This window comes from Cibotium barometz, chromosome 8 (genome assembly GCF_041138505.1).
Source record: "Cibotium barometz isolate CiBa-2024 chromosome 8, ASM4113850v1, whole genome shotgun sequence".
Classification (NCBI taxonomy): Eukaryota; Viridiplantae; Streptophyta; class Polypodiopsida; order Cyatheales; family Cibotiaceae; genus Cibotium; species Cibotium barometz.
The window spans coordinates 25201144-25273232 of record NC_141053.1 but is presented as its reverse complement, the minus strand read 5'-3'; the positions used below and the strand labels follow the sequence as shown (position 1 = coordinate 25273232).

Here is a 72089-nt window from a genome sequence, read left to right as displayed (position 1 = left end):
CTTAGGATCCTTGCTACCCTAATGCAACCTCGTGGGCATGCCAATCAATGTCTCAATTTGTACAACTTGTTGAGATTTTTCCCAAGAGGATTTCTTTAGTCATAGTCTCTTTAGGGAGAATTGAGAACATAGACTCATATAGGTAGTTTTCAATACTAAAGGCTAGTTTACGTGTACCCCATCAAAGAAGTTATCATCTTGTCAAATAGACTCATACAAGTAGTCTTAATGCTAAAGGTCAGTTTACATGTACCCATGCACTAAAACCATGCACTTGTGCAATGGTGGGAGTTATTGTGGGTCTACCAAATGAGCTCCAAGTCTCATAGGACATTAAATTGTGACATTTTCCACTATCACTTAACTCTATATTTTTCTCAAAGTCCTTTCCTAACTCAAATTCAAGCCAAAGATTGGTTGGTTCAACTTCCCAATCACTCTCATCTACATGAGTTATTTCAGACATGTTACAGTGGATTTCACTCTCACACTTCTTAACTTTGGCTTCATGCTCTCTTCAGGCTTACACTAGGATTTGGTTTTGTATAATCTTTGGTGTCGCTCTTCCATTAGAGTCCCATAGTACTTACATAATCCTATTACCAAATGCAAGTAGTTGTAAACCATCCGAGGTCTAAATACATACTACTCTAATGTTGGAAAATCCACAATATGATAGGGTCCAAGTCCTCAAAGATTTGGCTTCTTCTTTCTTGTTTTTACATGGTACACCACGACCAAATCACCTATCCATAAATTCTTGGTCCAAATATTTTCATGAAACCATTGCTTACGTCCACTCTTTTCAATCCACATTCCAACTATAGCATATAGGCCAACATTAGCTAGTTTCTCCAATTCCTCTAATCGTCCTCAAAGTTCATGACCATTAAGGCCATGTTCTTTTGTGGCCCATAAGGTTGGAATGAGTAAATCCAATGGTGTGATGGCATCCAGCCCATAAGTGACTCAAAAAGGCATTGTCTTGATAGCCACCTTGTAATCTATGTGGTAACACTACAAGAGAATGAGAACATAGCCGCACAAACTAGAGAGAGATAGAAGTGAGGGATGGGCCATGGATGAAACTGCGATCTGGCGGGGTTTACGTGGCTATTGACACGGCTATATGTGTGGATATATGCATGGATATATGAGTGTCTATATGCACATCTATAAGCACATCTATACTGATATAGATGTGCTTATCTAGACGCGTATATAGACACTCTATATTAAAAAAAATTTCAAATAATCTCGCGTTGACGCCGCAACTATTTTCGCTTCCCCTCTTCTCTCTCTGTTTTTGTTAACCCTAAGTTTTTGCAACCCTCTCTTTCTCATGATGGCTGCACCTCACCCTTTGTCCTCTCTTCACAAAGTCTCCTCCCAAGGATGATTGCTCACAAGGTAATCTCTATCCCACCAGTGTCTCTCCCACCTCTTCATATATTCATGGTTTTTTAATGGTATGTTTAGAATTAGGGTTTTTGATTGGTATTCTCTTCACTCTCTCTTTCTCTCTCTCTCTCATGCATAAGCTTCTTATGTTTAAAATTTTGAATGGTATTCTCTTCTCTATCTCTCTATCTCTCTCTCTCTCTCTCTCTCTCTCTCTTTCTTATACATAAGCCTAAGAGGCTTGTGCATAAGAGGTCTCTTATGCATAAGCTTTTTATGCATAAGAGGCTTATACTTAAACCTCCTTATGAATAATTCTTAAACCTCCTTGTGTATCCATGCTATTCACACTTTTAGAGTTTTGTATTACTAATTCTTTTCTCAACTTTTTGTTTTGTTTTGTAGGTCTTATAATCCTCTCTTTCAACATCACCAAAAAGAGGTAAATGCTTTTCTCTCTTTCCTCTCTTTTTGATTTTGTATGCATGAATTAGGTTCTTAGAGCTTTTGTATGTATGCATTACTAATCCTTTCCTCACCCTTTTTTTGGTTTTGTAGGTCTTCTAATCTCTTTCAACATCACCAAAAAGAGGTAAGTGCTTTTCTATCTTTCCTATCTTTTTATCCTCTCTTTCCTCTATTTTTATCTACCAAAAAGAGGGGTTTTGTTTTGTAGGTCCTCTATGCATAGAGAGTAATCTATGAATAGAGCTCTAATCATAGAGCTTAATCTATGCATTAAGCTCTATTCATTGAGCTTAATGCATAGAGTAAGCTCTATGCATGCATTCATAATGCATAGAGATCTATGCATAGATTAAGCTCTATGCATAGACCTCTATGCATGCATTAAGCTCTATGCATAGAGCTTAATCTATGCATGCATGCTTAATGCATAGTGCCAGGGTACGGTTTAGTTTAGGCTATTGTGGCTTGCATAGTGCTTTATGCATCAGCCTCATGCATGCTTTATGCATAAGCCTTATACATAATGCTTTATGTATAAGCTTTATGCATAAGGCCTCATACATAGCTTTATGCTTAAAGCTTTATACGTAAGGCCTCATGCATGCTTTATGCATAAGCTTTACCATAGCTTGCATATAAGGCTTGCATAGTGGCATAGTTTGCATAAGGCTTACATAGCGGCATAACTTGCATAAGCTTTTGTATGTATGCATTACTAATCCTTTCCTTACCATTTTGTTGGTTTTGTAGGCTCTCTAATCCTCTGTTTTTCAACATCACGAAAAAGAGGTAAGTGCTTTTCTATCTTTCTTCTATTATCATTGCACCCTTGGGTGCTGGAGATTTGTTTTATTGGTTTGCGCATAAGCTTTATGCATAATTCTTTATGCATAATGCTCATACATGATTTATGCATAATGCTTTATGCATAAGCCCCATGCATAGCTTTATGCATAAGGCCCCATGCATAGCTTTATGAATAGGCTTTATGCATAAGGCCTCATGCCATGCTTTATGCATAAGACCTCATGCATAGTTTTATGCTTAAGGCCTCATACTTAAGGCCTTATGCATAGTGCTTTATGCATAGTGCTTTATGCATAAGCCTTATGCATAATGCTTTATGCATAAGGCCTCATGCATAAAGCATTATGCTTAAAGCTTTATTATACACAAGGCCTCATGCATAAAGCATTATGCTTAAAGCTTTATGCATAAGGCCTCATGCATGCTTTATGCATAAGCTTTAGCATAGCTTGCATAAGGCTTGCATAGCGGCGTAGTTTGCATAAGCTTTAGCATAGCTTGCATAAGGCTTGCATAGCGGCATAGCTTGCATAAGCTTTTGTATGTATGCATTACTAATCCTTTTCTCACCCTTTTGTTGGTTTTGTAGGTCCTCTAATCCTCTCTTTCATTATCACAAAAAAGAGGTAAGTGCTTTTCTATCTTTCCTCTATTAGTATTATACCCTTGCGTGCTGGGGATTTGTTTTGTAGGTTTGCCTATAAGCTTTATGCATAATCTTTATGCATAAGCTTTATGCATAATGCTCATGCATGCTTTATGCAATAAGCCTCATGCCATCATATCCAAACATGCTCCGATGGGGACCAAACTTTGCAAGCATGTGGGAGGGACCCACGCCCACATGCTTGCAAAGTTTGGTCACCATCAGAGCATGTTTGGGTTCGTAATTAGTGCCCAGTGCGGATTTTTCAAGTCTCTTGGTTCTTAAGAGGCCATAGAAAATCGGGGTCTTCCCCATACCATCGTACCCAAACATACGCAGATGGTGACCAAACTTTGCAAGCATGTGGGGGAGACCCATCCCCCACATGCTTGCAAATTTTGGTAACCATCAACGCATGTTTGGGTTAGTAATTAGCACCCAATGCGGATTTTTCAAGTCTGTCGGCGCTTAAGAGGCCATGGAAAATTCGGGTCTCCCCACATGATTAGTTAGCATACGCTTTATGCTAGCTAGCACACACTTTGTAGAAGCTTGTTAGTCAGCATATACTGTATATGCATATACTGTTTGCTAGTCAGCATATACTGTTTGCTAGTCAGCATATACTGTATATGCTAGTCAGCATATACTGTTTGCTAGTTAGCATATAGTATATGCTAACTAGCATATATTGTATGCTAGTTAGCATACGCTTTATGCTAGTTAGCACACACTATGTAGAAGCTTGTTAGTAAACAATTATCATATACTGCGGTAGTTAGCATACACTATATGCTAGTTAGCATATACTGTATGCTAGTAATATAGTATACAGTTAGCATATACTGTGCTAGTTAGCATACACTATATGCTAGTTAGCATACACTATATGCTAGTTGTTGGCATATACTGTATGCTAGTTAGCATATGATATATGCTAGTAAGCACACAATATAAATTAGGTAGTTAGTATACAGTTAACATATACTGTGCGAGTTAGCATACAATATATGCTAGTTAGCCTATACTATATACTAGTTAGCATACTTTATATGCTAGTTAGGATACACTGTATGCTAGTTAGCATACGCTTTATGCTAGCTAGCACACACTTTGTAGAAGCTTGTTAGTACACAATTAGCATATACTGTGGTAGTAGTAAGCATACACAAGATACAAAATACAATAAAAGACCATGACGCTCATGTCAAAAACCGAATGGCATGCTGTTATAGATTGCTTCATAATCTTCGGGGGTGATTGTGTACATTTGCCTTCTCTTTTGCATGTGTTTCATGGGTATCTTGATACAACGTACAAGATTTGAAAGTATGTGAACAACAGGTTGATTGTTGTCTAGTTTGAAGGTGTATGCATCCACTTGCTTGTAATACAATCCTTGCACGACATAAGAGCCTTTGTCAATTACATTGTTCCACTCATCAATGTAACCCTGTTTTGCCTTTTCTTTTACTGCAATGCACTTTACCAAGTAAAAGTCTACATTCTCATCATTGGTTGTAGCATCCGGATTCACTGCAAAAGTGTCACTAACACACAAAGCACTACTTAATGCATCATGGTGGCCTTCATACACGAATTTTTCATATCCAATGATCTGTCCTTCAAGGGCATCATCAGTCGGAGTGTCTTCTTTATCCTTAACTTCATCAGACAATGGCATCAGAATGTGATAATCCCAAGGCTGCACATGAGATTTGTTAGTGCAGCGATTCCAACTATGGTTCATGCATGCATCACAAAAGCATGCCAATGGTCTTGTGGCAATGGCAGTTGCATCCTGCCGGTTGTGACCGCGAAAAGCATGCAAGGTGCGAGACTTCTCAACCGTGGCACAATTCCATTTAACCTCCCTATTTACATCACCTACTTTGATCTCCCAAAACACACGGGCACATTCCCTTTCTTTTAGAGGATATGATGCAGCTGCTCCCTTTGATAGGTTGGCTTGGCAATAGGCAACCACATCTGCAGCACACTTTAAAGTGGCCCCATTAGGCTTCAGCTGTTCATGTGTCAACGATCTTTTAACAAATGCGCCTGCACCGTCATGCTCTCCCTTGCCATGTCCTGATCCAAAGAAGAACTAGCTCATCTCCATTCCTGTTAGTCCAACATACCTTGCAACAAAATAGAAAGGCCTAGCAGCCTTAAACTGTGAGGCAGTACCATCTGACCAGACCCAGTGATGTTTTGGAGTGACACCTTCTCTCTGTAACCAGCCACAATGGAGCATAAAACAATGTTGGACAAACAATGTGTCTTGCACTTTGTCATCTGATATGAAGAAGTGGATTTTCTTGACTACTTCCCCTTCCCTCCGGGTAGTATGTTATGTGCACAAAAATAGTTACTTGACTTGAGTGCCAATGCATGGATTGAATCTCATTTTGCTCCTTGAATGCATAGTTTTCTGCAAAGTCTACAACCGACACAACCACATCGTCAGGAAATCTAAGAATACAATCCTTGAACTATTGTGCGCACTGCATTTCTTTAGTCACAAGATCTTTTCTCTTTTTTTTGTCTCCGTGCTTATCTGTTGCCTCCACATATGCAAACAATTTTACAAAGATATTCTTACCTGGGCTTTGTGTCTCTAAGCAGCATGTTTCTAGCTTTTTCACACCACATTTCTTACATTCGCCCATCAAACACTCACTATTGTGGTAACCAGCATCTATCTGCTTCGGGCAGAGAACTGACTCCCATAGATGTGTGACACCTTTGAAAGTTTGACCTAAAGCCATGCAACCTCTGCTAGTTTCATCACCTCTGATGCAAACGCTGCATGTACATCTGCATTGGGCTCCATGCAACTCGAATGACTGAGACTGCATATGGTTAAGTGTGTCCTTTAAAAAGGACATCTGCACATGATATTCGCAGCAGCATGTGTATCTATCTTTCAGCCACCGTACAAAAAATGGCTTCATCATCTCAAACATTCTCATACCTATTTTGCAATCTGGATGCTTTTCTTTGAATCTATAGAAGAGCTCAACTTGCAATTATGAGAGTTAGAAGGCGGTTATTATGCTAGTTATGCTAATTAGTATACAGGCCATACACGGAAGCATACTGTATGTAACTAGCACTTACAGTATGCTTCCATGCATGTGCAGTATGCTACTTATGCTAATTAGTATACAGGCCATACACGGAAGCATACTGTATGTAACTAGCACTTACAGTATGCTTCCATGCATGTGCAGTATGTTTACTAGCACTCACAGTATGCTAACTAACCACCAGGGATTTAATATTCACGTGATCACAAGATTTTTTGTGATAATAACACATGTGAACAAGTTATTCACATGTTCTCATGTTACCGTTCACAAAATAACAGGTCACTTGCCATTTGGGAACCCCTTAAAAGCTTGGCTACACATGGGAATAAGCTATTCACATGTTCTCATGTTACCATCTTCACATAATAGCAGGTCAGTGGCCACCTAAGAAGATTTTTTATGCCCGACAAAGATAATTTTTTTAGGCCCTTGTGAAAGCTTTGTGAATATAACATGTGATCACAAGATTTTTTGTGTTATTAACATATGTTATTAACATGTTCACATGTTCTCGTTTACGTCAATGAAATCCTTGTAACTAACACTTGCACAATGCTAACTAGCACTGACAGTATGCTAACTAACACATTCAATAGGCTAATTAGTACATTCAGTATGCTAAGTAGCACATTCAGTTAGCTAATTGGTACATTCAGTGTGCTAACTAGCACAAACAGTGCTAACTAGCACAAACAGTGCTAAACTAGCACAAACAGTATGCTAACAAGCACATTCATTATGCTAACTAGCACATTCAGTATGCTAAGTAGCACTTACAGTATTCTAAGTAGCACTTACAGTATGCTAACCAGCACTTAAAGTATGCTAATTAGCACACTCACAGTATGCTAATATAAGCACATACAGAGTGCTAACTATCACTAATCATATGCTAACTAGCACTTACAGTATGCTAAGATGCACCTACATTATGCTAACTAGCACTTAGAATATGCTAACTAGCACTTAGAGTATGCTAACTAGTACTTACAGTATGCTAATCAGCACCTACCATATGCGAACTAGCACTCACAGCATGCTTACTAGCATTTACATGCTAGTTAGCATTTACATGCTAACTAGGATGTAGAGTGTGCTAATCAGCACATAGAGTATGCTAACTAGCATACACAGTCTGCTAACTAGCATTTACAGTGTGCCTCCAGGTATGGCTTGTATACTAGCTAGCATGTAGAGTGTGCTAATTAGCACATAGAGTATGCTAACTAGCATACACAGTCTGCTAACTAGCATTTACAGTGTGCCTCCAGGTATGGCTTGTATACTAATTAGCATTACTAATATGATAAATAATGCACTTTGTAAGGTGATCAACATATTGAAGATTTGAACTAGCATATAGAGTATAGCATGTTCTAGCATGTAGAGTGTGCTAATTAGCACATAGAGTATGCTAACTAGCATACACAGTCTGCTAACTAGCATTTACAGTATGCCTCCAGGTATGGCTTGTATACTAATTAGCATTACTAATATGATAAATAACACACTCTGTAAGGTGATCAACATATTGAAGATTTGAACTAGCATATACAGTATAGCATGTTCTAGCTAGAATAAACCATAAACAACCACAGTGTAAATAACAACCAGTATGCTAACTGTAAAGTTTCACATGCTTTTTAGCGAATAATGGTGCTTTGGTTAGATCAATTACCTGAGGTTCATCAAGAAGGTGTACAGGGTGCTTTATGTAATTTTTTCTCCCCATAGGGAGAGGGTGAGACTGTTTGAGCAACATCACAGAGAGAGAGAGAGAGAGAGAGAGAGAGAGAGAGAGAGAGAGAGAGAGAGCTTGGCTTACACAGATCATGGAGAACCTTGAGAGAGCGAGAGAGAGAGAGAGACACAGAGACAGAAAGATAGAGAGAGAGAGAGAGCTTGTACATACAAACCTTAATAGAGAGCTTTGATGGCTCTCCATGAAAGCCTTCTATTAAGGTTTCATGTAAAAGCTAGGGTTAGGGTTAAGCTTCAATAAGAAGGGGAAAAAAACAATTCAATAAGTTTTGTATGTGATGCAAAAGCTTTCATTAATATTTCTATTAAGATTAGGGTTTTGTATATGCTTTCTATTAGGATTAAGATTATGATAACTAATACTTTTTTTTCTTTATTTGGTTTGATTTTGTAGGTTATCCACTCATACAAGCCTCATAAGGCAAGGGATCTCTCTCTTTTATGTTTCCTCTCTTATGCTTTTACATGTTATAGGGTTTGTAAGTTTTAGGTTTTTAAGATTAGGGTTTGTTATTTTCTCTCCCCTCTATGGATAGCCATGCTTCTCTCAAGAGGTGACTATATGCATGAGCCTCATGCATGAGGCTAGTGCATAAAGCTTATGCATTACCCCTATGCATAAACCTCATGCATGAGACTTATGCATGAGGCTTGTACATAAGGTTTATGGATGAGGCTTATGAATAAGCCACATGCATGAGACTTGTGAATAAATCCTCATGCATAAGTCTCGTGTATAAAGCTTATGCATGTAAAAAGATTATGATTGTTGTGACAATTGATTAGTAAACAAAAAAAAGTATAAATGCATAAAAATCATTATTATGATCACCCACGCTTGTTTCTCTCAAAAGATATCCATGAGTTACCACATGGGATTTTCACTTATCAAATGCTGTAAAGCGCAAAAGTGTCATTGTACCAATTAGAGGGCACAATAATACATCATCTCGGTCAGGAGTACAAGAGGTAAATAAATTAATAATGGTTAATCGCTTCTCCTAAGAACTTCTTGAGTAAGGCATATAAACATACATACTTACACACACACACACACGCACGAGTGTATGCATGTTGTCAGAGGAAGTAGGGACCGGGGGGAGGGGGCATGCATAGGTGAGGCACAAGCATGACTCATGAGAGAAACCAAAGAAGGGAGAAGAATAAACTTTTGAGGAGGTTTCCAATCGTATCGAATTATTCACTATGTATAGATAATTTCTCAAAGAATAAATAGGCACATAAAAAGTTTATGATTGACAATTGATTAGTAAACAAAAAAAGGTGTAGAAAACACATTGAGGCCCAAAAATCATTATTATAATCACCCACGCTTGTTTCTCTCAAAGGTATCCAAGAGTTACCACATGGGAATTTGATTTATCAAATGCAACAAGCACAAAAGCGTCATCGTCGCAGCTTCGCAGCTAGAGGGTACAAATATAGTACAAATATAGTGCATCATCTCGAGATGAGTATAAAAGATAAAGCAATTAACAATGGACAATGGCTTGTCCTAAGAACTACTTGAGTAAGATGCTTTCATTATATTGTTGGGCTGCATAGTTCAAGGTTGCTTTGTAGAGAGGTAGACCTTTTGTATAGTAGTTCATGATATATTCCCCAAATGCAACTTCTCTGAAGAAGGGTGGATTTTCCTTAGTGCACAATGCAGGAATGGGGGCAACTTTGGCTTCCTCGCGAGGACCAAAGAAAGCAGCTAGGGAGATTCTTGGCCTATCCCTGTTAACTACGGCTCTATGCTCCACGCTTTTGTACTTGGCATTGGTCAAGATCTACACCGGAGTAACACATTAAGCAGTAGATAAACAGAAAAACCATTTGCTAAAATGATACGAATAAAGATTAAGTCACCCTATTGCTCACCTCAACTTGGTCTGCTAAGTTGATGACAAAGGCATTATGGATGGGTTTAACGTCTACCCATTTGTCTTCCTTCTTTATCTGGAGACCACCCACCTCGTCCTGGAGGAGGAGGGTGATACTATTGATATCGGAGTGAGCGCTTTGCCCGAACACCAGGTCGGGGTCCGGGCAAGGTGGGTAGAAGTTGCACACCAACACGTACCGCTGTAGCCCGGGCATTCCCCCACTTCGCACGTGCTCTTTGCTAAGTCCCAAGCTCTCAAATATGGCCTCGTATAGAAGGTTGGCTAGGCTCTCAGTCTCCGCCTGATATTGCAGGACCTCCTCCCTGCACACCCCCTCGGATTGGGTTAGGCTACCATAGATACAACGTGACTAAGTGCCCAAATATGGAAGAAAGCGAGTTCGCTACTTGAAGTAGTATTGAAGGATGGATTAATGTAACAGCTCACCTAACTAAAGGCTTGCTTAAGATTAAGCTAATTGAGATGCAAGGCTTAGGACATCATTGAGGCGTCCAATTTATAGCTGGGGTTGAATACGTAAAATGGCTATGCGCATCCACACCTGATCACTTCGGGGGTTAAGGGGAAGCCGTTGCAAATACCCGGACGGCGTCGGATAACCAGAGCATCCTTCCAGTCGCAGGTAGCGCCCGTGCCCGTGGCAAAGGCCACGGGCGCGTGGGCATCCTCAAACGGGAGTTGGTTCTTTTCTTCGATAGGCAGCTCGTAGAACTTCTTCATAGCCTTCATGATCTTCTCTGTGTCCACGCCATGGTTAATCACCTGCGCCCATAATAAGCAGCATGACACACTTATAATGGTGGACAGAAAAACCATTAAGGATAATCTCAGGAACTGCCACGCGAACCTGGAAGAAGCCCCACTGTTCCGATGCACGACCAACCTGGTCAACGATATCCGCCCACCGCGTCTTGTAGTGTGAAAGGTCCACTACGGGGACTTCGAGATCTGCATACTCGTCCGCGGAGGGACGCTCGTGGGCAGGCCTTACGTAAGAGGCTGGCACCTCTCTAACGCCGTGATCCAGCATGGCTTTGACACCCTTCAACTGGCCATTGCGCGCAATATTGCTGCTCGTGGTCGAGGAGGCGGAGGAGGTGGTGGGAGCCATGATTCCTAGCTGGCTTTGGCAATCTTCTCTTGTTTCACCCGGTTCAATCACCCTTCTCTTGAGCCGATTCAATCACCTTTTATAGATATCGTGGCCACAGCTTTTAATTTATTAGAATCACCCACGCTTGTATCTGTCAAAAGGTATCCGCTTATCAAATGTGCAAAGCAAAAAAGTTTCACGACCCTTCATCTCTTACGTCGATTCAATCACCCTTTCTAGATGTCGTGGCAGCGTTCTCATGGATTCGTATCTCTATTATTGAATCGGAAATGCGCTTCACCACACAACTTCACATCGCACGGTCTACACTGTGCGATGCCAGATTGGCGTTCTTGGCCCTATCAGTGCTACAGAAACATTTTCAGCTTCGCCTAATTGTTTCAGCTCTACTCTGAAATCGAGGTCTGTGAAATGTTTCTTTCGAACATTAGTACTCGAGCACTCATGAATTGACCTCAATTATTTCACAAGGAACTTTTGGTGGTTTATTTCACAAGGAACTTTTGGTGGTTCCCTATATAGTGAACTTCACCATATATAGGAAATTTTGAGAGATTTCCTTGTTATTTTGATGAAAATTTCCTATATATATCTAGACAATCGTATTCCTCATTCACTCAATCCTCTATATGTAGGAAATATGGGCTTATATCTAGGTAATTCAATTTCTTCTATAGGAAATATGGGCCAATATCTAGGTAATTAAATTTTCTATATAGAGAGTATGAGCCAATATCTAGGTAATTCAATGTACTATATACACAATATGGGCCAATATCATGGTAATTCAATTTCTTATATAGAGAATGAATAAGAAATATAGGCTATTATCTAGATAATACAATTTCCTATATAGAGAATGGATTGACTATGTGGAGAATTGAACCACAAATGAGTAAATGGTTATTTAAAAAAATTGGTTATTTTAAAAAAAATGGTTACTTTGAAACTTTTATACTTAATATTCAAGCATCAATATTATTACAAATTGAAATATTTAAATTCTCCTCTCTCTCTTTCTCTCTCTCTCTCTCTCTCTCTCTCTCTCTCTCTCTCACACACACACACACACACACAAAAAAACTCAATGTAACATATGTGAAAATGTAGGTATGTCCTCTCATCTTATATCAATCCTCGAAGCCATGGAAGAGGACATAGCAGAAGAAGGACTGAAGGGCATTCTTGATGAATATGGGGTCATGGCTAGCAAGGCTTATGGAGATCGAGTGCCTCTTTGTGTGCATGAAGAGATCACTTGCACAGCTTGCTATGGCATCCTTGACGGCATCAGCCGCGGATTGGAGCAGGGTAGGGGTGGCTGTGGTGTGGTGGTAGGGCCTGCTCTCTGCAAAGGATTTCTGGGCGTGGAAGCGATCTGCCCTCTCAAATTCGGACGACAAGGCTGAGTACTTCTGCTTGATGCAACGGAAGAGGCCCTTTGGCAAGCTACAATGATGAAGACCACCATCGAGCTCTCGCAAAATGGGTCCCACTACTTCATATGTGGGGTCCCCGGCCACTGCCAAGGTAGCCAAAAACTCCAAGCATAAGAAGACACAAAGCAAGGGTGTCACCAAAGAGCGTTGTCGTGGCCTCTCCTGCGCATCTCTGTGTTGGCCGGTATGCCCCCCTTTTATGCAGGTTAATACAACAGAGTTGTGCCAGGTACATCCCTTCTTTGCACAAGTTTTATAAGTAATGCATTTTCTTGAAAGAATACTCTTCATACCATCAAAATTTGCACCATGAATCTCATCATTCACCAAATTAGACTCACCAAATTGAGAAGACCCATTTGAGTAGATATAAAGTGTAGTTATTGGATCTACACAATTTTTACAAGTAATGCATTTTCTTGAAAGAATGCTCTTCATACCATCAAAATTTGCACCATGAATCTCATCAAGTGTAGTTATTGGATCTACACGATAATTTGGTTGATCAAATGAGCTTCCAATCATAGGGTCCAAATAGAATCTATCAGAGCTTGCTCATAAATAAGAACCCTGATGTGCTTAAGGCTCCTTATTGTTTGGTCATAACAAGGCTAGCATTGAGGCCGAACAGTTAATCATAGTGTGAACCAGGTTATTGGGTTATAGATAGTTGGGTTGAGGCTGAGTTTCTCTGTGAGACTGAGACTTTGGGAGAGGGGCCTCCCAACCAGCGATTGGATAGCCCATGCGCTAGTCGCATCAGGAATCTAGGTGACTTGGAGTGCATGGTATGGGACATGCATACTTTTGGGATGTGTTTGGTCAGAGTTTTGTTGTCTCTAGCATTATAAGGTGTACCACCGAGAGCCCATCAATCATGAGATTTCGATTGCCTTTGCTCGTGGTTTTGTTCATGAGAATAGCACAACACTCCCCTTAGTATTGTTCTTCTCTGTTCTTAGTAGGCAAGAGCAGCATATAAGCATGGTTATCAATTAAAGTTTACCTATTTGGGATCTGTCCCTTACCCTTCTGTGGCATCTTTCCTTGCACCAAAAGGCTGCAAACCATGGTTATCAATTAAAGTTTACCTATTTGGGATCTGTCCCTTACCCTTCTGTGGCATCTTTCCTTGCACCAAAAGGCTGCAAACCATGCCCCAAGGTAAACTTTGTTTTTAATATGTATCTTAGATATGATCAGGATTTGATAATAATGGTTGTTTTTTGTTGGTATTAGCATAGTGATGCATGGCTAGGGAAGAGAACACGCAGAAATGGGCTTAAGATCCAAGTGCGATTCATTCAATTTCTTATTTTGGAAAACTGCCCCAAAATCTGAGGGTAATACAGGTTCGCATGGGAAACGTGCAACTCTCACCACTCTCGCGTGTACATCACAAGAATCTTGTCTCAGTTTGGTCAGAAGGGGATCAAATGCTTGTCTATGAGTACATGGCACATGGCAGTCTCCGAGACTCTCGCACAGGTAAGATACTTCTTTAGGTGAAGCAAGCGCTTATTTCCAATGTTTACAGTTGTGTGCTCTTAGAGCATGCATGCATACATACATACATACGGATATGCATGCGTGCACACATACATAAATACATAGACAAACATACATACTATATGCATGCATGCACGCACATGCCAGTACATACAAAGTCATACATACATGCATGCATATGCCCTTTCATACATGTAGATAGATATGTCCATACATACTTGCCCTGCATACATACATCCAATGGAACTGACACAATAGTTAGGTCCGGATTTTGCTTAAATAAGTGTTAGCTATTGAGAGGGTAGGATCTTAGATAGAGGAAGCATTGTTGCATGCCCTCTCCCCATTTCTTTGTGGATGTTATCATGGATGGTGGTGTGAGGATGCCCCTTGAAGCTTAGAGAAGAGAGCAGAGAGCGTGGGTGAATAGGCAAATGATACAAATCAGTCCTAGGTCGGGAACATGTCCCTTATGAACATTGTGCAAACTTTCTCACTCTCATCATCATGATCCATGAAAGGGCATCCAACTTTCTTTGACTTGTATAATCTTTGCACATCCACACCTCTACGATTGCTAACATTCCCACCACACATGGCATATGTACTCCACCAAGCACTCGGGAGGGCCCATTGTTCCTAGTAGACCGCTTGAGCACTAGTCTAACTTTGCATCCCTTCACGTTTTTAGCGGGAAAACTAATTAGAGAATCCATTAGTTTTTTTTTCCATTTTTTAAAAATAGTACTTGGCATTAAAAAAACTAAACATTTCCTTCGTCCCGGCGGTTGCCGCCATTTCTTGGAATAGAGGAGTTCAAAGCATCAAATTACGGCTATGGGCATGGACAAAGGCAGACGGAGATCATGCTGAGTTTCCTAGAAATGGTAGCATGAGAGTGGTTCAGTCGGCTGCAACATGATCCTACTCATCATTTAAAGATAAAAACCCTAAAAACCCTCTCTACTAGGGTCCTTTTGTTGTGTTTTTTCTTTAATACATCATGCCTTGTGTGTACCACAAGGAGGAGCAGTCTGGCTTGTTGACCAAAGTCAGCATGCCTTCAACTCCCAGGTTTAAGAGGAGGGATCCAAGGGTTTTCATAGGTGGTCTACGAGCAAGACCCATTGAGAGTAAGGGGGCTATGTTGAATAAGAGTGAGAATGAGTAGCAGAGGGGGCTGGCCAACCGACCTCGTTGGTTGGGCTACAACAATTGTAGCCAACCAATCTGGTTTGGGGAATGAGGAAGCCAGGCAACCCATTCCCTTCTACTTGCCAAGCCTCAAAGGAGTTGCCTTGTGCCCAGATCTGCCTTCCATGTTTAGAGGCTTTATTAATCTGTAATAAGGACAATATCCACATGTCTAGATTATTATGCTACATGCCATGAAACCCATTCAACATCTGGTCCCACGTTATTGGTGGAAAATGGATTACACAAAGAACTTTACAGATGTGCTGATAAAGTTACATCCTTTTAAAAAAATTTGATGGCCAGAAACCTACTGAAAAGTAGTGTATTGAAGGTTTAGCTGTATAATAAGACCAAAACCATTCAAGAATCATTTGCACCTAGAAGAGAGGTTTTTGGGAAAATAACCCTGTATGTGTTATTCAACTCCTGTAACATTTTAGATGTGTGACTTGTGTTTGTTAACTCCTGTTTTGCATGCAGGTTGTGTCAGAGGTGGTGACTCCATCCTAAAGGAGCTGATTGGACTATGTGAAACTGGGATACAGGGTCACTCAAGTCATCACATTCACAAATTGACCTCATCAACATGTATGATCTTTTGACAATCTTTATTGTAGCATGACATGAGGCTTGCATGGTCTTGCAAGGGGAGGGCATGTTGGAAATAGAGGTGCTAACATTGGGCAAAACAGCTCTAAGCTTGACCAAAAAGGGACCTCTCATCAAGATCGAAGGTCGGCACCTAATCCAACAGGTAAAGTCATGGAAGATTTTTCAAGCCCTCCCAACCTTTGAATAGCTTTTAGTAAATGTTTTTCTCTTTGAAAATTTTTAATAGTATATATAACTTTGATGCAATCATTAGTACATAAAGGCTCAGTGATGTGCCACTGTCAGCAAGTATGCTCCTCCTTGCTTACAGCGCATAGAAAGAAAGGAACTGTGGGAGATGCTTTTATCGATGTTCATCCAACAACTGTGACTTCTTTTTGTGCGTATTTGAACCTTGTAATTTGCAGTCTTCAATTTTTTTTGTAAAATTCTCAACGATTCATTTTCCTGATTAGATTGGATATGTTGTAGGTGGGAACCTCCAGCATCAAGCCATGTCAATGCATCTAACATTCCAACAAACACAAGCCGTGCTAGCCAAGCCCAACCAAGAGGCAAATTATAGACAAGGGATTTTGATTGTGCTATACTGATCACATGAGTACTTTTGGGCACCATCATTAGAGCCAAAAACGGATAGAAAAGGGCTGTTTGTTAATCTAAGGATTAAGAAATTGTCCAATTGTGAATTGACACGTATACAAAAGTATGGCATTCTTGTCTCCTCTAAATATCTTCTTAACGGTTCTATTTTAGTGGCGAACAACTAAAACCGCTTAATTTAGACATTTACGATGGCTAACATTAAAGTTTGGGTCCAAAATAGTGACATCTTGTTCCATTTTATATTTTAAAAAATCAAGCAGGAAGATACGAAATCTTCTCTTTTCAGGCTCTGAAAACAACGCTATTAATGACAAATCACCAAATTTTTTCAAACGTTTACTTTCCACCTTCCCTCCATTTTGGTATGGCTCATTCCCTTTTCCACCTTCCCTCCATTTTGGCATATGGCTTATTCTCCTTTCTTTGTATTTTCAAAAGACTCACTATTTTTCTCTCATCTGTGAGCTTCTATGGCGTCCTCACGTCATCCTTCTCATAATATAACTTCTTGTGATTTTCATAACACCAAAGAGGATGGTGTTTGGAAACCCATGTCTTTTCGTGTGAATGATTGGTGGGTAACAATGCTTCCCTCTTGCAAAGGTGCCCATAGGGTGAAAAGAACCAAGCAAAATCAAGTGAAATCCCATTGGAAAGGTCGTGTTCTTGCCTTCAAAGTGACCGACAATGGCTGGCTTGCAAAAGTTCACAACATGTCTACATGGCCAAAGACATGGTGTTGAACTTGGATGAACATCCAATTCTCCATTCTTACTGTAATTTAACAAAACTTTATCTATTTGATACAACACAATATTTCTCCTTCTGATATATTTGTTGTTTGTTTGATTTCAGTTATCTTTCCATCAACAGCTGTGGAGTGGCAGCCTGTTGAGAGCTTAAGTGGCACATTCAAAGCAATTCACAAGGGGATTGCAGATGTAATGTATGCAGACAAACCACCTTCATTTTACAAATCAGTGGATATATTTGTGTATTTTGCAGAATACAGGGTTCCATCAAGAGAAGGTGTTCATGGAGAAATATATGACATACCTATTCCCACATTAATGTCACTCAAATGGGAAGTTCCTGATCCAAATATCATAACAAGCTTCAAATCCAAAATCAAAGATGATATTCTTAAAGCTATGTCTCCTGGAAGGATTTCAAGAAGGATAAAAATTCAATGGTACTTGCCTATACATGTCTTTGTGGCATGTTTCAATACAATGGAATTGGAGAGGACAAGAACGATATGGCTTAATAGAAGACTATCTACGATTGATCTGGACACTATACTTAGAGAAGGATGGAGTACCAAGGAAACTTTTCATATTGGCGACAATATCAGTTGTAGAGTAAGCCCAAATTCTATGTCTATCGCATACCAACTATGTCATCAATCCCTAGTTTTGGGCTATGACTATAGGAGATGGAAAAGCAAGCTTGGTAGTTGGGTCCCTTTGGATTCTGAAGAGAATTGTCCAGAGTTTGAATTTAACATCTTAGTCCATCCATTCATAGATCCTAGGAACCTTATAGTAACATCAAACTGGAGACTACAACATGTAAGAGAGTCACTTGAGTTTCTAGACGAAACATCACCTGAATATACATTCAAAGTAGATGATATTATTGTCAGTACAAGGATGGAGAGTGTAACCTCATGCATCACATGTCTTCCCCCAAAAAAAGTTGTATTTGAGCCACTTGCAAGGGCAAGTTTGTTAAGCTGAAAAGGATTTCTCCAATAATGTAATCAATATATTCTGCTAAATTTCGTCTTGACTTCTTCACAAAAATGGTCAACATATTGTTTTCAACACAAAACAAGGTTTAACAGTTGAATATCAAATTGTTGATACTGAATTTAAGTACAGAATATAGTCCCAAAAAGGGTGTGTTCATATGGGAAAAATGAACAAAACAAAAGCCAATTCGTGGAATCACTCAACAAAATCAACTTTTCTTTTGGCATGGGATGACCCTCGATCTTTAGAGAATCTTTCTCTCTTCTGTTTGCTTCGATTAAATTTGGCTGATTGAGGTTCAAGTTCCGGTGTTTTGAGCTCTTAAGGTGTTGGAAAGGAAGACTTTGCAGTGGATTCCTCAACTGGTGGTAAGTTGGGCTCTTCTCTGAGATCTTTAGGTGTTGGCGAGGGAGATTTGGCAGTGGGGTCTGGTTTTAGAGAAGGTTCTTTGGAGGTTGGCTTTAGAGACTTGGCAGTCTTCTTGGTGGGGAACATGAAAAAGAAATTGAATGGAGAGCCAACATTTGCCCTCTTACTTTCTTTGTTGGATGAACGACGCTTCTGAATTTTAAATTTCACTGGTGAGTGAAACAGAAGACCTTTAGTAGTAGCACTCTTCTCTTTGACAGGGGTCTTCTCTTTGATTGGGGTTTTCTCTTTGACAGGGGTCTTCTCTTTGATAGGAGTCTTCTGTTGAGCTAGTGAAGAGCTCTTCTCTTTAGCAGGAGGGCTAAGGGTCTTCTCTTTAGCAGGAGGACTAGGGCTCTTCTCTTTAGCAGGAGGGCTAGGGCTCTTCTCTGTAGCCTGAGGGCTCTTCCCTTTAGAATGGGTCTTCTCTTTAGTAGTGCTCTTTTTCCCCTTGGAAGATCTGCTCTTAGTAGGGCTCTTCTTTCTTTCCTTCTTCTCTTTGGTAGAGGTCTTTTTCTTTTTGGATGAGCCATCCTTGACATGGCTTTGACACCCTTCAACTGGTCATTGTGCGCAATATTGCTGCTCGTGGTCGCGGAGGCGGAGGAGGTAGTGGGAGCCATGATTCCTAGCTGGCTTTGGTAATCTTCTCTTGTTTCACTCGATTCAATCACCCCTCATATCTCTTCTCTTGAGCCGATTCAATCACCTTTTATAGATATCGTGGCCACAGCGTTCCCATGGCATTGCTTTTAATTTATTATAATCACCCACGCTTGTATCTGTCACCCACTTTTCAAATGTGCAATTAAGCACAAAAGTTTCACGACCCCTCATCTCTTACGTACGTCGATTCAATCACCCTTTCTAGATGTCGTGGCAGCGTTCTCATTGTCTCTATTATTGATTGAATCGGAAATGCGCTTCACCACACAACTTCACATCGCACGGTCTTCACATCGCACGGTCTACACTGGGCGATGCCAGATTGGCCCTATCAGTACTACAGAAAAACATTTTCAGCTTCGCCTAATTGTTTCAGCTCTACTCTGCCATTAGCGTCTAAATCGAGGTCGGTGAAATATTTTTTTCGAACATTAGTACTCGAGCACTCATGAATTGACCTCAGTTATTTCATCAACACGACGCTGGAGAATCCAAATGTACGTACTGTGGGAATCCAAATGTACGTGCTGTGGTGTCTCAGCTTTGCTCTGCCATTGGCGTTCTTGGCTGCTCTACTACCCAGTTACCAGTGAAAAAGGATTTGTCAAGAAGAAAGTAATTCATTCTGAAGCATGTAAAAAAAAAAACCATTCTTTAATTGATTCGTGAAATGTTTCTTTTGAACACTAGTACTCTACACGGAAAAACCGAGGTTTAATGTTAGGTGAATGACAAATTTTAAAAAATAACCTTCAAATTTGAAAATAAAAGTTTTAAAACCTGCTAATTTTAAGGCATTTTAGTTAAATTTTTGCTTCAAACCTAAAACAATTTCAATAAAAACCTTTTAAAATTTCAAGTTGAAGGTTTTTGTATTGCTTAAGCAAAATGTTTTCTATTCATCTCAACACGAGAGAACCGGAGACGCCCAACGAGGCACAAATGCTTACTTCACTTCGAATCTAGCACTTTCTAAATTGTAAGTCTCTCTATTTATTACTTCAATTACTGTTTATGTAATTAAGCACTGTAATAATTGTTTTGAAAATAGAAATCCATAATCGTCTTTTTTGGATTTCTTTTTCATCACTTGTTTGGTGACTATTTACCCGAATGGCACAAATTGCATAAACTAAATTGATATAATAGAAATCACGGTCACATCATCATAACAACAGCAAACAGATCACCATTAAGGGTGCATTGAAGAAATAGACAAGGTACGAACGGTTGACATAATTGAATGTCTGAAAAAGACAAAATAAATAATTTAAAGTGTAAAAATCACCAAACAACAATTACACTAGAAGTCCTTTGATTATAATTTCATGAAAAAAAAAGCATTGTTCCACCACAGAGCTTATCATACTCACAATAACACTCTTACTTTCACTACAATCGCAATGATCAATCAATGAATCTCTATCTTCATGCATGGCATAGTAACATGTGTATGCATAGCGGAAAAAGCCAAAGCCTCCATGCCAAGTAAAAGGACCATATTTGGAGAGGGACAATAGTCACTACAAGGAAAAGCAACCATAGGCACCTTTACAGACGTGTTTTGACAACGTGCTTTAAAATGTTATGGACGCATTTATAATCGCATCTACAGACGCGTCTATAAGCGCATCTATACTGATATAAATGCGCTTACAGACACGCATATAGACGCGTAAATAGACGCCTTTATAGCCTTTGTTATAGACATGTTCTGGAATTAAAAAAATTCCCAGAGATCTGCCTGTGCAGATGTATAGCTGTATTTTTTACACATACAACTGCATTTTTTGCGCAGGCAGCTCTCTGGTGTTTTGCTTCCTTGTACATAAACGAATCAAGATTAGCAAAGATATCTACATAAAAACTTAAATTAAAGATAGATATGCACAAAAAGATTTGTGAACACACTTCGAATATTGATTAAAGAAGATGAGAAATTACATTTTATATCTAAAAATTTATCCATACATGATCATAGCCACATAAGGCTTGAATAAAAACATAGATACATAAAGAAGATGAAAAATTTCATCTTGTATCCAAGAAATTATCCATACTACACGATGGTAGCCACATGAGGCTTGAAAAAGAAACATATTTGCATAAACCAAAACTATACATGAAGAAAAACTACAAGAAAAACTACTCGGAGGAGTCATCACTCTCTGGGTCATCTTGTCCACCTGTACCTACACAAAGTGAAGATATATATAAATAAAAATAGAAAGTATTATAAAAATCGAAACATGTTTTGTAAATAAAATAAAAAGTATTACTTGCATTGATGTTCTCCTTGCTCAATTGTATTGTTCATTGGATATGATCCCTTCATCGTGAAGGTAATCCCATGTATCTCCTCTACTATGGGCAATGATGGTAGCCAGTCTCTGCTAGGGTAGGATCTCTACCCACAATGTCACACTACATCACAAGACAAACATTATAACACAACTCAAATCAAGAGAATACAAAGAAAAGACATGAAGTTGTACTATACATACAAACTCAGCCTCCCATGATGCATGACCTCCAGATCGGAAGTGCGACGATCCATATCGCTCCATTTGTATTCGCCGTCGCGCTTCTCTTTATTTGCTGGTTCACTACTCCTTCTTGGCTTTCTTCCACTCACCCCTATGAGCAATAAATGGCTTGCCGTGTCCATTTTGACTGGCATCTATTCGGGCTTTCTCCTCCTTTGCATGTCTCCTTACTAGAGACCTCCTATTCTTCAGTATGTCTTTGATTTTGTGTTGCGTCCATCTGATGTTAAACCTTTAGTTGTGAGGATTAGGATACTTCTTGTGGACAGCTTTAATGCAATCATCTACTAGGCTCTCCCTTTGCTGCTTAAAATGTATAAAGCAGTCTTTATACACTGAGTCCGATTTGAACATGGAAGTTCGGGTGGGAACCAGCCCATGCGCATGCACCTCACACGTGCATTGCTCATGCACACATCACGCAACAACCATTTCGAGCGTCTAGGTGAGCTCGGGTAGGGCAACCATCATCCCAATGGGTGAATACAAAAATTTCTCGCTTTGAGCACGCATGCTCGTGGACGATTGTCCATCATTATATTTGGGTGAAAAATAAAATTACAAACCCCTTGGTTGCAACTGGGCAGGGGACCCTCGATGTATGAACATATCTTTGAAGAGAGTTACAACCTTAGGATCCTTGTGTGAATGGACCTTTATTTTTATTTTTATTTTTTTTGGAAAGTTGAATTATTTTCTCTCAAAAAATTAAAAAAGTGATGTTTATCACTTGCGTTGCAGGCTGTTGGCACGTAGTTTTTTTTTATTTTTTAAATTTTTAGCACCATGAAAAGATGCAGGGGGAAGAGAGCTTGAGCTCTTACAAGCACACACACACTCACAAAACCCTAATAGAGAACACACAAGGTGAGAGACTGAAAATCTTCTTCTTCTTCCATCAATGCTCGCGCAATCTCAGCAATGTGCCTATTTTTCCGCTCAGCAACTCCATTTTGCTGCGGAGTGTATCTGTATGTAAACTGTCTCCGAATACCATTCTTCTTCAAAAATTCAGAGAACTCATTGGAGAAGTATTCTCCCCTTCTATCTGACCTTAGGCACTTTATATATTTCCCTGTTTGCTTTTCAACCAAAACTTTGAAATTCTGAAAGTGAGTGAACACCTCACTCTTCTCCTTCATGAAATATACCCACACTTTCCTTGTGTGGTCATCAATGAAAGTCACATAATACCTGCAGCCTCCCATAAACATGGTCTTCGTAGGACCCCATACATCTGAATGCACAACATCTAGTGCATTTCTACTCACATATCTGTTGCGTGGAAATACATGCTCTGTTTGCTTTCCAAATTGACATGCTTCACATATTCTCTGCATACCTTCCACTTTAAACTTTGGCAGCCCTATCACAATTCCTTTAGTCTGCATAGACTTCATTCTCTGCACATTCACATGTCCAATTCTTTTATGCCAAATGTCTGTGTCTGCAACAATTCCTAAACCATTTCCAAACATCGCAGCACTCATTTCAGGCATGTCTACATTCAACGTAAACATTCTACCCACTCTGTTGTCTTTTGCAACCAACCTGCACTTGTCTTTAAAGTCTTCAACATAACAACCATCAGGGCTAAACCGAATTTGCAAACCTTGCTCAATCATCTGGCCAACCGAAACCAGATTCTTTGTTATGTTCGGAACGTGAAGTACATCTACAAGGTACTTCACTTTGCCATCCTGCATAGACAATGGCACATCTCCAACATGGGCAATTGGATGAGCAGTGTCATCCCCTGTTTCCACAAAACCTAGTCTTTCCAGGTTTTTCATCTCCTTGAACCACTCCCTATGACTTGTCATGTGGTTCGAAGCACCTGAATCCACATACCATACATCATCTTTTTGTGCTGCATCAACATTTTCAGACATGGCATTCACGACATGCTGCATAATAAACAACCTTTCATTATCCTCATTATTTCTACTTGAGGATGCATAGTTGTTTTGCTGTACTTTTCCATTTTGCATGTTAGCCTGCTTCTTATAACATTCTGTCTGCACATGTCTAGGCTTACCACAATAATAGCATTCACATGTATCATTATACTACCTTTGCTAATTTCCATGGCCTCTTTAACTCCCCTTGCCTCTGAATTTGCCTCTTCCACCTGCGTGTTGTTGTTGTTGTTGTTGTGTATTCTGGGACTGTTGTTGTTGCTGCTGCTGGCCATAATTCTGATTACCTGTTCGGCCACCTCCTTGACCGCGATCTCCTCTACCTCATCCTCTTCCTGAACTTGTGTAGAAGGCTTGTTGCTCTGAACTGTTTTTGTTTTGTGAAGACTGTTGGTCTTCACCCAAGCTCTTCTCTTCTATAATCAACATAGACACCAAATCTGTAAAGTTGGGAATGTTTTCTCGAGTCTGAATAGACGTCTTGAATGCCTTGTATTGTGGCCCGAGACCACGTAGACAGACCTCCACCTTATCATCATCATCTACTGACACACCAATAGATGCAAGGGATTCCACAATACTCTTTATCTTCAATGCATAGTCATTCACAGACATGCTCTTTTTCTCCACAGTATGAAGTTCATTCTTCAACTGTATCTTACGTGCCTTGGTATTTGTTTCATAAAGCTTTACCAAGGTGTCCCACGCCTCCTTGGGGGACTTGGCATCCTGAATGTGCCCAATCATGGTGTCCTATATACTAATGGAGAGCCAATACATAACTTTCCTGGCTCCTTGGTTCTAGTCTTTAAACTCTTTCACATCTACACACCAGCAGTCGGATTTATCTCCGGTATCTCTAGTGCCTCTTCATGCTCACCTTCTATGTAGTCCCAATGGCCCTTTCCCATCAAGAAATTCGTCAACCTGAACCTCCAAGCATGGAAGTTATTCTTATCAAGCTTCTCAGCCACAATCTGGATTATCCCATCATTTGACATCTTGGTAAACATACAATTTTACCAGAAACAGCACTCTGGTTTGTCCTGCACAAACTGCTATATTTTCTGCAGCGATACTGTAGTACTCTCAAATGTCACGACTCACAACCACTGACTTCAATATGCATACATACACCCAATGGCAACTGTTAACCTCTTTGCAACACCCACAATGTCTGCATAGTCAATCTGTCTTCCTGCAGTTCTTAAAACAGAATTCTGCAGAGAATCGATGACTTACTCGCAGTGCTCGAAATCGCTTGCTTTCTGAAAAACGGAGGTCCAGACGTGCCCGAAATACGTTTTTGGCCCAAAAAAATTTATCCGATAGGTGTCCAATAGGACAGTATAGTTTCCCTATAGCTTTACTCCCGCAAAAAAAGCTCCTCAATCAGAGATCGTTTGCCGATGCCTCCCGTAGAGCTCCCGAGACAAGGGTGTAGTCACTAACACAAATAGGGAAGAGTAGTTGAAGCTCTTACCCTCGTACCGCTTCCTGTGGTTCTCTTGCTTGCAGCTCAGCCCTTAACACGAACCAGGCTCTGATACGATGTTAAGATTCTAGAAATGGGATTGATCATGGTGAAGGACATAGATTAAGCATAAGATTAAGGTGGATTAAACCACACTAAGAACTCCATAACTAGAGAGAGAGAGATTGCACACTCAATACTATTCCCTTGTATTTCATATCACAATAAACCATACAATGATATAGGCTCTCTAGCCTTATCCCACTTTACACATCATCATCCATATGGCAGCTCCTTTTTCACTCTTTTGATCAACTCTCACACACCATGCAATATTACATGTGGCATTCCTATCTCATCACACACCACGATTATAGTCACCAACACAAATAGGGAAGAGTAGTTGAAGCTCTTACCCTCGTACCGCTTCCTGTGGTTCTCTTGCTTGCAGCTCAGCCCTTAACACGAACCAGGCTCTGATACCATGTTAAGATTCTAGAAATGGGATTGATCATGGTGAAGGACATAGATTAAGCATAAGATTAAGGTGGATTAAACCACACTAAGAACTCCATAACTAGAGAGAGAGAGATTGCACACTCAACATTATTCCCTTGTATTTCATATCACAATGAACCATACAATGATATAGGCTCTCTAGCCTTATCCCACTTTACACATCATCATCCATGTGGCAATTCCTTTTCCACTCTTTTGGTCAACTCTCACACACCATGCAATATTACATGTAGCATTCCTAGCTCACCATAATATCTTGCACCTCTAGGGTGCTTTTCCACACAATACAACACCACGATTATATCTCTCAACATGAGGTGTCACATCTCTTAAAGGTGCAGGTGTAGTGGATATTGTAGCACTAATTGGGGCTAACGGATGAGGGGTAAATGTAATGGCAGGTAAAGTGCCTAGCAAGGATAAAGCGCCTAGCAAGGGACTCTGTTGGGACCTAATGGTAAAGGGGTGCCTGCTGTATAGGCTGGGAGTATAGCCAAAGATGCCCTCTACCTCCCTAGCAAACCATCGTTGAGACTCGATGAGAGCCTCGACCTGTGGGTCTATGGGACAAGAGGACGAGGACCCACGCCACATCTATACAAACAAAGAAAAAATTTTAAAAATATTATGAAATGAAGATTTCCTGGCTCTTTAAGTCAATTAACCCTAGGAATAATCTCGTTCTTCAAAACATAAAAAATAAAGAAATATTAAGAAAGCATGTAAGCTGAATGATTCCCGGCACTATGCATTATGCAAGCCGTTACACAAGCCTTGCATAAAGCATTATGCATTAGGCCTTATGCATAAAGCTTATACATAAGCCCTTAAGCATGAGGCCTTATGTATAAAGCACTATGCATAAGGCCTTAAGCATGAGGCCTTAAGTAAAAAGCTATGCATGAGGCCTTATGCATAAAGCACTATGCATAAGGCCTTAAGCATGAGGCCTTATGCATAAAGCTTATGCTGCATGAGGCCTTATGCAAAGTGCTTTATGCATAAGGCCTGATGCTTAAGACCTTAAGCATAAAGCTTATGCATGAGGCCTCATGCATAAAACTATGCATGAGGTCTTATCCATAAAGCTATGCATGAGGCTTTAAGCATAAAACTATGCATGGGGCCTTATACATCGTTTTATGCATGAGGCCTTATGCATAAAGCACTAATGAGGCCTTGCATAGTTTTATGTATAAGGCCTTAAGCATGAGGCTTACGGTCGAGGGGGGGGCAGAGGTAGCGGGAGCCATGATTCCTAGCTGGCTTTGGTAATCCTCTCTTGTTTCACCTGATTCAATCACCCTTCATCTCTTGCGCCGATTCAATCACCCTTTATAGATATCGTGGCCATAGCGTTCCCGTGGATCTAAACAACCGCCTCTGTGTCTCTCGTATTCAATGGAACTTGTCTGTTTCTACAACACGAGAAATGCGCTTCACAGCACAACTTCACATGGCACAGTCTAGTTGCACCCTGCGATGCCAAATTGGGTGAAGTCAGTGCTTCAGCAACTTTTTCCTCCTTGATCAGTTCACCCTATTTAAAAACTTTTTTCCGATCGGTTTCATTCTTCATTCTGAAGCATTTGTCAAGAAGACATTTCATTCTGAAGCATGTCCAAAAAAAAACGTCATCCCTTAATTGATTGGTGAAATGTTTCTTTCGAACACTGTGAATCTCAAGCACTTGACGGTGAGAAATGTTTCTTTCGAACAGTGTGAATCTCAAGCACTTGATGGTGAGAAATGTTTCTTTCGAGCACTCATGAATTGAGCTCAATTATTTCTCAATTCACTGCTCACATAAACGAGTTTGTGCATTGCCTTTAATTTTAAGGCTCTTTAAAAAAAATATTTTTTCGAGCACTACGAGAGATGCCGAACAGGCACAAATACGTACGTCACTTCACATCTCGCACTTTCTAACTTCTAGATATCGTGGCATAAGGCCTTATGCTTAAGACCTTAAGCATGAAGCATATGCATAGTGCTTTATGCATAAGGCCTTATGCTTAAGACCTTGAGCATAAAGCTTATGCAGGCCTCATGCATAAAACTATGCATGAGGTCTTATGCATAAAGCTATGCATGAGGCTTTGAGCAAAAAACTATGCATGAGGCCTTATATATCATTTTATGCATGAGGCCTTATGCATAAAGCACAAATGAGGCCTTATGCATAGTTTTATGCATAAGACCTTAAGCATGAGGCACTATGCATAAAGCACTATGCATAAGGCCTTAAGCATGAGGCTTATGGTCGAGGAGGGGGAGGAGGTAGTGGGAGCCATGATTCCTAGCTGGCTTTGGCAATCTTCTCTTGTTTCACCCAATTCAATTACCCTTCATCTCTTGCGCCGATTCAATCACCCTTTATAGATATCTATAGATATCATGGCCACAGCGTTCCCGTGGATCTAAATGGGTGCCTCTGTATCTCTTGTATTCAATGGATCCTGTCTGTTTCTACAACATGGGAAATGCGCTTCACGGCACGACTTCACATCGCACGGTCTAGCTGCACGTCTAGCTGCACCTTGCGATGCCAGATTGGGTGAAGTCAGTGCTTCAGCAACATTTTTCCCGGTCGGTTCACCCTATTCAGCAACTTTTTCCCGATCGGTTTTATTCTTCATTCTGAAGCATTTGTCAAGAAGACATTTCATTCTGAAGCATGTCCAAAAAAAAACACCATCCCTTAATTGATTGGTGAAATGTTTCTTTCAAACACTGTGAATCTCAAGTAGGTGAGAAATGTTTCTTTCGAGCACTCATGAATTGAGCTCAATTATTTCTCAATTCACTGCTCACATAAACGAGTTTGTGCACTTTCTAACTTCTAGATATCGTGGCACAAAAATCACCCAAGCTTGTTTCTCTCAAAAGGTATCCACTTATCAAATGTGCAAAGCACAAAAGTTTCAAGTATCACCCTTCATCTCTTGCGTCGATTCAATCACTCTTTATAGATATCGTGGCAACGTTCTCGTCGATTCGTGTCTCTATTATTGAATGGGAAATGCGCTTCACCACACAACTTCACATCGCACAGTCTACATTGTGCGATGCCAGATTGGCGTTCTTGGCTCTATCAGTGCTACAGAAACATTTTCAGCTTGGCCCTATCAGTGCTACAGAAACATTTTGGCGTTCTTGGCACTATCAGTGCTACAGAAACATTTTCAGCTTCCCCTACTTCTTTCAGCTTTGCTCTGCCATTGGCGTTCTTGGCTCTATATATCTACCCAATACAAAAAATACCATCCTTTAATTGAGATCGATGAAACGTTTCTTTCGAACACTAGTACTCGAGCACTCATGAATTGAGCTCAATTATTTCATCAACACGAGAGATGCCCAACGAGGCACAAATACTTACTTCACTTCAAATGTAGCGCTTTCTAAATTCTAACTCTCTCCATTTATAAGTTAAATTACTATTTAGGTAATTAAGCACAAGGAAAATAGAACTTAATAATCATCTTTTTTAGAGTTCTTTTTCATCACTTGTTGTGAGGTGCCTATTAAATTTTATCCAAATGGCACAAATTGCATAAACTAAATTGATATATATAATAGAAATCACAAGGCCTTGGTCACATCATCATCCCAACAACAAACAGAACACCATTATGGGGACTTAAGGGTGCATTGACGAAATAGACAAGATAGGAACGGTTGACATAGGAGAACATGTGAAAAAGTCAAAATAACTAAAAGGTGTAAAAATCACCAAACAACAATTGCACCAAAAATCCTTTGATTATAATTTTATGATAAAAAAAAGCATTGCTCCACCACCGAGCTAATCTTACCCACACTAACACTCTCACTCCCAAACACAATGATCAATCTATGAATCTCTAACTTCATGCATGGCTAGTAACATGCATAGCTTAAAAAGCCAAAGCCTCAATGCCAAGTATAAGGACAACATTTGGAGAGGGACAATAGTGGAGAATAAAATGTTCTCTCTCATTATTTTACCTAGTTGGCGAAAATGTTTTTCCTATTATAACAAATGGGGATTTTAGAGTGCACATGCACATGGGGATGGGTCTAGGCAGATGGGGCTTAGAGATATGTATACATGTGCTGTTAGGACACGTAGGCCTTGAGACTATAAAAGGCAGCAGCCCTAGGACTATTGTAACTTTATGATGTTTTTACCATTTTATGTCTACTATGTTCTTTTTTACAGCTCATGTTTCTATTGTTGTGATTATTACAAGAAAGGGGGTCCTCGGAGGGGTCACTCATAAATATGTAACCGTAGTACGTGGGTTCAACAGAAGGGGTTTTTAAAATGCCTTTTTAATACATTTTTTTACATTCAAAAAGGTACCATTTAAAGGGGATATTTACAAATTGAATAGCATAGGGATGTGTTTTAATCTTGAAAAATTTATAGATAAGGGGTTTTTAATTAGGCCTTGAACGCACGTGAGTTTGAGAGTTTACATATAGGGAACCCCCCAAGAGGGGGTCTAAGAATCACTCCAAACATATTCCCTAAGCATAAAACTTAGGAGTTACAGGTGACGTTAGGAGTGATGCACTTAAACATCACTTTTGATAACGTTAAATGTCATAATTATTTTTAGCTAGGCCCAATATTGTGAGTAACGTTTAGTTTCACAAAAGTGACACTAAATGTCACTTTTGTGACACTAGAAGTGATATTTAGTGTCACAAAAGTTACACCTAGAGTGACGCTAAACATTACTTTTGTTACACTAGGAGTGACACAAGGAGTGAGTTTAGTGCTCTTAGTGTCACAAAAGTGACACTTGGAGTATAACACTCAACATCACTTATAGTGTTATAAATATGACATTTAGAGTCACTCCTAGTCCCACTTTTGTGACTCTAAAATTCACATATAATATTATTCTATAGTGAAAAAAGGATTCTCCAAGCTTCCTAGACCCTTTATATGGTCTTAAACTAATTACACCTATAAACCATTAGTCCTAGAGCTCTCTATTTTCTTTCTAATCTTGCCTACAACCTTCTAATCTCTTTCTAATCATTGTTGTAAGCTTGTAATCTATGTTCAATCCTCTTGTATGCCTTTAATCTCTCCTTAATCTTGCAGCAAGTTTCAAACCCTCTTGCAAGCTTCCATATCTCTACTAATGTTGCTATAACCTATCTAATCTCTCTCGAATCTTGTCTGTAGCCTTCTAATCTCTTTATAATCTTTGCTTTAAGCACGTAATCTCTCTTTAATCCTCTTGTATGTCTTTAATCTCTCCTTAATCTTGCACAACAAGTTTCTAACCCTTTTGTAAGCTTCCATATCTCTATAACGTCTTTAGTCCCTCTCTAACCACTTGTAAATCTTAATGTAAGGTTTAATGGCTCTCTAAGCTCTTGTCGAATTCTCTAGCAGCCTTCTAAACTCCCTATTCCTCCTGTAATCCCACTTAAGTCACTTTATGCTCTCATAAGCAAGTTCTTAGTCATGGAAACATTGAATAGGAGACCTTAGTGATTCCAACTCTGAGTATGTTAACAACTCTATGAATGAGAAAGGTATGTGGGTTGGAGAGAGATTTAGGGTTAATGATGAGGTTTACTTATAGCCAATCTCAAGAGGGCCACACAGAGTCTAAGCATGTGGTATTTTGGAACATCATTGGAAGGGAAGATTGCTAGCTTTCAAGAAAACTTAAAATGAAGGCATGGTGGTAGTGGTTCAACATGTCTACATGGCTTCACACATTCATCTTCCTCCTCAAATGGCAAAAACCAAGTTTCCTTGTAATTATAAGTATTTTGTTACTAATGTGGTTCTATTCAAATCATTTGTTATACCCTTGTTATTCACTTCTTCTTTTTGGTGTTTTTGTATATGCAGACATATTCCCATCAACTTATATAGAGGAGCAACCATTGAAGAGAATAACAGGGACCTTCATTGCTTTCCATTCCACCATAGGTGAGGTTTTATTTTGCAGCAAGAACCCTAGGAGACTTCTTGGCACAGTAGAATATTCTTTTTCACACACTCTTACATAGTTCCCTCTAGGACTAAAGACTATGGATGACTTTAAAAGCTTCCATTTAATCCCTCATTAGACAATATAGAGTGGCCAATCCCAAACAAATGGAGTGTAGATGCCTTCAAACAAAAGATGATTAGTGATATACAATCCTCTTTAAAATTTACAAAGCCCTCTCAATCAGTAGGTCTTAGTTGGTATGCTCCCATTCATCTTTTTGTGCACGTGTTTTGTAAGCTCTTGCCCCCACAAACCACTCCAATAATGTTCATTTGCAAGAAATTGCAATCTAAGCAGATGAATGGTTTATTTGGAAATGCATGGGATATGGTGAAAGGGGTGTGTAAGGGAGATGCATATTCTTGCAAAGTTGTGATTTCAATTATCACACTTCGATACTTGAAAGCACACTCAAATTTATACATCCGATTGCACTAAGAGCGATGGATGAAGAAAAAGGGGGAGTGGATACCATTGCAGTCATGTGAGGGTGTTGATTCACCCATAGAACTACCAGTCAAAGTACCCAATGGCACCAGTGACCTTGTCAATGCTAGCAAAGAATGGAACTTATCAAACATTCGAGAACACCTACTAATCATGGGATTTGAGGAAGTACAAGATACAAGCTTCAAGATAGAAGATCGAAAGGTTTTAGCTTTTTCCTCATTGATTTTTGAGTTGCTTTTTCTTAACCATCCATGCTCTGGTGATATTTGTTCATATGTGTTTGTGTATATTGGGAGACGTATGGAGAAGTCTTTCATGGTTCGTAATTCTTGGAGGGGCATGGGTGTAGAATTGCAATTAGGAGTGTAATTGGGTAATGTCAATGTAATTGTTTTTCATTGTAATCCAACTTTTTCCTTTTTGGTCGATAATGTAATGAATGGCATGGACTATTTGGATCAAGCTTGAATGATCACAATAAGTTTAATTTGGATAAGTTTGTATAAAATTATTATTTGGATGCATATGATTAAATATATTACTTGGATTAAGTATTTTAATTAAAATGACTATGTTTAATAAAGTACTTTGGGCGGTCGGCCCTTTTTTGATAAGTGTGAAATTGTCAATTTCAAACCCTAATTTTTTCTATAAATAGGGAACCTCCCTCATTTTTTTTCATTTGTATCACTAGTAATCACAAGCACTTTTCTAACATATATTCCCTACAACTTGGCTTCCACTCTCATGTTACGATCCTGATGGATCATTCCATGGCGTATGAGAATGTTCTTGGATTCCTAGAGCTATTTCACATTTTCTCTCACACCATTGACTTTGAAGAAATTATCCTCCTTGCCAAACATGGCTACAAGGAGACCTTGGAGTACATGGAAACATACATAAAGCCCTTTGCTATGATTATCCCCAATAGTAACACTCTCTGGGTCCCTTGCAAGATTCTACGCTACATCAACAAAACCAATGCAAACTATACTAAGCAATTGCATAGGTACCGACAAGGCATACAAGAAGATGGGCACCTTAAGGTGCTCTCCACTCAAGAAAGGGTTGCCCTTGGTAAGGGAAAAATTGGCACCAACGTTTTGTCATGGATCTCAACATTCATTCTCATGTAAAATGAACAAGAGTTCGATAATGAGGTTGAGGTTAGTGACATTGCCTTGGCGGATTTAGTTAAGAGAAAGGAGGTAGATCCAAAGCCCGAGCTCCTTGATCAAGTGGTGGAGCAAGCTCTGGCCTTGGTTCTTCTTCAACAACATGAAGAGGTAGAAAAGATAAAGGTACCACCTCATGGGCTAGTGGAGAAGGGTCAACAACAATAGCGGCTGTGGATGCATCCCCCTACGAAGATCAAATAGGGGAAGCACCAGATATGCCCAAGCTAACATTAAGTATGCTTAGCTCCATAGTAGTAGATGGAGAGTAGTTTCTCTTCTTGCTGCAGGACTTAGAAAAAATGTTTAAAGTAAACCAAGATAAGTGCTTGTCTTTCTATCGGTCTAGATTAACCACTTTTGACAATAGATCCTCTTAATACATGATGGAGAAACTTGTACCAATTGATGGTACGATATTAGAGAGTGTGCAATTTGTTCAAGGGAAAATACAAGAAGATGAGCAAGGTCAGGTGTTTGAGGAGAGGAATTTAAAGAAGTACAAGCTAGCTTGCCCCAAGTCAGCTTGGTGCATTTGACTCCTCAACAATTAGAGGAGCACAAGGTGTCATTTAACATTGAGTAGCCAGATGTGATAGCATCTAATGAACTACACTCGGTAAGCTAATAATCCCTAGTTGTTTACTCCTATTCATGGCATGATTGATTACTAAAATGTGGTTTGTATGCAACATGTCATGGAGTTGGATGCTTGGGCACATAGTAAGGGTGGCACAAGGGATCCCTTTGGAACTAACTTAGCATTGGCCCATTACATGGGCCGTATTCCAACTAAATACATTGTGGTTGTCCAGAATGCTTTTAGCCCTATAGGAGGATTCCTACTTTTTTCTCTCAAGGCCTTATCTAAAGTGTTGTGCTTGTCTAGCATCTCGAAGAATGCAGAGAAAATTATCCTCATCAAGTCGACCGTTTTTTAAACCTTTCACGCTCTCCTAAGGTTCTTGTCAATACAGCCATTGCCAAAATTGTAAGAGAGAGAGATGCTAAGTGTATTGTAGATTCCATCATGTCAGACACTCTTCCCCTCAACAAGAGAAGGTGCAATGCTTGAAAAGAAGCAATCAAAAGACTAAAAAATTGGGATGTAAATTGTAATGCTTATCATGTAATCCCTTGTTTTGGTAAAAAAATAACCTTTTTTGAAGTATCTACGTTGGGGCCAATTTTAATTTTTGTAGTTGAATTTTACATGAAGTGAATTTTGTAACAGTGCAGTTGATTATGAATTTGTAGTTGAATGGAGTGAGTTCAATTTTGTAGTTGAGTTTGTACTAATGAACTAAATCTTTGTAATTATTTTTGAAATCAATTCCAAAAAATTAAATAATTTTAAACATTACTTTTGAGCCTGTATAGGCCTTCCAAGCCCTCCCCCAGGCCTTGGGGGGCTGCATGGGCCCAGAACGCCCCAGGCCAACACGAGGCAACCTGGGGCAAACAAGCAAGGCTCTTATAGCCCCCTCGGAGACCTTAGGGAGCAAGTTTGTCTGGCCCCAGGTTGCCCCGTGCTAGCTTGGGGCCCTTTGGGCTAGCCCGCCTGAAGCTTGGGGAGCAAGTTTGTCTGGCCCCAAGTTGCCCCATGCTAGCTTGGGGCCCTTTGGGCTAGCCCCCCTGGAGAGGGCTTGGAAGGCCTATACAGGCTATTAAATATTGTTTTGGACTCTTTAGAAAAAAAATCTAGTTTTTTTTGAAAAGTTTTGTTACAAATTCATAATTCAATTTTGCAATTAAAATGAACAAAAAAAATTGTAAATCTATAAACTCTCTAGAAGAATTTATAAAAAATTGCACTTATAGTTTTATAACTTGCTATATGAGAAACATGGTTCAATTGAGTTCAATTTTGCACCTAGTAATTAATAAAATATATTTCAAAATGTGTCCCAAAATAAAAATCCATGACTATACAAGCTTAAAATGACATAAGATAAAAAAACTTGAGCCTTCTATCGATAAAGATAAGTTCTTACATAGCAGCAGTGCTGGTTACAAGTCTTGACAACGCAAAAGTCTAGCTAGTTTAAGTTCCTATATCATTATCGTATCCCTCTTGGCATGGATAGCACAGAGATTTTCATCCTCAAAAAAGGTCACCAAAAATGCTTCTGCAGCTTCTTGTAAAGCTCCCAATGTAAGGATTTGCATAGGATAGTCTTGAGAGTAACTATATCGGATTTCTTTTACAATACGTGTGAAAGGTGCCTTGGAAATAAGGAGATCCATAGATTTTTAAAATCTGCGTATCTCTTGGAGTGCTTTGACTCCATATTTCCTCCTCCTCCTTGGTGCACATGGAGGCACATTTGGGTTCTGAGGCCTTGGAGGAAGAGGAGCCTTCTTCCAATCGTGTTCGTTGGGCGACCATGGTGGTGAGGTTGTGGTGGAGGTTCTACTACATGCATCTCTAGTGGTGCTTGTAAATAGAAAATACTAGCCATGCTCTCCTCACTTGAAGAGCCTCCTTGTCCTCTGCCTGCTACTTGGACTTCCTCTCATGTTGTTGGAAGGAGACCCATATTGGGAGGGAGTTCTTCTCGCACGTTGCCCTCGCGGAGGTGGAACATTTTATCCTTCACGTGGTGGAGGAACCTCCTGCTACTCTGCTCGTCTCACTGTTGACAATTCTGTGCTATCGAGATCGTGAGGCTGCTTTCTAGTACTACTAGTAGCATTGTAAGATTCCTCCCTCCAGCTTTTGAGGTGTAAAAGTTTAAGAACCTCCCCTTCTGGTCTTGTAATTATTCCCCTCTTGGAAATAAAAGAAAGATTATGTTTTACCCTATTTTGGCTTAGAGAGAGAAAATATCTAGAGAGAGATAATCCAAAATTGAGATATTTTTTGATATGAAAATCCTCCTACAAGTCTAGATTTTAAGAAATTTTTGGATTATGGTCCAATTAAGGTTCCTATGGGCCAATCAGATCAATCCAAGTGTGGGGAGGAGATAAATCTAATTTATAAAAGAAAAACCCCCAAAAATGAGTAAATGCTCACATAAGATGAAGAGTTGACTAAGGACATGGTTTATAAGTAAAAAACTATGAGTACTACTAAAAAAAAAGATATTTTGGGTATAATGATTCAATTTTGACACCTTGGTAAGGAGAAGGGAGCTCTTCAAGGAGGCGCCTATTTCACATGTGTGGTGGAGTTTTAAACTCAAAAATATTGTGATATTTTTATCTCTCCTCTCTCCTAGATCAAACCAAATCAAAAGGGAGTAAACTAGGTCTAAATCTTGTCCAAATTCACCCAAACTGAACCTGGAAAATTCTAGAAAATAGTTGGACTTGGTTAGAGGCCTCCCTCACCTAGAAAATAGTTGGACTTGGTTAGAGGCCTCCCTCACCTATAAAAAGATCCTTAGCCCTTTGTAAAAAAATATGAGAACTATACCATGCCAGTATTATACTCAAATAATGATAATTTCTATTATCCTCTTTAAATCCTCTAAAAATTGAAGAGATTGGAGCTTCTCTCTCTCTTCAATCTTCCTTGGAGACTTCATCAACATACCAAACCAATTGATTGGTTGGGGGCCTCTACTGTGATCAAAGAATCAAGTAATTTAGGAGGTGAAGTGTGGATTATTGTCTTATTTTTCTTAAATCTCCAAATGTTTCTCTTCTCAACCCCTCTCAAGCTTGAGAAGCATTAATTATGGCTTTTGAATACTATTGAAGTTCTTTAATATATTGTAATGGAGAAACACATAAATTTCCATTTATGCTTAATTTATAATGGTTTTTAAGCATTTCTCTCTCTCCCCCAAAGAATGGTCATTCCTATGACCTATTCTCAATTCGAATGAAGCTTCTCATCATGAAGCATTTCTCTAATCTAAAAGTAATTTCTATACTTGTCTAATTGGAGGCCAAAATAATGTCTTTTTAATACTTTTTTGCTATTTAATTTATGGTAAAATTAAGAATCAATCCATAATTGGATAATGATCCAATTAGTGGTTATTCTAATCACATTAATAATACTAAACTTTATTCTTTCAAATTTATTGAGAATTATCAGTAATAGCGGCGGAGCTATGGTAAAATTTTTGAAAAATAAACACATAAATCATTTTTATTTATATTATGAAAAGAGGACTTCTTACCATATTCTAGGATTAATCATTCTAGATTAATTGAGTGATTCTCATTATAATCATGGAAAATTTGATTTTTAGCTTTATACATAAATAGTAAAATACGAAAAAGAGAAATTTCTAGTAATCTATTTTTATGTTAAAAGAATAATCCCCATGAAAATAGAAATCCATGTATTCCAATGAACCAAGAGAAAAATTGTGATGCTAAAATAATGTATATTTTATTTAAAAAATTAAAGAAGGATTCTAGTTAAATTTATCTTTTTGTATAGATAAGTTTAAATGATGAAAGAGGAATTCCCACCATATTGGAATTCAAATATTTAAATGAGGAAAGTGTAATTCCTAGTGTAAAGGAATTAATGGAGATTTTAATTTAAATTTTAAAAGAATATTTAGTTAAATTTATCTTTTTACTTAGATAAGTTTAAGTGGTAAAAGAGGAATTCCTATGACATTTGGAATTCCATCATTTAGATGGAAAAAGAAAAATTCCTAGCATATTGGAATTAATGAGTATGGTATATAAATTCAAAGATAAATTTTAGATAAATTTATTTTATGTATGAGAAATATTTAAATGTTAAAAAAGAAATTCGTATAAAATTTAGATTTCCATCATTTAGATGGAGAAAGAGAAATTCCTAGCATATTGAATTAATGGGAATTTTATGTTAGATGAAATTACTTTATGAGAAATGTTTGATGATAAAAGAGGAATACCCATGACATTGGAATGCAATTAATTAAATGCAAAAAGAGGAACTCCCATGGTATTTGAGATCCAAGAAATTAAATGCGAAGAAGAGGAATTTTTAGTATAATTCAATTTATGATTATTTATCAAAAGTGGGAATATGGGTAGAATTGATTTTTGTAAATCCCATGAATTCTTTTATTCAAAAGAGGAATATTGAATATAATTCATTTGAGAAATTGTGAATGAATATGGAAATAGTCGTTGAGAAAAATAACCTTTAATTAGGCCAAGCAATTGGCAAAAATTTAGAAAAAGTCCCACTATCAGGATCAACCTAGAAAAAGCTATTAAATGGGAATACCATGTGAATGGATGAGATAGGGGGAAAATAGGATGCGATAAGATGTGTATGGGATGTGATAAGATGTAAACGGGATGCGATAGGATAAGAATGGATGTGATAATAGGTGTATGGGATGTGATAGGATGTGATAAGACGTAAAGGAGGAAGAATGAATGTGGATGTGTATGTGGAGGAATGAATGTGGATGTGTATGTGGAAGAATGAATGTGGATGAGTATGGAAGAATGAATGTGGATGAGTATGAGAGGAAGAACGGATGTGGATGTGTATGTGTAGGAATGAATGTGGATGTGTATGTGGAAGAATGGATGTGGATGTGTATGTGGAAGAATGAATGTGGATGTGTATGAGGAAAAATGGATGTGGACGTGTATGAGGAAGAATGAATGCGGATGTGTATGTGGAAGAATGGACGTGGATGTGTATGTGAAAGGATGTGATGTCAATGTGAGTGAATGAATGAGAAGTGATGTGATATGAATCGGGATAAGAATGAATGAGATGAGATGTGAAATGAATGAGATGAGATATGATGTAAATTGAGATAGATGTGAAATAATGAGGTGTGATGGGATGTGAATATGGGTTGATGCGAGTGCATGAGATGTAAATGAGGAAACATGTGACGAGATGGAAAATGATGTGATTGGATGAGAATGGGTATACATATGAATTGGATATGGATTAAATAATGTGGACGGATGTGGAACAATGATGTGATTGGATGAGAATGGGTATACATATGAATTGGATATGGATTAAATAATGTGGACGGATGTGGAACAATGTGAAAGACGAGAGTTCATTATAGGAACTGTATTTATGACCTGTTTTTAAATGACTGTTTTATGTCAAAAATGCTGGGGAAGCATTTTGACCATCTTGTGAACGAGGTCGTGGAGACCTAGCTGATAAAGTTGCAACAGCTGGCGGAGAGTCAACAGAGGATGTCTTGCGTAGCAAGGTCGGCCGAGGTCTTGACCAGCCTCGGTTTGATTTAAATGGTGAGCTTCCGGTACGGTGGATGAGGGACCAAGGAAGCGGCCTATGAGTGAAGTGCTAGGTGACCTGCGAAGGATCCTAGAGGGTACTAACCATACGGTGCTCCCCACACGTGCGTCGTGGAAGATATTGAAACAAGGAGTAAGAGTTGTTTTCTGAAACCGGGAATGGATCTGGTTGATTGAACTTGCTGGTCCTCAATGGATAAGTCCATGGCTCTTTTATATGGAGCTGTTGGTTGATCTTGCTAATCTTCAACAGAGATTCCATCTTGATTTTTTTATAACTGAATATATTGTCGGGTACTATGAGTTAGGAACTATCGAAAAGGCCCCTGAGGAATAGGTGGTGAGCGTTCTGGTTGCCAATGATGCCATAGGTACACCGATCAAGGAATGATTGAAAATTAAGATTCAACCAGATATTTTAGAGAATTATGATCAGTGACACTATGGTTTCATTAAATGATTGTTTTAAAGATAGCTGACTGTGAAAAAGGCAATTTCATATTGGGTGTGTAAGTGGTGTGACTGGTGTTAAATTTGCATGAATATCCGGCTAGGGGACCTGGGAACTGTTTTCCCTAGTACCCGGGACAAAACCTAACCAAATTCCTAATTGGATCCCATCACTACAGTGGTTGGGCGGTTGGCTAACCCATGGGACTAGATGGGGTTAGGCTGGACTAATGGATCCGTAAAATGAGACTCAATTCTGTTATAGTACGATAGATAAAGTAAATCCTAGATAGTAATTGTTCTATGGAAAAAGAATCAACGGCTATGCCTCTCGATGGGGAAAAAAGCGTTCCTATGATCCCAGTACAAGTATCTTCCTTGATCTGACCAAGTTACTCACAAGTTCGGTCGGATCAAATTGGTCAATAATGACCATGACTACGTTAGAGTACAAATATCCTAGAGGACTCGCCCGTGGTTTCTAGGCGAGGGAAGTTTTTCTGGGTTCGGTTTTTGAAGAACCGAGGGATTAGTCTCTTGTCCGGATATCCGTGGGCGAGGCCTTGAGTGAGGGATCCTGCCCCGCACCATAAGGAGAGCTATTTTTGCTGCTAGCACCCCCGAATCCGTTGTGTGGAGGGGGTAGGGATCTTTCAGCTGGTATCAGAGCAAATTGGCTAAAGTGGATTAACTGAAAAGCCAAAAATGTCAAAAATTTGTGAAGTAATAGTAAAAAGTTGTAATTATGTGATAAAATTCATACAAATTGATATTCAGAATGAGGATTCATAAAATTGAAAGTGGGTCTTCATATGAAGTACCGCAATTGTATGGAAATACCTGACTTGCTTGAGGCCTTGTCATGATGGTATTTACCTTATAATTCCAAGGACCATGACTACCCGTATATACCGAGGGTATAATTGCAGTGTATAAGAGTTAATCCAAGACCTTGAAATTATAAGTGAAAATGCTATCTAGATGATGAATTCGAATGTGGTTGATTTGATTTTAAGGTTCTGGTTGAGAATTGGTGAGTTGATTTGGATTCTGATTGAGATGATTCCTAAATTTTGGTTGAAAAGCAATCGGTTGAACAAAGCCACAATGAGGATGAATGGGATGAGTTCCTATGATGATGTTCGTAACTAGAATGATGATAAGGACTTTAGCAAATCACTACCAGATTAGTGGATTGTGCACAGATAGCTACTGTTAACACTGGACCTAGTGGATCCAGTTAAAGGGATGACAAATTAAAAACCTACATAACTGAAACTTCCATGGAAGAATGTTCCGATAGAATTTTCGATCTGATGGACCATTATTGTGTTAAGAATATGAATGATATGTTTTGAATGAATCTAATAATGAGTTCTATATAAGGGATCTTTATCCCATGAATCTATGGAGAGCTGCCAACCTAAAGAATCCCAGAATCAGTTGGATCTAAAGTCGGATTTGAATTGTAAATAAAAGAACTTAACAAGAATTTTCGTATTGATAGGATCATGGATCGAGGTCGTCGTGGTAGGAATGATAACCCCCAACTCGATGAGGAAGAGCTCGACTTGGATGTTCCTAAAACTCTTCATAGATCACAGCCTGGACCTTTCAAGGGTGAAGGGGAAAACTTGGGTGAGACTGTGGAGAAGTGGATCAAAGCAATGGAAGAGTACTTCGATGTCATCGGGCATTAATGTTAGTACAAACTATATAATGCAATATGGTTAGAGGGAAGGAACTTTTGCACGGAGCGTGTGGATTCTAAAAGAAACACATTTTATTGTGGTGTGATGGCAGCTTTTGAGCAAGAAATTCAAGCTAGTAAACATGATACCAATGTCATAGAGGATAATCTTGAGTATTGTGGAACTATTCAAGATATTCTTGAGGTTAGATTTAGAGCATTTAGTCTATTGTGGAACTATTCAAGATATTCTTGAGGTTAGATTTAGAGCATTTAGTCTATTCATCTTTGATGTCAAATGATTCAAGGTGATACATAGAGATGCTCAAGCAACCGTGAAGAAACATCTAAATGGGTTCTTTCAAATTGATTCCACCAAGTTTTGGAATGACGAGAAATATACTTTCGTACTACCTCAACACTATCAACAGGTTAGTAACCCAACCAGCCCCAAATTAAATCTTGATGTAGTATAATTAAAGTATAACCCCATTGCTTTGTGATATTAGGTTGTGTTTCATGTCGATCGATTTGATCCAAAGTGGTGGTATGTTATACAAGTCTTCCCTTGTTCAAAACATATCTTTCAAGATTGATATGGAGGTCAAATCTATGCATGAGGTGCAAGTACTACCTCAAATTGACTCACTGGAAGAATACGATGAAGAAAACATTTTGGAGGGGGTGATCAAGATCATGAGGAACATCAATCCGAAGAAGCTGATGAGTCAACTATAAATTATGATAATGCTTCATTGGATCATGATAGTGATATTGATATTGATATGGAATCCCATCTTCTCATTGAGCTTCCATTAGATATAGACATTGATGAAGCAACACATATGGATTTATTACAAGATGGGATAGATTCATGATCTTGACATTGTTTCGCTTCTCAAAAGTTTTCAACTATCTTTTTTCTTTTCTTAAAACATGGCTCGAAGGGTTATAATGGACCTTTTTTCAAAACTATAAATCATTTTTTGTGTGTATGTGACATGTATTTTTTTAATTTAGCATCTAACAACTCTCTGGAATTTCATGCAACAAAAATAGTAGCATAATTTTGTTGCTATTTTTGTTACACATCAACGAAATCACATTAGATCAATAAAATTTCGCTACTATAGGCACTGCTCATCAGCACAAACAAAATTTTTTTGCTCTATTAGCGCTAGGGAACAATGAAAATTCGATGTTGTGTCGAACAACACTGTTTCACTTCTAGGCAGTGATATTTTGCTACAAGGTAGTGAGTGAAATCCCCAACATCCAGACAAAATAAATGTTGTTGAAAAATGCCCGACATGTTGTAGTGATCCCTCCATGGGTGGTAATAAAAAAATTTCATATCATGTTGTAGTGATCTCTCCATGGGTTGTAGTGATCCCTCCATGGGTGGTAATAAAAAAATTTCATATCATGCTTTCTCTTCTTATACCGAGCAAGTATAAGGTGACTAACATAGATGTATACCTAGAGTCTTTGATTGAGGAGCTTGAGACACTATGGTAAGGTATCAAAGTGCATGATGTCTCAAGGCTAATAAATAGGCATGAGGCATAGGTGAAAGGATATTTTCTTTAGAAAATGCATGACTATCCCGAGTTCTTGGAGTGCTCAGGTACATACTTGAACCGAATAACTTTAAACTTTATGTTTATATCTCTATCTCTTAACCATCTCAATTTTTATGTCTATATCTCTATCTCTTAACCATCTCAATTTAAAAAAAAACCCAACATAATTTTAATCTTTCAATAAGACTGACAACCTCTTCAAAAGTTTATTCTTCTCTCTTCTTTGTTTTCTCTCTTGTGATTCATGCGTGTGTTTCACCTATGCATGTTGCCACTCCCCCCCGCTCTCCCCCCCCCCGAGGGGACGCTTCCTCTAACAACATACATAAACTCATGTGTGTGCATAAGTATGTATATGTGTATGTATGTATAAGTTTCTATACATTCGCATGTGTTTGTGTATGTACATATATATATGTATAAGTTTGTATGCATGTGCATGTGTTTGTGTGTGCATATACAAACATGTCTATACATATGTGTGAGGATCGAAGGTAACTCGTTTCTAGAAATTACACTTAACTATAAGCACAACAGAAGAAAGAGAAGAAACAAAAAATCACACTATTAATATACAAAGAAAAAGTTTTCAAAAAACTTAAAACCACTTTTTACATTAGACCGTGTAAAGCCCACATAATAATGAAAATAACACATCATCACATGACATCCTATGATGTCATCATGATAGAAAAAAATATCTTTATACCATAAAAGTGAAAATGACTCAAACCATTAACATAAACAATGCTCATCCTCAAGCGCATCCATTTTCACGTAGTTTTATACAAAAGAGGAATCCCTTCTATTGAGATATCGAGGTTAACTAGTGAAAATACGGATGACACAAAGAAATGTCTACACTTATGCCATTGTATGGTTGGTGAGATTATGGTTGATATGTCAGGAGTGGTTTATAAGTTATATGATATCCACTTTGGTTTACTAGAGGTATGGAATAGCTATAGTGGTTCCTCATATAGTCGGGATCATAATATGGATTGTATATGTTTATGAAGTTACTGTTGAGTTCACTTAGAGTATGTACCCTTATCTTCATGTTAAGGTTGTACAGAAGCAAAGAAGAAAGAAGAAATATCAGCCATGCATCTCTCCCTTATGTGCTTGTCTGCTCATGTGTATGTGTGTATGAAGAAAATTTCTTGCAAAGAGCCCAAGCTTACCCACTCCGTTGAATTCTTCTCATGGTAGTAGAGTGCTAGTCTGCAAACACAATGAGCTCAATAGGCAAGCAAGAGGCATGCTAAGGAAGAGGTATGCGGGTAACGGAAATTTCATCTCTTTCGACAACCTTGATTCAGAAGAAATATCTGCAGAGCAGGTAAATCCTATTCAAGGAGGACAACAAGAGTAGGTACAATAGGAGTGGGCACTATCATCTCTTTCCCTTCAATTTAGAAGCAATCTTTGCACGTAGCTACTAGTCAAAGGCAACAACTATAGAAACAATAGGAGGAGGCACTGTCATATCTTGGTGAAGCCTTCTTTGGTGAAGGGAAAGAGAAATTTCTGACATTTGGAGTCATTTAGACCCCCCTTTGGCCCTATGTACAATGTTTTCACACAGTCTATAAAAGTGTCAACAGCGACACTTTTGACAATGTAGTGTTTGTATTCGTTGTTTACATAGATTATTGAGTTGAGTGTTGTTGGGTATTTTGGAGTCTCATGTACATGTGCATGTACCTCCACTTATGTAATCGTATGTGTGGTGTGTGTGAATAGCCCTAAAGGGGTGTGAACACTCAGTTATGTGTAAGTGTGGTATGTGTGTGAACTCACCCTTGGGTGGATAAGATATTATGTGTGTGTAGTAAGCAGTGATGTCAATGGCCATAAAATGTATCACTTATCTAATGTAATTTGTGTGAGTCAAAGTAGAAGGTTTGTAACCTATAAAAGAATATACTTTTTGTACTTCAAATCAATAAAGAATATCATTAAGTCATGCAAATGAGTGTTTAACTTTTGTAACATCTCTCTCTCTCTCTTCTATTCTCTGCATAGCACACTATGTATGTCCCACAAATAGTATGAGAGCAGGTGTCTCCTGGTGTAGGGTTCCTTCTTTGCTACTGCCATCACCTTTAATGGTTCTTCCTACAAATGCACTGTCTCTCTTTTACTTGCCATCAAATTTCTCCCCATAGTGCCTACGTAGTGGGTTAGAAGCATGTTAACGTGCTATGCTTTTTATGCTAGTTCACATGTGTGAACAAGCATTCCTAGTTAGCATAAGTTTAGGCATGTAAGTCACTATATTAGTAATCATATTTAAAACTTCTGGCTGATACAAAAAGCTCAAATGAGACCTTCAAAAAAAAAGAATAATCAATGAAAGTTGTGGTATATTGAATTACGAGCTAGTCTTTGAAGCTAGTTAGCACGGGCATTACAGCGGAGTGGTGGGGTGATGAAGTGCAAAGGCCAGAGCACCATGGAGCCCGCAAGCAAGGCGACGCATTCGCGTTCTCCTATACACAAAAAACGCAGAGCCCCTTCTGCTTCTCCATCTCCCTGCAAAAGCGCAAAGCGATCTCAAGGTTCCCCAATGTCCCTCTCGGGTACTCTCTCTCTCTCTCTCTCTCTCTCTCTCTCTCTCTTGTGCGGGTTCTGTGTGTTTTCTCTTCTACTTTCGGCTTCAGTACCACAAGAAGCTCCATGCAATACAGTTGAGCATATTTCCATGCAATACAGTTGAGCACATTTCCCTTTACAGTTGAGCACATTTCCCTTTGATGTGTGCAGGCCGATGGAAAGCTCCGAAGGTCATGATCCCCATGCAGGAAAAATTATGTACCACTTTGGTAGAGTTCAATGCTGCTTATGGCCTTTCCATGGAGGGTTTAGATCCCAAAATGGTTAGGTGGGAGCAGGTCACTGATGCTGAATGGTTCAGTGTGTTCAAACAAACAAAGGATCCCAGCCAGTACCGCATCAAATGCAACACCATCCACACCGAAATGTATGAGTCGATAATGAAACTGCACTACAATGTATACCAGAAGGCCCCAACCAACATGGAAATTTCCTCTGCATTTGCAAAGGGTTTCGTGAAAGAATTCAGTCCTGTCGTGATTGCAATCGGGACAGCCATTACAATTGGGCCGAGTTTGCAATGCAGTACTTGCAGGATGTTCGAGAGAAGGGCTATTATGAGGGCCATGTTAACAAGTGGAGACTACGCAATCTTCAGCTTCCAGCTTCAAAAATTGAGGATGAGTCTGCTGACATCTTCGAGGAAAACATGGCATTGGCAAGAAAGAGTACTGCCAAATCTACCAAGACCACACTTCAGCCTCATCAAGATAGTCGACAGGAGATGGAAGCTTCTTCATTTTGTGGGTTGGAGGAATGGCAGTGCATGAAGGCAACTGTCCTTCAAATGAAAACATAGCTACATTATGAGAAACATAATCTAAACAATGTGCAAGAGGGCCTGGAACTTGCTAGGGCTTTGAATGTAAAAAATGCGAAGGTCACTCCTATTACACGGCCATGAGACAGAGGTTGCAAGCAGCTGAGATGGAGTTGCAAGCTCTATTGCAAAGCAATGATGTGGATGCCTGGCGAAAGATGGAGCTTGAAGTTAGAATAGAGACAACCAAAGACACCATAGAGGCTATGGGGTTTCCTCTTCGTGAAGATACCCCATAGATAGTGACATAGACATAACCTGTAAACTGGTAAGTGTCCGTAAGTTTCATCTCTGCACTTTATGTTTGGTACATGTGCTCAGGTAACTCATGTACTTACCATGCTCTTTTTGTCTTGGTTTTGTAGGTTGAGGTGGAAATTGCAAAATCCAAGGTGCAGATTTCTGAAAGCCAACTTGAACTTCTGATGCACATGCAGTCCAAGCTACAGGGCTCGTTTCTCCAAACTGCCCTAACTAATCTAGCCCTTACTAGTTTTATGAAGGATAGAGAGGTGCAAGATAGCATCGGAACAAACCTGTGTACTGGCTGTGGTCTGCCCCTTGATCCAACCATTCCTTGCAATGGTCAAGCTCCCTTGTGAGCATAATTATCACCTTCTGTGCTTTCCTGCTACATGCTCCCTTGGGACCGTATGTAGGGCTCCCTTCTGCAAAAAAAGCATACCTACCGCATGGTTGTGCAACCTTGCAACACAACCACATCCAACCACACCAGAGATTGGTAAGAAACCATACTTGAATGTATGCTTGCTAGCTAGCATATAGGACATACAGTCTGCAAGCTTGATCATATTGGGAATAAAAGGTCTGCTAGTTAGCATAATGAATATGCTAATTAGCATGCCAGGTATGCTAGTTATCATACTAGATATGCTAGTTAGCATATACAGTATGATAGTTAGCATACTGCATATGCTAATTAACATATCCAGTATACTAGTTAGCATACTAGATATGCTAGTAGGATGCTAACTAGCATATACCGTATATGCTAGTTAGCATACCTTGCATGCTAACTATCATCCTTGTTAGCATACTCTGTATGCTAACTAGCATCCTAGTAAGCATACCGGCTTGCAGACATCTAATCTCTTTGTGGCCTTCTATTGTAGAAAATACAATATTGGTAGCCCTTATTCTTTTCTACTTGTTTGATGGGATTCAGTAGGCCACGTCCATTCCTTACTTTTAGTGAATGTTAATCTCTATATGTGTCATGAAGCCCTTCACTTCATGTCGTACAGTTGGCCTTACCCCTTCACTGTGCTGCTCGTCTCTCCATCAAGCATGAGAACCAACTCTCTCCATTTTAACGCACAACCATGGTGATGCCACTCCTAGCCCTTTATGCAATTCTTTGTTTCTTTGGTCTTATCCATCTTGTGTTGCAGACATCTAGTTTTTGCAAAGACCTAGCGTGACTGTGTAGGGATCTACACCATGCTCTCTTCTTTCTCTTCTGTTGTTGTAGCCTAGTGCTTCTCTACTTTGTGTTGCCTTACAGACAACATCGTGTGTACAAGATGTTGTTTATTGTAGCCATCGTGTGTACAACATGTTGTTTATTGTAGCCATCTAAACTCTACCTTGTCTTGTGTTACAGATAGCCATATATAGGTGTACGTATGATGCTCTCATCTTCATGTGTGTGTATGTCACAATAGGTGATCGATGATAAGTGTGCATCCATGGCATGCCTAGGTTGTGAGATTTTTTGAATAGGTGTGTTTCTTTCCTGTCGTGATCAGCATCCATGAACTTTCATAGTGATGACACAACTTTTCATATCCACATTTTCATAACCATAAAGAGTTTCAAGGCGTTTAAATTTTTATGTAGGTAATGTCCCTGTTTGTATATAGCAACAAAGTTTAAGAAGTATATAGAAGTTGTAGGGGCTACACCTAAAAATATATGTTTAGCACACGAGGGTTTTATTAGTTCATTAAAGTTAGAGAATTATATTTACATGAGCGTTTTTAAACCAACTTTGAAAAACAAAACCGTAGGTTTATGAAAAAAGGGGGTCAATTTATTCACAAAAGTATGTAAGTGAGGGTTTTTTTTTAATACTCCTTGAATACACATGATACATAGGATTTATTAATAGTGTACCCGCTGAGATGCAAGTGCTCTTTTTAAATGAATGACCCCACACTAATAATGGAAATGGATTAGCACATGAGCTCAACTCTCTCTCACTCCATGATTAAAGATAAAACACCTATTACTCATAGTCTGCAAAATCATAAATCTTCAAAGACCAAGTGAGATCATTAACTTAATGTGATGAAGAATTTTTGTTATAAGTAATGTTAATTATGTGTTTATGCATACAATGATGATGCCTAAACATCCAAGGTATAGAAGGTATACACAATGGAATGAGTAAAGAACCTTCAAATAATATGGGTTCAAAAAAACATCTAACACAGATCTCAAGTAAGAGCCACAACACTTACATCTTGGGGAGGATTGGGGAAAAGATGGATCTAATCTGTTTGGTGTGAAGTCAACATCATAGAATGTTGAAATATGCAAGTGAATGGGTGTGTGCAGGAACAAGCCCTTAGCAAGAGACTGTAAAATGGAGTCTATAATTAAGTGGGTAGCAGTGAAAAGGTGAGAGGAATCTACTGATGAGAGAATCAAGGGTATCATGATTGAATATAGGGGTGTGGAAAGATTCTAGGAAAAGGTGCCCTCAGATGTAGGGGAGGTGGCAAAAATTAAGAAGAAATCAGTGGGATTAGGTGCTTGGCATCTTGTGGATGTAAAACCTATAAATTAAGGCAATGGCCTAATGAAATTGTTGGTTTTTGAGTATCCATGCCTACATTCAGCTATTAGATTTATTCCTCACTAATCTCATCTTAATAATCATCTAATCACTTGCTAATTATGTTGATTCTTGCATTTGATCCACCGTAGCTCATCACATTGCTGCAAATATAACAAGGTATTAGAGCCAAGCTTAGGATTCATCTGATTTTTGAGCCAAATTATGCTAATTACTCTATTAATGATAATTAAGAGTTAATCCATATTTTAGTCTCTTTTCAACTAATACACCCCTAGATGGTGGAGGGGCATGATCTCCCTCTAGCCTCAACTTTATATAAAAATCTCTTTTCAACTAATACACCCCTAGCTGGTGGAGGGGCATGATCTCCCTCCAGCCTCAACTTTATATAAAAATCTCTTAGCCTCACACCTAGCCATGCTTCCCATGTACCATCGCATCAAATCAAATCGCCAAGCCGCCGCCAAATGTTGTACGAAATCGCGAAATCTCTGGCACTTCTTTTCTTGAGTAAAACTTTAAATTTGCCTTCATGTCTTGAAATTAGGATCAATGGAGCTAGCCCAAGGGGTTTTTGGATGCTCTGAACATGCTGGTGATCTCAAATTTGAGAAATTCCTCAAGGAGAAGTGGCATCAAGCTCTACATCAAGTATGTGACTTTGGTAAAACAAAGATTAAGTATTTAATGTTTGGTCAAATCTTTTGTTTATTGGCTTGATCCTCTAATAGACTAACTTCTACTCATGCCTTTGAGAGGATATGAGCTCATTTGAGCTCTAAGGCACCAAATATGGCCTCCCCGTACACTCTATTTTTTGTACACAAAATAGGAGACTATTTTACTAATCAATGATTAATTAGCACTAATCATTGCATTTTGGTGAAATTGATGTTTTACATTTACCATTGGGTATTTGATACATATCCCTATCACTTCAGATTACAATTTGGAGATGGTTTGATATTCCAACCATTTAGTACAAATCAGCTTCCTTGGGCCTTATGTAACTTTTGGTGAATTCATGCTGATAAACTTGTTGTAATCATCATTAAACATCAAATTGGAGTTGTAAAAGAGTAGACACTACCCTTGAATCTTGAATTGGATCAATAGGTAAGACCCCCTTCACATCATCATGAGAAATGCACAAGAAATAGCTAAATTTAACGGGGAGCAGGTCCATGCATGGCAAACAAAGACCATGTATGTGCTCATGAGGAAGAATCTATGGGCACTAGTTGAGGGAAGAGATGAATATCCAGGGGAGCATGGAGAGAATGAGTGGAAGATGAGGAATGAGAAAGCATTAGGACTCATTACACTTAGCTTAAATGATGAAATCATTCACCACATTGCAGGGATATAATTTCAGGGATACAACAAGCTAAAGATGCATGGGATGAACTTAACAAATTATTTAGCACTCAAGCAAAAAAATCAAAGAAGGAGAAATCAATGGGATTAGATGCTTGGCATCTTGTGGATGTAAATGTGATGTGAAACGGGATAGATGTGAATGAATGAGATGTGAGGTGAAATGGATGTAATGTGATGTGTCAATTGCAGGGATACAACAAGCTAAAGATGCATGGGATGAACTTAACAAATTATTTAGCACTCAAGCAAAAAAATCAAAGAAGGAGAAATCAATGGAATTAGATGCTTGGCATCTTGTGGATGTAAATGTGATGTGAAACGGGATAGATGTGAATGAATGATATGTGAGGTGAAATGGATGTAATGTGATGTGATGTGGATCGGGGTAGATATGAATGGATGATATGTGAATGAATGTGATGTGATGAGATGTGGATATGGGTAGATGCGAGTGGATGAGATCTGATGAGGATAAATGAGGAAAGATGTGATGAGATGAAAATGATGTGATTGGATGAGAATGGGAATACATATGAAAATGATGTGATTGGATGAAAATGATGTGATTGGATGAGAATGGGAATACATATGAAATGGATGTGGATTGATGTGAAACAATGTGGAAAGATGAGAGTTCATTTATAGAAACTATATTTATGACCTGTTTTTAAATGACTGTTTTATGTCAAGAATGCTGGGAAAGCATTTTGATCATCTTGTGAATGAGGTCGTGGAGACCTAACTGATAAAGTTGCAATAGCTCATAGAGAGTCAATGGAGGATGTCTCGTGTAGCAAGGTCGGCCCAGGTCAGCCTCGGTTTGATTTTTAAATGGTGAGCTTTTGGTGGTACGGTGGATGAGGGACCAAGGAAACAGCCTATGAGTGAAGCGCTAGGAAGCCTGCGAAGGATCCTAGAGGGTGCTGACCATACGGTACTCGGGCTCTGGGTCGTTGAAGATACCCACATGTGCATTGGGGAAGATATTTGGATCAAGGAGTAAGAGTTGTTTTCTAAATTCGGGCATAGATCTGGTTGATTGACCTTGCTAGTCCTCAACGAATGAGTCCATGGATCTTTTATATGGATTTGTTGGTTGATCTTGCTGATCTTCAATTGAGATTCCATTTTGATTTTTATAAGTGAAAATATTACCGGGTACTATGAGCTAGGAACTATCGAAAAGGCCCCTGAGTGGACCGATGGTGAGCGTTCTGGTTGCCAATGATGCCATAGGTACACGGATGAAGGAAAAATTGGAAATTAGGATTCGACCAGATATTTTGGAGGATTATGATCAGTGATACTATAGTTTCATTATAAGATTGTTTTAAAGACAACTGAATCTATGGAAAAGGTAATTTTATATTGGGTGTGTAATCTTAAGAAAACGTGGTGCTTATGCTAGATCAAGTTGAGTGGAGGAGAGAGACCCAAAAAATACAAGAACAAAATCTTGTTTATGAAGTTGCTTATGCATACAACTTGGCCTTTGCCGCCTTCTAGCTTTGCCTTTAAATAAGTGAGCTAGTGGACCATAAGTCCATTCACACACACACCCTTCTCTTACCCTTTTACATGACCTTAGTCTTTTAATACCCCCCCTAAATACCAAGTATAAAAAAAATTGGAATAGGTGGTATTGGACATAGGTTGCCTTTATAACATTAGGCGTACAAGGTTAGGAATATAGGTGTTGTTACATTTGAGATTTAAAATAATTTCTCAGTGGAGTTAGAGGCTGATGTTAGCCTCTGAGTCTTTGTTAGGACATTTAGAAGTGATATGCCCCATTTGTTTACACTTGTCACATTTCATCTTGATGGGATATTTGATCCAACAATTATTTGCCAAATGACCCACCTTTTTGCAATGGACACACCTTACTTTGCTCACTTGATGTGATAAAGCTTGTTCAATATTCAATGGAGTCGATGCATTTGAAGATTCAACTCCTCCCTTTGGCCTCTTTTCTTCATCAAGAGAAGATTGAATGACTCCTTCAAGGATGGGATTAGGTATGTTCTTCAGGGTGGTGACTAAGGTGGGGTACACCTTCTTGACTGCTTTTAACAAAACAGCCATTGCATCATCTTCATCCACTCTCGCATTCACTGATGCAAGTTGAGCCATAAGGCCCTTCAAATGAGAGATAAAGGCTCTCTTTGAGCTCCAAGCTGAAAAAATCAATTTTAAGTGAGATCTTGGAATTCTAGCTCCATAGATCTTGTCAAGCTCATCCCATTTCTCCTTTGCAGTTGGAAGCTGGTCCACATGGTGAATAAGAGCCTCATCAAGATGGTGCATGATGATGGCTTGTGCCCTCTCATCATCTTCAATATCTTCAGCCTTCGTTCGATCAATAACCTTAGTGCCGGAGATGAATGGCCAAAAACCTTTGGACATCATCTTGTACTTGACAAGAACTTGCCAAGTGTGGAAGCCCTCTCCTGAGAACTTCTTAATTTGGGTGTTTTTCTTTGACATTGGGTATTGAAGGGGGATTACAAGAGTGTAATGGGATGATTTATGAAGAAGAAAACCAGAAAATTTGTGATGTTTTGGCTTAAGTAGAAAGAGAATGGCTTATGAGAGTGCAACAACCCTTAATCAAGCCAAGGATGTTGCATAAAAAGAGAATAAGATGATGAAGCGTATGGTTTAGCACTTAGGGTTTGTGCCCAACCACTAATTCTGATATGAGCTTCATTAGTGTCAAAGAACACTTTCTTTGGTGACTAAGATCACCATTAGTGTTTAGCAACACTATTAGTGCTTAAGGGCACATTTTCAGCGTCGTCTAATGACACTTGCATTGGTGATTAGATTCACCATTAGTGTTTAAGAACACTCTTAGTGTTTAGAAACACTCTGAAATGGCTCCCCTTTGTTGGATTAGCTACATCATTAGTGTTAATTAACACTACTAGTGTTTATGAACACTATTATCAAGCTTTTGAAGAAGCTTTCATGGAAAAAACAGGAGCAGCCTGGACTTTTGCTTCTAGCACGTAGCACGACGAGCAGCCATTGAGGCTAATTTCTTGGTTGTAGAACCTTGAGGCTTAGGGCTTCAAAATCCCTAAGCTAATGTGGCTTATAGTTGCACATAGCAGGCGTATAGCTGTACGAACTCTAGTGCTACAGAACTGTGCGCCGCTCTGCTGAGAACAATGACGCAGCTGAGAGAGGAGAAAACCTTCAATTGACTGTACGTTCTCGAGCGACCAGTGATGTGCTTCATCTTCCTAGTTGTTGGAAAGCAAGCCAGGACATGGCCTCCACAAGCAGCTGGAAGGCCTCCACTGGCTGGGGGTTCATCTCCACAAGTCGTGAGTTATGGATAACCTAGTCTACACCACACAATATGTGACCTACTTTACCCAAGCTCTGATACCATGTTAAGAAAACGTGGTGCTTATGCTAGATAAAGTTAAGTGGAGGAGAGAGACCCAAAAAATACAAGAACAAATCTTGTTTATTAAGTTGCTTATGCACACAACTTGGCCTCTGCCCACACAAATACCTTCTAGCTTTGCCTTTAAATAGGTGAGCTAGTGGACCATAAGTTCATTCACACACACACACCCTTCTCCTACCCTTTTACATGACCTTAGTCTTTTAATATGTAAGTGGTGTGACTAGTTCTAAGTTTGCATGAATATCTGGCTAGGGGGCCTGGGAACTCTTTTCCCCTGGTACCCAGGACAAAACCTAACCAAATTCTTAAATGGATCCCATCCCTATAGTGGTTAGGCAGTTTGCTAATCCGCGAGAGTGGATGGGGTTAGGCTGGACTGATGGATCCCTAAAATGAAACTCAATTCCGTTATAGTACGATAGATGAAGTAAATCCTAGATAAAAATTATTCTTTGGAAAAGAATCAACGGCTGTGCCTCTCAACCAATGAGGAAAAAAGTGTTGGTCTCTATGATCTAAGTGCAAGTATTTTCCTTGATCTAACTATGGGACTTACGGGTTTGATCAGATCAATTTAGTTAGTTAAGGCTCTTGACTACATTAGAGTAAAAATATCCTGGAGGAATCGCCCGTGCTTTGTGAGACTGAGGGAAGTTTTTTCGGGTTCCATTTTGGAAGAACCGAGGGATTAGTCTCTTGTCCGGATATACGTGGGCGACGCCTCGAGTGAGGGACCCTGCCCCATGCAAGAAGTGCTACTTCCGCTGCTAGCACCCCATAATTCGTTGCACGGTGGCGACAGGGATCTTTCAGCTGGTATCAGAGGGAATTGTTAGCTAAAGCGGATCAACCGAGAAACTAGAAATGCCAAAAGTTTATGAAGTAACAGTAAAAAGTTAAAAATGTGTGATGAAATTCATACAAATTAATAGACTGAAATTCATAATTTAGTAATTGGGTCTTCAGATGAAGGTACGGCAATCGCATGGAATCCTTGACTTACTTAAGGTGGCCTAGACATGATGGTATTTACCTTATAATTCTGAGGACCGTGACTACTCGTATATACCGAGGCTATAATTACAGCTCTTTACTGACAGTATATAGGAGTAAATCTAAGACCTTGAAATTATAAACAAAAATGCTATCCAGATGATGAATTCAAATGTGGTTGATATGATTTTAAAACTTTGGTTGAGAACTGGTTAGTTGATTTGGATTCTGATTGAAAAATGATGATTCCTGAATTTCGATTGAAAAGCGATAAGCTGAGCAAAACCACAATGAGGATGAATGGGACGAGTCCCTGTGATGATGCTCGTAACTAGAATGACGATAATGACTTTAGCAAATCACTATGAGATTAGTGGATTGTGCTAACAGATTGCTACTGATTAACACTTGACCCCATGGATCAAGTTAAGGGATGACAAATAAAAAATTTGTATAATTGAAATTCCCATGGAGGACTATTCAGATGGAGATTTTGGTCTAATGGACCATTATTGTGTTAAAGATATGAATGATATGATCTGAATGAATTGTTATCTGATGATGAGTTCTATACAAGGGATCTTTATCCAAGGATTCTGTTGGGTTGACTAGACTATAAGAAACCCCAGAATCAATTGGATCTTAAGAAAAAGAGTTGTCCTCTGGTTTGCGAGATGAGGACATCTCGCATTTTTTAAGAGGGGTAGGATGTAAGATTCCTCCCTCCAGCTTTTGAGGTGTACTGGTGTAAGAACCTTCCCTTCTGATATTATATTTATTCCCTTCTCTGAAATAAAAGAAAGATCCTGTTTTACCGTGTTTGGTTTCCCCTAAAACAAAAATTCAAAAAGAACCTTCCAATGTGCAATTGGAATTAATTGAAAATAGGTATAAAGGACCTTAGCCTAAGGGTCCAGATTTTCAGAAGTTTTTGGATTTTGGTCCAATTAAGGTTCCTATGGACCAATGAGATCAATCCAAGTGTAGGGAGGAGATAACTTGAAGAATAAAAGAAACCCCCCACCCCCCCCCCCCAAAAAAATGGATAAATGCTCACATAAGATGAAGAGTGGTCTAAGGACCAAAGAAAAGAATTTAAAAAACTGAATTTTGACACCTCAGTGTGGAGATCTCCCCTCATGAAGTAGGTGCATTTTTCTCATCATTACCCCCAAATTTTAATCAATAAAATGAGATATTTTTATCTCTCCTCTCTCCTATTTCAAAACTAGATCCAAAAAGGAAGCTGAACTGACTCAAAAATGGTCAAAAATTGACCAAACTAATCTGGAAAATTCTAGAATCAGTTTACTTGGTTAGAGGCTCACTTTTTCCTATAAATAGAAACCTCCCCCTTTGTAAAATCTGAATGGTCTTTATGCACTGTTACTCTACTCCTGTCCTGAGCCATCTACATTGATTTTTTTTAATAATTCAATTGTTTTTGGCCTGATCCTCTCCAAAGTGAATTGGTGGCCACTCTTGCTTAAAACAAGAGTAGAACCCTCAATCCCTCAAGCCAAAGGAGATCTTACAAGCTCCATGTAAGCTAATTTTCTTACTTTGTTTATGAATTTTTAATGAGAAATCTATGGTTTTCTTGATTTTTCTGTTTTACATATGTTTGAATTAAATTCAAATGCTATGCCTTTGATAAAAAGGCCACCCCCTTCTCTTCTTTACATTCCAACCTTTCTCAATCCTAGAAAGATTAACTAAGTGATTAATTAAACTCTTCTTATTGTTTACTCTCTTGAATTTACAAAATTATGTAGATTAGAGTTCTATATTTCTAAATTGGGTTAATTAAGTTAAATAAAGAAAGATAAAAATGAGAAATGGTCAGCCATACAAAGGAGGTTATGGTAAAATTTTCCAGAATTTTATGAAGAAAGTTTATTTTTATGTTATTCCAAAAGAGTAATTCACACCATTTTTGCATCTAAAAGATATTTCTAATTACTCCATGTACATATTCACCTATGAATATGCATGGATATCACTAATATTAATTATTAAATTTGATTTTTATGCATAGAAAGATGCATAAAGGAGTTTTTTTATTACAAAAGTGTTATTCTCATTAAATTTGATTTTTATGCATAGAAAGATGCATAAAGGAATTTTTTTATTACAAAAGTGTTATTCTTATTAAATTTGATTTCTATGCATAGAAAGATGCATAAAGGAATTTTTTTATTACAAAAGTGTTATTCTTATTAAATTTGATTTTTATGCATAGAAAGATGCATAAAGGAATTTTTTAATTATAAAAGTGTTATTCTTAATAAATTTTGATTTCTATGCATAGAAAGATGCATAAAGGAATTTTTTTGTTACAAAAGTGTTACTCTCATTAAATTTGATTTTTATGCATAGAAAGATGCATAAAAGAATTGTTTTATTACAAAAGTGTTATTCTTATTAAATTTGATTTTTATACATAGAAAGATGCATAAAGAAAAATTTTTTATTACAAAAGTGTTATTCTCATTAAATTTGATTTTTATGCATACAAAGATGCATAAAGAAATTTTTTTATTACAAAAGTGTGATTCTTATTAAATTTGATTTTTATGCATAGAAAGATGCATAAAGGAATTTTTTTATTATAAAAGCGTTATTCTTATAAAAATGGATTTTTATGCATAAATAGATGCATAAAAAATTATTTTTATTTCAAAAGTGTTATTCCTATTAAATTTGATTTTATGCATAAAAGAATTTTTATATATTTATATAAGTGTTATTCCCATTGAAGTTATTTTTTATGCATAAATAGATACATAAAGAATTTTTATATCAAAATTAGAATTCTCTTAAATTCTATGTTTAAATTCTATGAGTATTTGATAAATGAATAATTAAATACTGTGGAGGTAAATTTCTATCATTTTATATTCACACGGATTGTAAGAAGAAAATTCAAGAAATCTATCGAGATCGAAATATTGAGATAAATGATTAATTTATTCCTCATTGGAATTCGTATTTAATTTAGAAATAAGTGAATATTCAAAGAAAGAAATATAGTAAAATAGTAACTGAATTATCAAACCTTTTTGAGAAAGATAGTTGAGGAAAAATCTTATCCGACTCAAACCTTGAATAAGACTATGACCAAGACCAAACTCTTTCGTCAATTTGGAGGAAAGAAGGTGTGACCAGTTTAGAAAAATACACTTAAAACTCCTGCCAAATTTGATACTAAGTTTGAGACCCTTTGAATTGATCTGTGGATCGAGGTTATAGAATTCGAGGAATTCTGGTATGAAATTCAGAATTTCGATCAAGAAGTTTTGGGGATACTGATTCAAGAAATACTCCTTGTATTCAAAAGAAAATCAAACTAAAAACTTGTATAGAAACCTTGTTTTCTTAAAGGACTGTCTTATGCCAGAAAGAATGGATGTGAATGTGTATGTGAAGAATGGATGTAAATGTGTATGTGAAGAATGGATGTGAATGTGTATGTGAAGAACGGATGTGGAAGTATGTGAAAGAATAGATGTGGATGTGTATGTGAAAGAATGGATGTGGATGTGTATATGAAGAATGGACGTGGATGTATGTGAAAGAATGGATGTGGATGTATGTGAAAGAATGGATGTGTATGTGAAGAATGGATGTGGATGTATGTGAAAGAATGGATGTGAATGTGTATGTGATGAAAATGGATGTAAATGTGTATGTGAAAGAATGGATGTGGATGTGTATGTGAAAGAATGGATGTGGATGTGTATGTGAAAGAATGTGATATGACGTAAAGAGATGTGATGTGACATGAATATAGGTGGATGTGAAGTGATAGATATGAATGTATGGATAGATGTGGGTAGTCGTACACATGTGAATGATTGGATGGATGTGGATGAATGAGATGAGATGTGTATGACTGAGATATGATGTGGATAGATATGATGTGATGTTATGTGGATAGAATGTATGTGATGGTATGGTGATGTGAATGAATGTGATGGATATGAATGAATGTGATGGTGATGGATGTGAATGAATGTGATGTGATGGATGTGAATGGATGGAGGTGATGTGATGAGAAATGGATATATGTGAGTGAATGAGATGTGATGTGAATCCGGATGTGAATGAATGAGATGTGATGTCATGTGAATCGGGATGTGAATGAATGATATGGAATGTGAATAGATGAGATGTGATGTGATGTGAATCGGGATGTGAATGAATGAGATGTGATGTGAAATGGATGTGATGTAAATTGGGATAGATATGAATGGATGATATGTGATGTGAATGAATGTGATGTGATGTGATGTGAAACGGGATAGATGTGAATGAATGAGATGTGAGGTGAAATGGATGTGATGTGATGTGATGTGGATCGGGGTAGATATGAATGGATGATATGTGAATGAATGTGATGTGATGAGATGTGGATATGGATAGATGCGAGTGGATGAGATCTGATAAGGATAAATGAGGAAAGATGTGATGAGATGAAAATGATGTGATTGGATGCGAATGGGAATACATATGAAATGGATGTGGATTGATGTGGAACAATGTGGAAAGATGAGAGTTCGTTATAGAAACTGTATTTATGACGTGTTTTTAAATGATTGTTTTATGTCAAGAATGCTGGGAAGCATTTTGATCGTCTTGTGAATGAGGTCGTGGAGACCTAACTGATAAAGTTACAACAGATGACGGAGAGTCAATGGAGAACGTCTCGCGTAGCAAGGTCGGTCGAGGTCTTGGTTTGATTTAAATGGTGAGCTTCTAGTGTGGTGGATGATGGACCAAGGAAGCGGCCTATGAGTGAAGCGCTAGGTGACCTGCGAAGGATCCTAGAGGGTGCTGACCATACGGTGCTCGGGCTCTGGGTCACCGAAGATACCCACACGTGCGTAGGGGAAGATATTTGGATCGAGTAAGAGTTGTTTTCTGAATTCGGGTATTGATCTGGTTGATTGACCTTGCTAGTCCTCAACAACGGATGAGTCCATGGCTCTTTTATATGGATCTGTTGGTTGATCTTGCTGATCTTCAATGAAGATTCCATTTTGATTTTGTAAGTGAAAATATTGCTAGGTACTATGAGCTAGGAACTATCAAAAAGGCCCCTGAGTGGATCCGTGGTGAGCGTTCTCGTTTGCTAATGATGCCATAGGTACACCGATGAAGGAAAAATTGAAAATTAGGATTCAATCGGATATTTTGGAGGATTATGATCAGTGATACTATACTTTCATTATAAGATTATTTTAAAGACATCTGAATCTATGAAAAAGGCAATTTCATATTGGGTGTGTAAGTGGTGTGACTAGTTCTAAGTTTGCATGAATATCCGGCTAGGGGGCCTGGGAACTCTTTTCCCTGGTACTGGGACAAAACCTAACCAAATTCTTAAATGGATCCATCACTACAGTGGTTGGCTAACCCACGGGATTGGATGGGGTTAGGCTGGACTAATGGATCCCTAAAATGAGACTCAATTCCGTTATGGTACAATAGATGAAGTAAATCCTAGATTAAAATTGTTCTATGGAAAAGAATCAATGGCTATGCCTCTTAATGAGGAAAAAAGCATTGGTCTCTATGATCCAAGTGCAAGTCTTTTCCATGATTTGACTATGGGTCAAAGTTTTTTCTGGTTCGGTTTTGGAAGAACCGAGGGATTAGTCTCTTGTCCGGATATACATGGGTGAGGCCCTGAGTGAGGGACCCTACCCCGTGCAAGAAGTGCTACTTCCGCTGCTAGTACCCCAGAATTCGTTGCAAGGTGGAGAGAGGGATCTTTCAGAAGGGTCTATGATCAGGTGTCTGAGAGTCAGTGGCACAATCATCATACTCTCAGGGATGGCTTTTTGTTGATGCATGGTAGACTAGGTGTTACTAAGCAGTTACAGCTCAAGGTTATGATTGAAAGTCATGCTCCACCATATGTAGGTCATAGGGGCATTGAGGCCACATTAAAGGTAGTTGAGGCTTTCTTTGCCTTGAAATGGGATGTTGATGGTTTTCATAGGGAATGCATCATATGCTAGAACGTGAATTTTGACCATTAGAAGACACTAGGGTTACTTCACCCTTTACCTATTCTGGATAGACCAGGGGAGAGCACTGCGATGGATTTTATATTTGATCTTTCGAGGAAAAAAACAGGGAATGATGTCATTTGGACTATCATATGCAGGTTTAGTAAGCAGGTTCAATAAGCAGGGAAGATCTAAACAGATCACATGGTGAAGTTGTTCACGGCTAACATCTTCAAGTATCATGGAATGCCTTCGTCTATCATTACTGACCGTGATCCATGAATGACCAGCTTATTCTGGAGAGGGTTGTTTGACAACATGGGTACAACTCTCAAATTTTTATCATGATTTCATCCATAGACAGATTGGCAAGCGAAGAGGTCAATTCCACAGTGTTAGATCTTCTCAAGTGCTATGTGTGTGAGCACAAAGAACAATGGGAAAAGTATCTTTCTTTGGTGGAGTTCTCTTATAACAACACCATCCATACCTCAATAGGCAAGGCCCCTTCTGAGATTGTGGAAGGAGGGAAGAAGGAACCCACCCGTTTTGCACACAAAAGATAAGATCTTGCAGGATGACCAGTATGTGGAGAGTATGGATGAAGCTTACAGAAGAGTTAAGTTGGCACTCCAAACAACTCAACAAAAGCAAAACAAGGCAGCAGAGATCTTGCCAAATTGTACTTTTCACTTTCTTTTGGATCACATGAATTATATTTTGCTATTGGGAACCCTTCCTTATCAATGTGATTCCGCTTTGATGTCTTGCTATATCACCAGAATGAAATTAAGGATGCTTTCCATTTTTCAAGAGGGGCGTATGTCATGGTCCTATGTATTTTTGGCAATTCGTCACGTACAGTGTATTTTTCAAGAGGGGCGTATGTCATAGTCCTATGTATTTTTGGCAATTCGTCACGTACAGTGTATCCCTGGCTCTATGCTTATGAACCCTAACTCAACCTAGAGGGTGTGGGAAGAGCCAATGAGCATTGGGCATGGTGGTCAGTGTGCATGACATTTGTTAAATGTTCATACTTGGGGTCCAAGGTGACTCTAGGTATTAACAAGTCTCCTTTTCATGACCCCATTTAGGGGCGGGCAAAGGCTTAAAACCAATAAAATGAGAAACTCTCTTTTTGGAATGGATCCTGGCCCTTGGGGGTGGTGTTGCTCTTTCTTTGGCTATCCACTTTGGGAGGTACGCGCTACAGAAGCACAAGCACTACAATAGAATGAGGGTATAGCAGTGAAAATAGTAGCATTTTTATAACTAGAAGGGTAGGTAGATGTCCGGCCATTTTTGTTGCTAGAAACATTGCCAGTTTCTGCAATGGGTTTGCTTGAGCAGAGCAAAATATTATTGCTCAATTTAACACTGATATTGTTGCTCAACATAGCAGTGAAATCGTCAAGCCCACCAAGAGAAAACAACAACACAAGCTTAGACAAAAAAATACAACATCTCATATTAGAACATTGTTAAGACCTCCTACAATACTACTTAGACAAGCAGGGTGGACAGTGCCCCTTTCGGACGATAGCTTCTGAGGACTTTCCACATGCTCCCCACTATTGAAGCCAAAGGCAACTTCTCTTTTACAAGATAATTATAGTGAGAAGATCAAGGACTCCCCCTCCACTATAACCACCTACTCGTGGTGGGTAACCACTCCTAACTTGACATAAGTAGCATTATAGATGGCATATAACAATGCGCCATATCTCTATGCATACCCTAAGAATACCCTTACGCATACACTATGCATGCGCTATGCAAAGCCTATGCATAGGCTATGCATAGGCTATGCATAGCGTATGAATAGATTATGCATAACGTATGCATAGCCTATTCATACGCTATGCATAGGTTATGCATAGCGTATGAATAGCTTATGCATAACGTATGCATAGCCTATGCATATAGGGGTCATAGGCTCTTAACCTAAACCTAATCCCCGGTACCTGAGGGTGTAAAAACACAAAGAGGAGAAGCATAAACAAAGAGGGCTTACCTCTACTAGCCGAATCCGTATGAACCGCTACGTGGCCGGAACCCTTAGTGGTTGTTCACTTGAATAGACCTATAAAAAATTATCATAATAAATCAAAACATTAGTTCATTAGTTCATAAGCACTATGCACAGGCTATGCATAAGCACTATGTATAAGCTATGCATAAGCTATTGATAGGTTATGGATAAGCACTATGCATAGCCTATGCATAAACTATGAATAGACTATGGATAAGCACTATTGCATAAGCCTATTGTTAAGCCTATTATGCATAATCCCTACTATTAAGGCTATGCATAAAGCCCTATTGCAATAGGCCTTTTGTAATAGGCTATGGATAAGAACTATGCATAGGCTTGCATAAGCTATGCAATAGGCTATGGATAAGCACTATGCATAGGCTATGGATAAGCACTATTGCATAAGCCTATGCATAGGCTATGCATAAGCTTATTGTTAAGGCTATGCATAAGCCAATTGTTAAGCCTATTATGCATAAGCCCTATTTTTAAGGCTATGCATAAATTCCTATCGCAATAGGCATATGCATAGCCTATGCATAAGGCCTGTACATAGTCTTATTGCATAAGCTATGCATACGCTATGCATAAAGGCCTATTGTTAAGGCTATGCATAAATCCCTATTGCAATAGGCATATTTCATAAGGCTTATTACAATATAGACCTATTGCATAAGGCCCATGCATAGCCTATGAATAAGGCATATGCAAAGCCTTATTGCATAAGGTACGCATAGCCTATGCATAAGGCCTATTGCATAGCCTATGCATAAGGCTATGCATAAAGACCTGTTGCATATGCCCTATACATAAGGCTATGCATAAAGCCCTATTACATAAGGCTATGCATAAACCTATTGCATAGGGCTTATGCATAAGCTCTCTGCATAAACCTATTCCATAGGGCTAATCCATAGGCCTTATGCACAAGGCTATGCATAAACCTATTGCATAGGACTTATGCATAAGCCCTATTGCATAAGGCCTATGCATATCCTATTGCAAGAGGCCTATTGCATAGGGCCTATGCATAAGCTCTATGCATAAGGCTATGCATAAAGCCTATTTCCTATTGACCTAACCCTAATCCCCAAAACCCAAGGGTGCAAAAACACAAAGACAAGAAGCATAAGAAAAAATGAAGAAAGAGAGCTTACCTTATGAGAGGCCATGTCCAAACTCTTTCTCACTTGAATAAGCCTACAAAAAGTAAACATAATAAAGTAAAAAGTTAGTCCTCATTAACACATTAGTTATCAAGAAGAAAAAGAGCAAAAATAGGTGAGTATCCTAAACCCTAATCTTATTGCATAAGTGAATGAAAAAATTAGTTTATGTTAGGCTTAAACCTTAGCTCTATGCATATAATGTTTAATAGAAAGCTTTGATAGAGAGCTCTCCATCAAATCTCTATTTATTAGGCTAGGGTTAGGGCAAGGGAGAGTAAAGAGAGGGGAAGGAAAGAGAGGAAGGGGAAGAAAAACTCACATTGAGCTATGTCCAAGCTTTCCATGAAGCTTGGAAGCAGACAAGGATTGAAGAAAACCATGAAAGCTTGAAGAAACCAAGAAAGGGCTTACCTTAAAGAGAGAGAATTGATTGATGCAAAACCCTTGAGAGAAGAGATGTTGTGGGAGGAATAGTCAAGCTCCAAGTGTAGGCTATGCATGTGTAGGATAGGGAAGTAGGTAGGTATTGACACCCATTGGTGGCGATTTAGGCGGGAGTCACAGTTCACAGGTCACTGCTCAACAGTAAAATTTCCTTGCTAGGCAGTGAAAAAAAGCTATTGTGGTCATTGTGTAGTAGCTAAACCTTGGGTAATTTTCTATTTGTAGTTATGGATATTCTTGTGTGTTTTGTATGAAGAAGTTGGTTCCGAGGCTTGGTTGAGAGAAAAAAATCGATGTGTGTGTGATCAATGCAAGAGCCAGTATATACGACAACGTCGTATAACAATTGAGCATGTTCGGAGATATGGTCTTCATGAGGTAGTGGCAAGACCAAGTGTGCATGATGACATGGAGGAGAACTATAGGAGAGTGCTAGGTAACATGCCACACTTTTATGCATCATTTTATGCATAAAAATCAATTTTGATGAAAGTAACACTTTTATATAATAAAAAAAATTCTTTTATGCATCACTTTAGGCATAAAAATCAATATTGGTGAAAGTAACACTTTTATAATTAAAAAAATCTTTTATGTATAAAAATCAATTTTGATGAAAGTAACACTTTTATATTAAAAAAATTCTTTTATGCATCATTTTATGCATAAAAATCAATTTTGGTGAAAGTAACATTTTATAATAATAAAAATTCTTTTATGCATAAAAATCAATTTTGATGAAAGTAACACTTTTATAATAAAAAAATATCTTTTATGCATCACCTTATATATAAAAATCAATTTTGATGAAAGTAACACTTTTATAATAATAAAAATTCTTTTATGCATCACTTTATGCATAAAAATCAATATTGGTGAAAGTAACACTTTTATAATTAAAAAAATTCTTTTATGCATAAAAATCAATATTGGTGAAAGTAACACTTTTATAATAAAAAAATATTTCAAATCTACATCTTTCTATGCATAGAAATTAATTCTAAAGAAAATAACGCTTTTATAATAAAAATATTTCCAATATGCATCTTTTTATGCATAAAAATTAATTCTAATGAAAATAACGCTTTTATAATAAAAATATTTCCGATATGCATCTTTCTATGCATAAAATGAAAATAACACTTTTAAAATACACAAACGGAGGGGATTACTCTTTTTGAATAACATAAAGATATTAAAACTTTTTTTCACAAAATTTAAGAAAATTTGGCCATAATCTCCTTTGAATGGCTGACCGTTTCTCAATTTTTACATTCTAAATCTACTTACAATTTACCCCAAGATGAATTTAGCACTCTAATGTAATCAATTCTTATTTTTTTAAGAGTAAACAATACGAAAAGTTTAACTCTATTTATTTGATTAAACATCTTGGATAAAGAAGGGCTGATTTCACAATGAAGAGAAGGGGGAAGCCTTTCCATCAAGGCATAACATCCAATTTCACATTAAAAAAAGCAAGAAATCAGAAAACCATAGAATAGAATTTAAAAAAAAAGTAGAATTTCTAACTTACATGGAGTTTTGTGAGCTTTCCTTTGGCTTGAGGGATTGAGGGTTCTACTCTTGCTTGGATCAAGAGTGGCCACCAATTCTTTGTAGAGGAATTAGTCAAAAACAAGTGAATTATTAATAAATTCAATGTTTTTGGCTCTAGGGAGGAGTAGAGTAACAGTGCATAAAACACTATTAAGCTTCTACAAAGGGGGAGGCTTCTATTTATAGGAAAAAATGAGCCTCTAACCAAGCAAACTCATTCTAGAATTTTCCAGATCAGTTTGGTCAATTTTTGACCATTTTTGGGTCAATTTAGTTTACTTTTTGGATCCAGTATTGAATTAGGGGAGAGGAGAGATGAAATATCTAATTTTAATGATTTAAAATTGAAAAGGAATGATGAGAAAAAAGTGCCTACTTCATGAGGGCAAATCCCTATCCTAAGGTGTCAAAAATCAGTTTTTTTAACTATTTTCCTTCGTCCTTAGTCCCACTCTTCATCTTATGTGAACATTAACTCATTTTTGGGGGGTTTTTCTTTTATTTTTAATTTATCTCCTCCTTACATTTGGATTAATCTTATTGCTCCATTGGAACCTTAATCTAAAATTTTTAGAAAATCTGGACCCTTAGGCTAAGGCCTTTTGAAACAGATTATAATTTATTTCTAATGCACCTTCTGAAATTCTTTTTGAACTTCTGTTTCGAGGGAGTTTATTTTAATAAGAAGAGATATTTTTCCATTCAAAAATATCTAAAAACTCAATAATCTCTCTCTAGAATATTTTCTCTCTCTAAGTCAAAATAGGTAGAATCAAGATCTTTTGTTATTCTGAAGAGGGGATTGATTACAGGGGAAGATACTGGACATCTTGAGGGTTGGGGAGGAATCTTACAATGTAGGTATATATCCTTAAAGGAGATAGATCCTACATCCATTGAGATGGCTCGTCTGAATGCTATTAAGGCAATGTGTATGATCAAGGGACAACTTTCCTAGAACAATTCTCACTAGCCAATTGCATCTTGTGGTGTGTTTATTTGATAAAGTGGCATTGTGTGGTGTTGTTCATGTTTTATGGATGTTTTTCCTTGAAAGGTTCATGAAAACCTTAAAGGACTTTTGTGAGACAAAGAGAAAGGCTAGAAGAAAGCATGGCAGAGGGATGGTTGATGCAAACGTCTCTTGTGTATATCTCAAAACATCTATCTCACATAGATCCTTCCATGCCACGATTGTGGAGTAATGGGGAGGATGACCGACTAATCACTAATGTGCCTCAAGGAAAAGGAAGGCAACAAAGACTGGATGAAGCATTATGCCACAAGGTGAATACATTCTACATTCTAAATAGTCCCATCTTGGATAAGTGGATTGGGAGATACAAGGATGCAATCAATAGACAAAAGGATGAGAGAAGAGCTTTCATAAGAGCAAATAGATACTTGCCATTCCTGCCTAGCTTGGAACCTTTACCAAATGTGATCAATATAGAATGGCTTCATATAGAAATATCAATGGCATCGCAAAATGGAGAAATGATCACAAGAGAAGAGCATGAGTATACAAGAGGATGTGACCCTCAAGTACATTCTTAGTCTCTATCTCACATATATACGTTGTTTAATGCACTATACTAAATGTCATGTTTTTGTTTAATGTTAGTACAAACTATATTATGCAATATAGTTAGAGGGAAGGCACTTTCACATGGATCATGTGGATTCTAAGAGAAACATTTGATTGTGGTGTGATGGAAATTTTTGAGCAAGAAAGTCGAGCTAGTAGACATGATACCAATGGCATCATAGAGGACAATCTGGAGTATTGTGGAACTATTTAGGATATTCATGAGGTTGGATTTAGAGCATTTAGTCTATTCATATTTGATGTTAAATAGTTCAAGGTGATATATAGAGGTGCTCAAGAAATCATGAAGAAACACCCAAATGGTTCTTTTAAATTTATTCCACCAAGTTTTGAAATGATGAGAAAGATACCTTCGTACTACCTCAACACTGTCAAAACAGGTTAGTAACCGAACCAATCCCAAATTAAATCTTGATGTAGTAAGTGTAACCCCTTTGATTTGTGATATTAGGTTGTGATTCATGCCGATCGAATTGATCCAAAGTGGTAGTATGTTATAGAAGTTTCTCCTCTTTCAAAACATTTCTTTCAAGATCAAGATGTGGAGGCTGAATCTCTAGATGAGGTGCAAGTACTACCTCCAATCGGCTCATAGGAAGAAGACGATGAAGAAAACATTTTGGATGGGGCCGATGAAGAGCATGAGAAACATCATTCCAAAGAAGATGATGAGTCACCCATCAATCTCATGACAATGCTTCATTGGATCATGATAGTGATATTGATATTGATATGGATCCCCATCTTTTCATTGAGCTTTCATTAGATATAGACATTGATGAAGTAACACATACGGATTTATTACAAGATGGGATAGATTCAAGATCTTGGCATTGTTTCGCTTCTCTCAAAAGTTTTTAACTTTTTTTTTTGCTTGAAACATGGGTCCAAGGGTTTTAATATATGTTTTTTAAAAACTATATACCATTTTCTGTGTGTATGTGACATGTATTTTGAAAATTCAGCATCCAAGAACTCTATAATTTTATGTAGTGAAAATAGTAGTGTAATTTTACTGCTATTTTTGTTGTTCAGCAACAATGAAATTACATTATAGCAGTGAAATTTCACTGCCTACAGGCACTGCCAACATCGAAATTTTTCTGCTATAAATGCTATGGAGTAGTGAAATTTCGTTGTTAACAACTCTGCTCCAGCACATCGAAAACTTGCTGTTGGGCAACGAAATTTTATTACGGAGCAACGAATGGAATCCCTAACATTCCGATAAAAAAAGTGATGTTGGAATGCTGCAATGCCCCCGATATGCTGTAGTGAAGGCTGGACAGCAAAACAAGCAGGTTTTCTAACACACACACACTCTCTGTCTCTCTCTTAGAAGGAGGTGGAAGACTACAAACAACTTTAGGAGGTGCAAAACTGCAAGAGACGCAAGATTGAATAGGGTTTTCTCACACCCTCTTTCTTGGAAGGAGGCGGACTCTAGGAGATGCAGAGGCACACTAGTGAACAAGGATAGCTAGCCTCTAAGGCGCATACACGTTTCAAGGCATCCTTATGCATGTGCATACAAGCTACAGGTTTTGCTTGTTTTCTCTCTCTTCTTACAGGCTCGTGGACCGTGTCAGATGCACACAAACTATAGGCTTTCTTCTCTCTCTCTCATCAATAGTAGCAAGGGGAGGATGATTTTGATGGCTATGGAGACTCTGAATTCATGTATTTGAGCATCCCTTCATATGGGAAAGCAAGCTAAAGGGCTTGAAGCTCTTCTTTCTTCCAGTTTGTGGGCTGTTTGGGGATTCTTCACTCAGTCCCTTGTGAGAGGAGGGATTTGCAGTCTAAGAGGGCAGAAATAGGGGGAACTCTAGAATGTTTCTGGAAGGGTTCGTGGGCTATTTTATTGTTGTGTGCATGGGCCAATTGGCTGCATTTTCAGAGCCTCGTGGATGTACCTTCTTGGCAGATTAGAGGTGTAGAACAGTGTGGTGTTTTGAGCATAGGGCTGTGTGAAACCTCTATGCTAGAGAGGACCAGAGGACTAGCAGTTTGTACATGCATATGTTTCAACCATGTAACGCTGTTGTATTCAGTTAAACTCTTTTTGAATGAAATTAAGGAAATACCATAAGGGGCCCCAAGGTTTGGGGCCAATCGGTGTTCGTGTACTGTTTGTAGGAGTGCTCTAGCTTCCTCTTTGTTAGTGCGAGTTAATCTACAGCACTTTGGTTTTTATTGAAGGCTGATTTCAACATCTTCATTCAGAAGAAGAAGCATCTTCATCATCAGCATGGTCATCAAAGTCAGCATCAACACCATCATTCACACCATCATCATCAACTTATTTAGCAGTAGCACATAAGTTAGCAAGGGGCATGAGGGGTCTAGGGCACCCTATTGGCAGTTACCAGAACCATCGGTAGCTTGCTGTGTGTCTAGGCTACAAGCATCGAGTGAGTCCATTGCCCTAAGTACCAGTAGGGGCTATGAAAACCTTGTTGTTTCCTGCTTTGTTGGCATCACCAACTTCTTGAGTTTTTTCCATTTGATCTTTTTCTCCATAAGTAGGTTGACCTTGGTGTGTGTGTGGTAAAATGTATCACACGGAGGGCAAGAACATCACATGTGGGCTAATGAACAGCAGCAATAACATGTAGTGTAGGCATGCCAGAGGCTAGGACTACCTCGACGAGTGAATGATACCATATGGGCATGTAATACCTTGGAGGCCTACAGATTGTTGAAGAAGGAGGCCATGAGAGTTGTAGAGTTAGGCATAGTAGAAAACAAGAACAAAGACAATTGTAATAATAAAACGGTATTCTTCATTGATTGATTTGATCAAGCTTCTAACAAGTTTATGGGTTTACACTACAAGGAAAAGCGACTGTAGGTGCATTTATAGACACGTTTTGACAATGTGGTTTAAAATGTTATCGGTGCATTTATAAGCACATCTAAAATCGCATCTACCGATAGGCATCTATATGTGCATCTATAAGTGCATCTATATCATTATAGACGCGCATATAGACGTGCTTATAGCCTCCATTATAGATGTGCATATACACGCGCTTTGGAATTTTAAAAAAATTCTAGAGAGCTGCCTGTACATATGTATAGCTGCATTTTTTGCACATGCAACTGCATTTTTTGCACATGCAGCTGCATTTTCTGTACAGGCAACTGTAAATATGTACAGCTGCATTTTTTGCACATACAGTTGCATTTTTTGCACATGCAGCTGTATTTTCTGCATAGGCAACTCTCTGGTTTAAGGTTTTGCTTACTTGTACATAGAAGAATCAAGATTAGCAAATATATCAACATAAAAACTTAAATTAAAGATAGATATGCACAAAAAGATTTGTGAACACACGTCGAATATTGATTAAAGAAGATGAGAAATTACATTTTATATCCAAAAATTTGTCCATACATGATCGTAAGCCACATAAGGCTTGAATAAAAACATAGATACATAAAGAAGATGAAAAATTTCATCTTATATCCAAGAAGTTGTCCATACCTGATGGTACCCACATGAGGCTTGAAAAAGAAACATAGTTGCAAAAACCAAAACTATACATGAAAAACTAACGGGCAACTACTCGGAGGAGTCATCACTCTTCTCTGAGTCATCTTGTCCATCTTGTGCCTACACAAAGTGAAGATATATATAAATAAAAATAGAAAGTATTATAAAGGTTCAAACATGTTTTGTAAATAAAAATAAAAAGTATTACTTGCATTGGTGTTCTCCTTGCTTGATTGTATTGTTCATCGGAGATGATCCCTTCATCGTGGTGAAGGT

General features: G+C 38.4%; 2 protein-coding genes, 1 long non-coding RNA gene and 1 pseudogene across 3 annotated transcripts; 2 read left to right on the top strand and 2 right to left on the bottom strand.

Moving 5' to 3' along the window:
• Window positions 1–4529: 4529 nt before the first annotated feature.
• LOC147636080 (uncharacterized) lies at window positions 4530–5072 on the bottom strand. Its single transcript, XM_086801087.1, has one exon. The coding sequence runs from the start codon at window positions 5070–5072 to the stop codon at window positions 4530–4532; it is 543 nt and encodes a 180-aa protein (XP_086657213.1).
• A 4404-nt stretch (window positions 5073–9476) lies between these two features.
• On the bottom strand, window positions 9477–11366 carry LOC147636079 (fe(II)/2-oxoglutarate-dependent dioxygenase 4-like). The gene is made up of 4 exons (XM_086801517.1): window positions 10939–11366; window positions 10633–10853; window positions 10066–10393; window positions 9477–9974 (listed from the first exon to the last, which is right to left on the bottom strand). The coding sequence occupies exons 1-4, from the start codon at window positions 11200–11202 to the stop codon at window positions 9702–9704; spliced, it is 1086 nt and encodes a 361-aa protein (XP_086657643.1). The 5' UTR covers window positions 11203–11366; the 3' UTR covers window positions 9477–9701.
• Window positions 11367–15834: 4468 nt separating this feature from the next.
• On the top strand, window positions 15835–16569 carry LOC147636078 (uncharacterized). Its single transcript, XR_015266389.1, has 3 exons — window positions 15835–16104; window positions 16280–16341; window positions 16434–16569. It is a non-coding gene; the product is annotated as an uncharacterized LOC147636078 (long non-coding RNA).
• Window positions 16570–45878: 29309 nt separating this feature from the next.
• On the top strand, window positions 45879–47461 carry LOC147636077 (uncharacterized; annotated as a pseudogene).
• The last annotated feature ends 24628 nt before the right edge of the window (window positions 47462–72089 follow it).

Bases quoted from the DNA above. Each gene is read 5' to 3' on its own strand.
- LOC147636079 (XM_086801517.1), bottom strand. From the start codon at position 11,202: ATGGCTCCCACCACCTCCTCCGCCTCCTCGACCACGAGCAGCAATATT. The intron at 10,394-10,632 runs GTGTGGATGCGC...GGGGGTGTGCAG, and splicing joins TTAACCCCCGAAGTGATCAG to GGAGGAGGTCCTGCAATATC. The intron at 9,975-10,065 runs GTGAGCAATAGG...ACTCCGGTGTAG, and splicing joins ACTTAGCAGACCAAGTTGAG to ATCTTGACCAATGCCAAGTA.
- LOC147636080 (XM_086801087.1), bottom strand. From the start codon at position 5,072: ATGAACCATAGTTGGAATCGCTGCACTAACAAATCTCATGTGCAGCCT.